This window comes from Zea mays, chromosome 4 (assembly GCF_902167145.1).
Source record: "Zea mays cultivar B73 chromosome 4, Zm-B73-REFERENCE-NAM-5.0, whole genome shotgun sequence".
In the NCBI taxonomy this organism is placed as follows: Eukaryota; Viridiplantae; Streptophyta; class Magnoliopsida; order Poales; family Poaceae; genus Zea; species Zea mays.
Window position 1 is genome coordinate 165,362,028 of NC_050099.1, and position 71,423 is coordinate 165,433,450.

Consider the following 71,423-nt stretch of genomic DNA (forward strand, 5'->3'; position numbering starts at 1 on the left):
CTATTCGAATAGGTTTAAACTCTACGCAGAGGGGTACACTTTACCCACTAGTCCGGCTCTGCGATCTCATGGCCAATGAGATCCGAATCCGAATCTCTTTCTTTCCTCGCACGTCCTAACCTTAATGGTTATACCGGAAGGAGTTAGGCCACCGCCATGTCCAAACCGGCAAAACATTCCCCCTCCTTATCCTCCCAGTGCTCCCCACCCTTCATAACCCTGGGGTTGGACCGTACGAGTTTAGATTGAGTGACTGTCCACACAGTCTCGAGTGGTTGTACTTATCATGAGTACAGGTAGTGAAAGATGACAAACCGGTCCTTATATGAGGGGACAATCCTTCTGCTCACACCTAAACCAGTTGAGCCATCACCTTAGGCCCTCCCCTAAACCAGGGAGTCCCTGATCATCCCTACTCAAAGGTGATAAGGGTGAAAACCCTTCATCATACACATTTTGAAAAGCATTTTCTTTTGAAAACTCACACCTTTTCTCAAATCATTTGGAACAAATATATCAAGGATTGATTGCGGCAAGCGGCTGGGTGGCCATAATAACTTGTCTCAAAATCATATCATGCATAAAATAACAGGCTGAGGGTTGTGGTTGAAAAATCATAGGTAATTTATGCATCAAAGGGATCCAGTGAGCTTGCCATGCTTATCCGACGAAGGGGGAAGGAGAGCTCGCGGAACTGGCTTCTGGCTCCACCGCCTGGCGTAGACTTGCAGATCTGGCCTCCACGAGACGACACGAACTCTCCGATAACTATGCAACATGAATAAGCAAACATACAAACAAGCAAGTATACCAACAAATATTTAGTATAGTGGTCAGAATAGTGATATATGGATGGGTAGAGTCTTGAGTAGAATCTGTGTCATGTGGTGTTGTGATATTACTAGTGGTGGAGCGGAGGTGCTTACCAGGAGGGTGGACTGGAGGCGAAGCGACACTATGCGTGTAGCCGGCAGAGCGGAGTAACTGAGTGGGTGGGGTGTTTTCCTTGGCTGAGGGTGTTGAGTGTGTGTGGAGAGGGAGAGGGTAGCTGGGTGTATGTGGTGTAGCACAGTGAAGTTCACTGTTGGTGAGAATAGTGACGAATGAATCGTCTGACTTAGTATGAACATGAGAGTTATAGGCAGAATATAGGACAAGAGTATTTTGGGAGTTTTTCTAGAATATGGACCAGGCTTAAGGGATGACATGGTTGGATAGGGAATAGTTTGATAAAAATTTAGAAACAAGAATTATTGGAATCTGAATTTGGAAGCCTGGTTCGAAGGAATCTCAAAGTTAAGCGTGCTCAACTTGGAGAAACCTGGGATGGGTGACCAGATGGGAAGTTCCCACTGGAAGGGAAATCACAGTCACCGGAGTTCGTATGACTGGAATATGGGTCTGGCTGGTCTTAGGTGGACTAGACAGCACGATGTATGAGTAGTTGAAATTTGGGGTGATCGGCTAATCGATGAATAGTAACGATGAATAGTGACGACGAAAAAGGTACTATAGATATCATCGATGAGTAGTAACGATGATGAATAGTAACGATGATGAATAGTAGCGATGGTGAATAGTAACGATGAATAGTGATGGTGAATAGTAGTTGAGGTTGCGGGCCTCGACATTTTGTCGGCGCTCACGCGCCCTCTCCAGGGAGACGCGGGCATCCTCGCCCGCACACCTGCGGTTGAGTTCCGCCCGCAGGTCGTTAGACTTCTCCATAGAGACTGGGGCGTCCTCGCCCGCTCGCCGGCGGTTGAGCTCTGCCCGCAGGTCCTCAGTCGGTGCGGCCCTCACCGAGGGAGAGCGCACCGATGCCGACGCCTCGTGTTGGCGCCGGGATGACCGAGGCCTTGGCCTGGTCAATCCTGAGTGTGCCATGCCGAGCAGGTGATCGACGTCGTCGCGCCACTGTTTCATGGCCCCCGGGGAGGCCGTGGAGCTAGGAGGATGGCGCAACAACTCTCTATCCGCTGACAGCGCCCCAAGCGCAGCCTTAGATGCCCTGGACGTTTGTGCGGGAGTGTGCTGCCGCGCAGAGTGCACAACAGTGGTCACATCAGGCGCCGGGAGGTTGGTGGCCCACGGTGTGGAAGAGGCAGCCACTTCTTCCATCACAAAGTCCTCGGGCAAGAAATCTTGGTGCTCGACGATGTGGACCATGGTGTTGAGCAGAAGAACAAGCAAAAACCTAGAGCCTAAGCCCCCTACCTGGCGCGCCAAATGTCGGAGAGGAAATCTCCGGCCGGGTGGCGGAATACACCCGCCCTAAATCCTTAGATGAGGAGGGGCCTAAGCGTTTTGCTTGTTAGTTGGAAAATGGGGAGAACACAAGAACACATAAGGATTTAGAGTGGTTCGGGCCGCCGGAGCGTAACACCCTACTCCACTGTGTGGTGTATTGAGCTTGTATGAACTTGTAAGCCTGAGCTGGGTCTAAGTGTGCATGTGTTGTAACATTGCGTGCCTCCCCTTTTTATAGCTGAAGGGGGCACGCACAAGGGTGCTGAGCCTCGACATGCGGGCCCAGGGGAAAAACGGAGGGAATAATATAGAAGTATCCAATGCCAGTGTCACCCAGAAGATCTCCGAGCGCCATAATGTCCATAGCGCATACGGTATTGATATCTCCAAGTGATGATGAGCATAGTGTAGCTGCAGCACGGGCGCACTGTCTGTCAACAGAATGGACAGGCACGCCGCCTGCAGAGTGGCCTGGTCGCCACCCGTCAGCGGAGTGGACAGGGCGCATTAAATGCTGAGGCGGCACATCACCTGCCAGTGAAGTGGCAGGGCTCATTAAATGCCGAGGCGGCACATCACCTGCCAGTGGAATAGACAGGCGGCGCGCCTTATCCGCAATAAATGCAGCGTCGCGCGACCTAGAGGCCTTACGTCAAGCTCCGCCCGCTGGCTTACGTCATGGACAGTAGGCCACGTGGCAGCATCGGGTCTCTGCCTGAGCGGGGAGCAGAAGTGTACATGGTATGGTCCGGACACGTGTCGGCTCCGGACCCCCGCCTGGCCTTGATTAAGGCCTGGGTATTCTTTGTCCCAGAATCCCGGGACCCTGCTGAGGGTGGCCCAGACCCTACACAGAGAGGTCTAGGTCCCGTCCTGGGGGTCCGGCCTGTACCCGCGGAGGTCCTGGACCCTGCCCGGAGGTCCGGTCCTGATATGCAGGGGTCCGACAGTTTCCAATGGTGGGTCCGGACCCACCATAGATTCCTTGGAGGATATTGCCTTCCCTGGCCACGTGGTGGCCCCGGAGCCGTCCACGTGGTGGGGTCGGGTACTGTTTACCGCGCGACTAGAGATAGCCGCGCGGGCACCGTGCCTTCTTACTGTAGTAAGGGGTACCCATATTTCATGGTGCCGACAAGGCCATATAGAGTACTTCATTTGTACGAGAAACGTCGTTACACGGTTGTATACGACAAGGATAACTGTGCATGGAGGGTTTGTGCTAGGATACAAAAGATCACCGCAAAGTGGAAGATAACAAAAGTAGTGGGGCCACACACATGTGCTGAACATGAGTTAACGATGAAACATCGCCAATTGACATCTACCCTCATTGGGAAGCGACTTATGGGTATACTGCAGTCGGAACCAAATATGAAGGTTAGGACAATCATGAGGATCATGGAGAATGTGTTTGATGGGTACAAGATAACATATGGTAAAGCTTGGAGGGCTAAGCAGTGTGCGTGGAAGATGATATATGAGGACTAGGAGTCTGGGTACGAGCAGCTAATTGTTCTTTTAAATGCAATGAAGGCAGTCAATCCAGGCATGCATTATGAGTACATCCCTAAACCAAATGCATGGATTGATGGGAGACATATATTCTTCCGTGCATTTTGGTGCTTTCCCTAGTGTGTGGATGCCTTCCGTCATTGTCGTCCTGTCTTTTCAATTGACGACATGTTTCTTCTCGGCAAGTACCAGGGCACTCTTCTAATTGCCACATATGTTGATGTAAACAACAAGCTAGTTCCCCTAGCATTTGCTCTGGTTGAGAAAGAGAACAAAGACAGTTGGGGGTGGTTCCTGCGACTGGTTCGGATACATGTGGTTGGCCCAGGACGGGAAGTTGGTGTAATATCAGATCGGCACCAGGGAATACTCAATGCGGTCCATGAGCAGATCGATGGGTACCCTCCTTTGCATCACAGGTGGTGTACTTGACACCTTGCTGAGAATCTTCTGCGTAAGGATGGTGTCAAGGGTAACTTTGAGCTTTTCCAGGAGACATGTCGCCAGCTGGAAGACAAGTTCTTTAGAGAAAAGTTAGAAAAGCTCAAATTCGCAACAAATGCCGAAGGCAAAGATTGGTTGACTGGAAATGGCCATCCATGTGTTTTCCAGCCTAGACCATGGCCATGGATCATTGTTGGAAATGGCTGTCTTCGACCGACGTATGCTTATATTTGGGACCAAGTGGCAGCTCCTTTTGCCAGAGCTAAGATGGCATATATGGAGTATGTTAACGAGTTTGACACGCTTTCGGCCTCTAGCGTAAGTACTCAACATGTATATCTTATCATTATGAAATTTGTTTTATTATACTTAACATAGATTGCTTCATTTTTTATTTCAGGTCACATGGCAGCCATACAACGCACCTGAGTTGGATGGGATGATCTTTAGTGAAGTATGCAGCAGTGAAGATGAACTCTATAGGATGCAATGTCCTATGATCTGTTTCTGGTGTGTTGAGTGGCACCTACCTCACAGGGTTCAGAGGCAGTTTGGTAGGAACCAGATATGGCCGGTTGAAGGTATTCCAACTTCTAAGGAGCTACACAAGTAAGTTTGCAATCTGTAAATTCAATTATTCCAGTTTACTTTGCAATCTATAACATCAATCATTCACAACTGTGTTCTTTATATGATATGGTTTGTGTGTAGATTTGACCGGCGGAAGCAAAAGAAGATAACAGACTTTCGTCAACATCATTTGACATTTATTAATGAATGGGATTTGGGTGGTGAGAATGTATATTCCAACGATTAGTCGCACAACAACAGTGATACAGGCGGTACCAAGCTTGGTACCAGGGTGCGACTCGTTGTAAGCTTCGCTAGCAGTGGACAGCGGATGACTACACCGACATTGATTCTTCCGACGATGAAGAAACGGAGTATGACATGTCCACTAGACTGGGAACCCAAGTGGAGGCAACACCCATCTTGGATCGAGTGGTAAGTTTTACTCGATTTTAATACTCGACATGTATATATTGTATGTTTGATGCAAATTGTGTTGTACAGGGTAACACATTGAGACGCTCGGTAGAGGACATTGATCGCCAACTTTTGACTGCGGGCGACAGCAGCATGCGTAGCTTCTTGGAGGTAAACCTACCTGCATCGTTTATAGCCTTTAGCTTGTTATGAATATGTTGTAAACTAATATGTCTTTGGCATGCAGCATTTATCTAGGCGCCTACATGGAGCTGCTGCTCGCTGTGGCTGCAGGACTAATGTTGCACATGACGTCCATGTACCATCGTATACCCACACAACAACGCCCTCCACAGGACTGGGTGCTGACTTGGACTACGATCACAACGAGATAGGACTTTCACAGCTTCAGGGGGCTCCTTCGACACAACCATTACAACCAGAAGATCGTAGGCGACACCGCTCTCCACAACGTTACACTCCAGGCACCGACGCTTTAGGCAAGGGTAAGACTAGGAGACATTGACTTGGTTTGGACTCTATGGACTTGTTATGCAGCGTATGAATTCTATGGACTTGTAATGGACTTGTTTGGCCTCTACGGGCTTGTATGGCCTTTTTATGGACTTGTATGAATTCTATGGACTATTATGCACTTGTTTGGACTTTTATGAGCTTGCTTGGAATTTTTTTAAAATTGTATGCACTTGTATGTTATGCTTATCTATGTGTATATGTTGGATTGACAAAAAAACAGGGAAAACTCTGCCAAAATTTTGTGAAATCTGTGAATATGTCATGTAGCCTTTTTAGAACTATTACATAGCCTTTTCAGACTAGCATCTAGCCTTTTCAGATCCATTTCGTAGCCTTTTCAGGTGCAATACTATCCTACAATGTCACTGTTACATATAGCCTTTCAGAGTGTATAAATAGCCTTTTCAGAATCAACAATATCCTACATTATGAGTAGGACATGTAGCCTTTTCAGAACCAGAACATAGCCTTTCCAGAGTTTTTGTATATATCTGTTATCAGAATCCATTACACTACCTATCATTTCGCCTATATATACATGATCCTTTGTACATTTGCTTCATTGTGCAATACAAATGGCTTCAGGGTCTTCTAGGGGCAAGGGTGCGGGAAATGAGAGACGGAAGGATGGAGGGAAGTTACCTCCAATGTGTTTCGATGGCCCTCTTGGTCCAGATTTTTTTGAAGAGGCGGTTTTTAACTTTCCAGTTCAAAGTAAAAAAAGATTTCAACAAAGTGGTTAGACTTAGGTCCTAAGATAATAGGAGAGAAGATTGGCCGAAGTGCATGCATGGTGAGGATTGCTTCGTGCAGATGTTCGTTGACGGTGGAATTGATGGAGGCCGGCGTTTCTTTAGATGTCCTTATGCATATGTAAAAATTAATTTCTAATCCTTTGTTCTAAATACTTTTTTGTTCAGTGAAACTAACTATAAACATTTATGCAGCATTCATTGGTCAAGAAGAATTGTGGGTTCACTCGTTGGGTAGATCCTCGTCCGATTTTTCCGCATGCGGAATACATATCCTACCTACAGAATAAGATATTTGATCAAGAGAGGGAAGTAAGCAACAGAAATGACGAGGAAGAAAGAGACAACAACAATGGTGGTGCTTCACAGGTGCAAGTATGCTCAGATCCATATTGTTGCTGCCCTTGACACAGCAAGAATGTTGGTCCTCCAACGTCTCCACCGCACCCACAGCAGACAACAACAATGGGAGGATACTATGGAGATCCACACAATTTGGAATATGGGAGCACTACTAGAGAACTCTTCTGTATCAATTGCTGTCAGCGTGTTGATTATCTTTATCAATTGCTCGAAGTCGTCTTCAACAATTGCTTTTAATGTAGTTTTCATCAATTGCGTGTTTATGTCGTTTTCATCAATTTGAAGGTAGTTCATTACCAAATATCATTGTTCGACAATACATAATACCAAATAATAAGTTCATTACTACATAACTTCAAATAAAACACCTAGACTACTGAGTGCAACGGGGCCATTTGCCCTTGCGAAATGCATCAGGGTTCTCCTCTATTGCTTCCTTTGCACGACATGCACGCTCAAGCTTCTTCTCCTTCTCTTCTTTGCATTCAGCAACACGTCTCATTTTTTGCTCGTCTTCACGTTGTTGCTCCGCAGCAAGCTCCTCTCGTCTTTTCTCCATCCTCTCTTTGTCCTCTGCATCCCACTTTTTAAGATTCTCCAACCACTTCTTGTCTTTCTCTAATATTTCTGTGTCAATCCACTGCTCAAAATCACATAACTGTGGAGGAGTCTACAAAACATGCAATTATTAGTAGGCAAAGAAAACATTCACCACTCTGAGTCTTCAAATTGTTAACATATTACAAGACTATTCTCACCATTAAATTCAACCGACGTTGAACAATAGTTGGCTCAAATGCAAAGTTAGCACACATCCAATACCTCTGTCGATAGGTGTCATGATCCTCAGACTTATCAACCTTACAAGGATCACCACAAAAACACATAGGTACTGGAACACCAGTTGGCAAAGGCAGCGGGTCGAAGGCAGTTCCGGTCAAAGGACCCTTCCTAAATTTCAATAAGATATATAACAATCACAAATAAAATAGACTCATAAAATAAGATTTAATACAACGGTTACCTTTGTTTAGCAGATTTACCACGTCTAGACATCCTACAAATTAGGCCGATATCTCTAGTTTCAAAGAATAGGAATGAGCACAAAAACCAGCCAGGCGTAGGGTTTATTTATAGGCATGTACCTCGACGCCAAGATCTATGGCGCCGAGGTAGGCGCCATCGACCTACGACGCCATAGATCTTGGCGCTGAGGTATGTGCCACGTAGGTTCCACAGTATCCCACTATTTGACGTATGCACGCCAATATTGTTGGCACCGACACACATAACCTCGGCGCCAATGATGGCGTCGCCGAGCTAAGGGTCCATTTTTTGAAATGAAACTGCGAAGGACATAATTATACAAAAAAAACGTAAAAGGGCCAAATTGCAAAAAAGTTGGTCACCCGTCCTACCACTAGATCGTTTACTAACGGGCTAAACACCCTACGTCATGGTGCCATCATCGTTCGGCGTCAGAGACGTATGATTGGTCGAATTCGTTGACCTCCCCTACGGCTTACTGCTTAAGAAGCTGATCGTTGGGGTGTTTCCGCTACCACCAGAAGCGAATACATTATTAACAAAGCCAATAGCCCGGTCATCTTGTAATAGAGAATAAAGTCCACCTTTAGAGAACAAATTAGGAATATAGTCGTATAAGTAACAAAATGAATGTAGTTATTGAGATGTAACAAACTAACATCGTCTCTAGATGGTGGCACCACTGAAAGAGAAGTTTGGTATACATTTGCCATATTTACTCTCGATCTCTAGACTATACAAGTTCAAATGGATTAAATAGCTAGGATTGAATATATTCAGATAAAACATAATGAGTATAATTTCATTTAATAAGTTTGTAGATCTGAAGCTATAATTTACTTTACTAGGTTCACCTATATTAATTATATGTGTAGAAATCTGCTAAGTTTAACTGTATTGGCGAAGTTGAATTGAATTGCTATCAGACTATTGGAGTTGATTATCTCTAGCAATGTCCTGTAAATTCATTCTCTATATCTGTCATATATACAATGTTCTCTAAAAAGATTCTCTTCTCTATATCTCTCTCTCCAACAACGTTATCTATATCCTGTTTATCCTGTTCTCTATACGTAAATACATATATCAGAGACATATTTTACTTTTATATTTTGTACATACGTATTTGTAATACACTTAAATGTATTGTACATATTTTGGTTTTGCTAAATCTATTGTTTTATATATTAAAACAAATAGAGGAGAGAAGAGAGAAACTTTATATAGAGAGGATCTAGCAGCGTCCTCTATATTTAGAGGATCGTTTAAAGGATGCTGCTGGAGGCATAGAGGTCGGAGATCTTCTCTAAGATTTAGGTAGAGGCTTTAAAGGAGAGTGAGTCTAAATTAGATGTGTACATTTGGGTCGGACCTAGTGGGCTGACCTGAAGCACGAAAAAAGCACGACCCAAGCACGACACGTTCGAAAATAATTTCAGGCCAGGCAAGCCAAAAATTATGCATCGGGACGGGCTTGGACCGAGGTCATGGCCCACGGGCGGGCACGAGCATAGCTCGTTTACGGAGGCACGAAATAACTCATTTACTGGCATGAAAAGGCCCATATTCATTCGGTCATACACTTCTAATCATGGAAATCATCCACTCCAATTTAGCTAGCCGCATGTTTAATCATGGATATGATGTGTCAACCACCCGTTGGTTTCATGTTATTTGTTTTTTAATTATAAAGCTTGAAATCTTAATATCTACTAAATGATATATGTGTTTTGAATTTCAGGCTTTGTTATGAATTTTGGGTTTTGATGTGAATTTCGGGCTTTGATATGAATTTTGGCCCCTCTGTAAATTTCTAGCTTTTTACAATTTCGGATTGCCCTAAATAAGCCCTGCATGTTTAACCAATAACGTGCCGGACCACGACCCGAGGGCTAAGCCCATGGGTCGGGCCGTCACGTAATAATTATGGGCCATGTCTCGACGCGAAATTCAATCGTGTCGGGCCTTTTCAGGTTTGGGCTGGGCCGGGCGACCCGAATGTACACCTAAAGTCTAAATGCAAGCTACACAATAAGGGCGTGTTTGGAATGACTCTGCTCAGACTAGATCCACTTCCGAAACTCTGGGTGGAGCAGCTCTTCTCTAGAGTTTAAATCGTTTCTCATACCCAATGACATTGGTGGGTAACTAACTCAAAACTCCACGTCTAGGTTGTATTTTTAGAGTTTTTGGAGCAGTAAAAGAGGTATTCCAAGATTTTGTATTATTTATCTAAAAACTATATATAGTTTGTAACTCTGAAGTTATATTGTTTGATAGGCTCTTGTCAGCTCCTCCTTAAAATTCTGTTTTAGAGCTATACCAAATATACCCTAAATAAAATAAGTGTGTACTCTACCCCACTCACCACTCTACTGCTCTGCTACTCTACCCTCCCGGGGAACAGAAGCGGTGGCCTGTGGCGTACTGGCGTCCAACTTTTTTGCAATTTGGCCCTTTTTGTGTTTTTTTTGCACAATTATGTCCCTGACAGTTTCATTTCAAAAAATGGACCCTTAGCTCGGCGCCGTCATCATTGGCGCCGAGCTTCTGTGTGCTGGCGCCAATAATATTGGCGCCTATCTGTCTGACGTGGCGGCTTGGCTGGCAGTGACGTGTCAGGGGGGTCGGCGCCATAGATCTTGGCGCCGACCCCCGTGTCGGCGGCGCTACACGTGGCAGGGGGGCGGCGCCATAGATCTTGGCGCCGACCCCCTGTATTCAACGTGTGAGACAAGCTTCTGTCCCAAAATTTTGAACTCACGCCGCCCCCAGACCCCGCGTCGCCCTCCGTCCTCCCCCGGCCCACGCTACTCCCCGGCGGCGCTCCACCACCGGCCGGCGCCGCCCCGCCCGCCCCCGACCGGCGACGCCCCGCCACGCCCGCCCCCGCCCGACCCGGCAGCCCCGCCCCGCCTCGCCCCACAAGCGCCGCCGCCGCCCCACCCGGCGCCTCTCCTCCCCCGGCCGGCGCCGCCCCACCCGCCCCCGGCCGCCCCGCCACGCCCGCCCTCGCCCGACCCGCCAGCCCTGCCCACGCCGCCCGCCCCGCCACGGCCAGCGCCCCACAAACGCCGCCGCCCCGTCACGGCCGGACGCCTTCCATCGCCGCCGCACGGCCGGCGTCCCGTCCCAGCCGTGCTCGCTCCTCGCCCGCGTCGTCGACGTTCATCCCCGACCGTATAGGTAAATTTTATATGGTTTTTGTTATTGTGTAAGCATTTTGTGTTAATTATGTTAGATTGTATTGCTATGATTTGTTGTTTTTTTAATGTAATGAATGTTAGTTATTGTGATAAATGCTAATTTGATTGAATATTATGAATGTGAGTCAAATGTGCATGTTTTTTATCCTCCCCGTGCAGGGGAGGTGCTGTCAAAATTTGCAATTATTATATATGAGTATTTTATAAGGTGGTTAGTATATTAGTGGGTGCTGGTTATATTTATACTTATTTAGGTAGTAATTAGTGGTTTGTGGTTAGGTAATAACCATCCACAATTTATATTAAATGTTTAATTGGTGTTTCAAATAGATGGACAATTTTTTGAGCTTGTATCATGGAGGCAATGTGGAACAAGATCCGTATGGAAATGCCAAGTTCATTGACATGCGACACGTGCCGGTACTATTCGATGGTAGACCCTCCTTGAGAGATGTGTTTACAAAGGCTAAACAAAAGTTAGGTTACCATGAAGCTGATGACATTGCGGTTGACGGAGTGCTTAATATCGGTCATCCACCAAATGTCATAAGACGAGTCATCCCAATTGATTGTCAACTGGATTGGGATAATTATATTACTTCGGCTATGAAGACCCATTTGCAACTCATGGAGGTTGTGGTGCGTCCGGTTGTAGTAGACTGTCCCCCTGAAGACTTTGATCGTGCTATCGATGACGTGCCAACTGTTCCTGATGCTCAATCTGGCCCCAATTTGATCCCATTAAGTCAGCCAGGAGATGGTCTGCAGACAGATTTAGCTGCGTGTATCCCTTTGGCACAAACCAATTGCAGTAAGTCTTATTGGCATTACATCTTCATTTTGGACCATGAGCACTTTGCTCATTCCATTTGACGTGGGACTGATCATCTTGTACATGTTGCAGGAGAGACTCCTACTCTTGTGGTTGATCCTCAGACCGAGGCACGTGGCTGCTTCGGTGATGGTTTTATTGCCTCCAACAGTCCTGAGTTTAGGAATGAAGAGGAGCCATATGCCTTTGCTATGGCTGCCGATTCAGATGATGATCGCCCGGTTGGTGAACTCACAGAGAGTGACATTGAGATGTTGCAACGTGTTTTTCCAGACGGTCGGGATCCTAGAGTGCATGAGTTCAACGATCTTAGTCTTTCTCATCAGGCAAATGCAGAGGGAAGGGATGATGAGCTGCTTGACGCTCCTGAGGCCGGTCCTAGCATGATGATTGAAAAGGGTAGGGTCTTCAAGGACCTAACTGCCTTGAAGGTGGTTGCAGCATTACGTAGTCTTACGTAAGAGGCCGTATAGAGTACTTCATTCGTACGAGAAACGTCGTTACACGGTTGTATGCGACAAGGATAACTGTTCATGGAGGGTTTGTGCTAGGATACAAAAGATCACCGTAAAGTGGAAGATAACAAAAGTAGTGGGGCCACACACATGTGCTGAACATGAGTTAACGATGAAACATCGCCAATTGACATCAACCCTCATTGGGAAGCGACTTATGGGAATACTGCAGTCGGAACCAAATATGAAGGTTAGGACAATCATGAGGATCGTGGAGAATGTGTTTGATGGGTACAAGATAACATATGGTAAATCTTGGAGGGCTAAGCAGTGTGCGTGGAAGATGATATATGGGGACTGGGAGTCTGGGTACGAGCAACTACCTGTTCTTTTAAATGCAATGAAGGCGGTCAATCCAGGCATGCATTATGAGTACATCCCTAAACCAAATGCATGGATTGATGGGAGACAGATATTCTTTTGTGCGTTCTGGTGCTTTCCCCAGTGTGTGGATGCCTTCCGGCATTGTCGTCCTGTCTTTTCAATTGACGACACATTTCTTCTCGGCAAGTACCAGGGCACTCTTCTAATTGCCATATCCGTTGATGCAAACAACAAGCTAGTTCCCCTAGCATTTGCTCTAGTTGAGAAAGAGAATAAAGACAGTTGGGGCTGGTTCCTGCGACTGGTCCGGATACATGTGGTTGGCCCAGGACGGGAAGTTGGTGTAATATCAGATCGGCACCAGGGAATACTCAACGCGGTCCGTGAGCAGATCGATGGGTACCCTCCTTTGCATCACAGGTGGTGTACTCGACACCTTGCTGAGAATCTTCTGCGTAAGGATGGTGTCAAGGATAACTTTGAGCTTTTCCAGGAGACATGTCGACAGCTGGAAGACAAGTTCTTTAGAGAAAAGTTAGAAAAGCTCAAAGTCGCAACAAATGTCGAAGGTAGAGATTGGTTGAATGGATTGATGCCGGATTTGGAGAAGTGGACGAGAGCTCATGACTTAGTTGGATGGAGATATGAGTTCCAGTGTAGTAACATGGCCGAGTCATTCAACAAATTATTGTTGGGCATACGTGGTATGTCGGTCACTGCTATAGTGACATTTACCTTTTACAAGCTTGTGGCATGGTTTAATGATAGACACACCCATGCAGTTGGATTGCAGAATGAGGGAGAGAGATGGGCTCCAAAGCCTAAGACCTTTCTAGAGAAGGCAAAGGAAAGGGCAAACACACACACTGTTGATTGTTTTGACTTACAGTCAGGGACATATGAGGTATTCCTTCAAGCTGGTACTACTTCTGACGGCGAGTCACAAGAGTCGAGGAAGCATGTGGTTGTCCTTAATGACTTGTCATGTACTTGTGGCGCACCCAGGCAATACCATTTTCCATGTTCTCATCTAATCGCAGCTGCTCGAGCTCGTAACTTTGACTTAGAGAGGAGGATACCTCAAGAGTTTACTATTGATAAACTAGTGTTGACTTGGAGTCCAAGATTTATTCCTTATCGTGACGCGGGTGAGTGGCCTCCGTACGATGGCCCAAAGTATGTCGCTGATCCAAGCAGTCGTTGGACCAAGCGTGGATCCAGGAAGAGGACGAGGCACAAGATGGTTATGGATCAGGTTGGTGGTAGGAGTAGAAGGGGAAGGAGAACACCATTTCTTACCGACCCCGAGCAGTATGAGTGTGGCAAGTGCGGTAGACTTGGTCATAATTCACGCACTTGTCGTTGGCAGATTAGCGAGGTTTGTATTTTTAGTTTAATGATACTACCTTAATTTTATTTAATAAGGCTATATTACTTACTAACATTAATTTCATTTTGTAGGATGGCACAGTTCCACCTCCTCGACCCGTTCTACGACGAGAGCCACCGGGGGCGCCTTCTGTCGGAAGGCCAGGTATTTAATTGTAAATATCTTTTGTAGATTTGTTGTTGTACAAATGGTGTTGCTAATATAATATTTTTCTGTGTAGGACCTAGCAACGCTTCGTTCTAGGACACACAATGGGTTCCTAGACATGGTGTTCGACGACAGGTACACTAATTACCTAAGACGAGCAGGTCTAGATGTAATATCGTACCAGTTACGACGCGGGTTGCCTACTATTGATTCGGCGGCCATTACTGCACTTGTGGACAGGTATTGTTAGGATTTTGTAAAAATATTCTTGAATCATTGAGCTCGTTTACACTAATTTTTTTTAAATTATGTAGGTGGCGGTCTCAGACACATAGTTTTCATCTTCCTTTTGGTGAGATGACAGTCACATTAGAGGATACACAGAAGATACTTGGACTCGATGTTGGTGGAAGAGCAGTGACAGGCCAATGTGACTCTGACGGTTGGAGGGCTAGAGTTGAGGCCTTTCTTGGTAGAGAGCTTCCTGCTGAGGGCGTTGAAAGGACTGCTGGAGTAGGCATCACATGGCTCCGTCAGTCTTTTGGTGTGTGCCCTGCTGATGCTGATGAGGCTACAGTCCAATTCTATTGTCGAGCTTGGATCCTGCACATGTTTGGTTGTGTCCTCTTCCCAGACGCCACAGGAGACTGCGCGTCCTGGATGTACATCCCATGTCTAACCGACTGGGATACAGCTGGACACTACAGTTGGGGCTCCGCTGTGCTTTCTTTTTTGTACCGGCAGCTTTGTGAGGCTTGCCGTCGTACGTCCTCCTCTTCGTCTATAGGCGGTTGCGTCTACCTCCTGCAGATATGGATGTGGTACGTCTTCGACCGACGTCTTCAAAATTTTATTTAATAAGGCTATATTACTTACTAACATAAATTTCATTTTGCAGGTTTCGCATACCAGTTGGTCGACCACGTGTTTTCCAGCCTAGACCCTGGCCATGGATGATTTATGGAAATGAACGTCTTCGACCGACGTATGCTTATATTTGGGACCAAGTGGCAGCTCCTTTTGCGAGAGCTAAGAGGGCATACATGGAGTATGTTAACGAGTTTGACACCCTTTCTGTCTCTAGCGTAAGTACTCAACATGTACATCTTATCATTATGAAATTTGTTTTATTATACTTAACATAGATTGCTTCATTTTTGTTTCAGGTCACATGGCAGCCATACAACGCACCTGAGTATGCTGGGATGATCTTTAGTGAAGTATGCAGCAGTGAAGATGAACTCTATATGATGCAATGTCCTTTGATCTATTTCTGGTGTGTTGAGTGGCACCTACCTCACAGGGTTCAGAGACAGTTTGGTAGGAACCAGCTATGGCCGGTTGAAGATGTTCCTACTTCAAAGGAGCTACACAAGTAAGTTCGCAATCTATAAATCCAGTTTGCAATTTATAACATCAATCATTCTTAACTTTGTGTTCTTTATATGATATGATTTGTGTGTAGATTTGACCGGCGGAAGCAAAAGAAGATAACGGACTTTCGTCAACATCATCTGATATTTATAAATGAATGGGAATCGGGTGCTGAGAATGTATATTCCAACGATGAGTTGCACAACAACAGTGATTACAGGCGGTACCAAGCTTGGTACCAGGGTGTGACTCGTTGTAAGCTTCGCCAGCAGTGGACAGCGGAAGACTACGCCGACATTGATTCTTCTGACGATGAAGAAACGGAGTATGACCTGTCCACTAGACTGGGAACCCAAGTGGAGGCGGCACCCATATTAGATCGAGTGGTAAGTTTTACTCGATTTTAATACTCGACATGTATAAATTGTATGTGTGATGCAAATTGTGTTGTACAGGGTAACACATTGCGACGGTCGGTAGAGGACATTGATCGCCAACTTTTGACTATGGGCGACAGCAGCATGCGCAGCTTCTTGCAGGTAAGCCCACATGCATCGTTTATAGCCTTTAGCTTGTTATGAATATGTTGTAAACTAATATGTCTTTGGCATGCAGCGTTTATCTAGGCGCCTACGTGGAGCTGCTGCTCGCTGTGGCTGCAGGACTACTGTTGCACATGACGTCCATGTACCATCGTGTACCGACACAGCAACGCCCTCCACAGGTCTTGGTGCTGGCTTCGACTACGATCACGACGAGATAGGACCTTCACAGCTTCAGGGGGCTCCTTCGACACAGCCATTACAACCACAAGATCGTAGGCGACACCGCTCTCCACAACGTTACACTCCAGGCACCGACGCTTTAGGCAAGGGTAAGTGTAACACCCCAGGTGTTTATATTCCGCTCGACAACGAGTATAAATTTAAGCACATAATATCAGTGAATAAAACAGATGCTAAAATTTAATCATCTTTGTCTATCGCGATTTTAATATCGCATTTGTTTCGTCTGTCGCGAGTTCGACATCGTTTTTATCTATCCGGGCTCTTCTAAATTTTTCGTGTTGTTCGGAACATAATCGTTCCAAAAATCGGTGCGTCCGGTGATTATTTAAAATACATCGCTCGCGCGAATACGAATTCAGAAGCTTTACCTACTCTTACGATTTTATCCCGGGCAAATTAGTTTAAACTCGACGACTAAAATGTTCGGGGCAAAATAATCCGAATCACGCGTTGTCTGAGAAAAATCGTGCGCGAGGTTATAATTCAATTTATTCTTCTGCACGCTGTTTCGAAGACAAAATCGCGTATACGTTCGCAGATATTGTTTCGGCTAATTTCGGTCGAATCACGCTGAACAAATTATCAGTACCGAAATCAGTTTATTTCGGTCTGTTGTTTCTTGCCCGATCCAAAACTTTGGATATAAATAACGGCGCAAACTCATCTGATTCCAAAGCATTCGCTAAATCAAAACCATGTCATCCTTACTATCTATATCGTATACATTGCTAAGAAAATTAGTACCGAGCTGATTATTCATAACTAATCTGTTTTCCTGTTCAGACTGCAGATAAAATTATCTACTCTAAATTAAATCAAGCGCGGTCTAAATTTGTCGAAGCCGAAATGAATTTGGTCCGGTCCGTGCGTTTCTTATTTCGATCTAATTTTTGTCAAATATAAATAACGGGTACGAATTTGTCTGACATCGAGGTTTTCACTAAATCAAACATTGTCTAAATATTGTAGCCGATAAATTTTAGGTCCAATCCATTATTTGTCGCGCAAACCCTAAGTCTAGAACCTAGGATTATAATTGTAATTCTGTTTGGTGAAATGAAAAAAAAAAATCTGCAACACATATCCGTTGCTGTTGCGGTGAAGATTTTTTTTCTCTCCACCGTTCTCTCTCCCTCCTCTTGATATTTCTTGCCGCCGCTCAGGTAATGGAAAATATCTTGCTGCCTCATCCAAGCACCGCTCAAACCATTGGTTTTATCTCCTGCTGCCCTCTGCTCATTTGCCACACCGAGCAGCCCCTGGAGGCTTCCTCCCAATGCCATACATCTTCACGCACTCAACCTCGCTCGCCTCTCCCCTCATCTCTACTATTTCTGGCCGGCAACAGAAGTCCTTCTCCTCGATTTGTGCTTATGTGCCCACCAGCCGTTCATCGCTGCCGCAAGCTCGCATCTGCTCTCCACCACGGCGAGCTCCCCATCGCCGTCCAGCTCGCCGGCTTTAGCTACAGGGCGCCATCAACCACAAGCTCCGACCTGGAACGCTCGTGCTCAGCCTCCGGTGGACCTTCCTCGTCGACTCCTGCTGCGCTCACCTGCGTTTCCTCCTGCGCCGGCCATCCAGCAGCTTGCCCCACCCCACTCGCGAGTTTTCTGCATCGCGCTGTCCTAGCCATGGACGCTGTCCTGCACGCGCCGGCATCGCGCTCGGACCTCTCCCAACATCCTCTCGGCAACTAGGCATCTCGCCTCGTTTTCCAGCATCGCCAGACCCCGCTGCTCCTGTGTCAACCTGGCTGACGCTGCTCCCTGCTCGGCCTCTGCTTGTGTGTCTCCTCTGCTACCTCACTGGCGAGCTTGGCTTCAGCTCCGTCGTTCGGCCATGGACACCTGAACATACACCTCCATCTTCCTGTGTCACGTTCGGCTCGCCTGAACCTGAGTTCGCCAGTCGTCCCTGCTCGTCGCGCCAAGCACCAGAGCATCGGATGTCTGGATCCCACCGAACATGGTCGCGTCTCCCCTCACCTTGCCGCGGTCGGGCTGGCCGTCGTCGTCAGCTCGCCTCCAGGCCAACGAATTTGTCGAACTGCTCACTGCCAGGACGTCGTGCCACGACGCGAGCTCGATCCCCGCTGTCGTCGCTTCACCGTGCTCGCTAGCCGTGCGCCCCTCAGCTCCCTGTTCGGCAAAATGAGTGGTCCGGTGCTCGTCGCGTGTTGAGAAGATCGACACCGATGTTCTTGCCAAGGTGTTGATCGTTTGATTTTGAGGAAAACGACGCACACATGGTGTTCAGTGAATGGTTCAAATCGGATAGCCTCGTCGAAATCACGGCTCCGAATCGATTTGGATCTGGTAAGCTGATTCTCTACTTCTATTATTTGATTTTAATAAATGGATTGGTGGCTATGTACGTTGCGATGATTATCTCATTGTAAGATTACGTGTCGTAGTTATATTGTTGTACAACGAAATGTCTTATTGTGCGCAGTGGTATGGTTAGTGTTTGTGGCCACGGTTTGATTGTTCGTTGGCGTAGGCTCCTCGTAGAGATTTGCGGGTTTAGTTAGGGTAAGCTAGCGCAGAACCAAAAATTAGTGTGATATTTAACGTAAGCCCGAATTAGTATTTGTTAATCAATATAATGGATTCGAGCTGAACTTAAAATTGGCGCACATTTTTATTATTCCTATTAGCCGAATTGTTAGATAGATTGAATAGATTGAATAAATTTAAATGATGTGGAATAAAATTAAAATAATTTTTGGTGAGCGATGTGGTATAATTAATAATGTAAAGTATAAGTTTAGCATTTATTTAATTAGTATGTAATTCAAATTAATTTAGAAACAAGATTTAAAAGATTAGTTAAATTGTTCTTGCACATATTATAACTCTGGGTGTCCAATAATAAGAGTCTGAATATTGTTAGACCCTCTATGTTATGCTTTAGCTAAGGATAACATAGCGTGTATTCATATTCATTGCTGCTTGATGTTTGAATTAGATTTGGTTAAGCTAGAAAGGCACGGCTATTGCGCTTAGTCATACGTCGATAACTAGTGTTTTCGTATGAAACGGTTTAACGCCTCGTCACTAGGTGTTTAATTCGCTATCGTGTAGCACTATTTAGATTTGTGCTATTCCTGTTTTTATGCACTCATGTGCATTATGCAAATCATTTAGGTACGATAATTAATCACGTGATGCGGAGGATCAGAACTGAGTCGACCACAAGATGATGGAAAGCGTGAGCTTCTCCGCAAGATGATGGATGGACTAAGCGAATGTCGGAACAAAAGATGGTCGTCAAGTGGACGTCGTCTAACAACACTAACCTAGTGTTACCCAGGCAAGCCCCGGTGCATTTGCCACCTCCTTGTGTTTTAAAAATCTTTTTCACTTGCTTGATGCATTAGGTGATAGGAGTTGATTGCTAAAACAATTCCTGCACTACCTTCCTTGAATTTGATCACCTTCCTTGATCATCGTTTTACAAAAGATTTTTTTGATGCTTAGCCTTGCTTTAGAAAAACAAAATGTTTTGTTTTAAAACAAAAGTGATGCTACAGATTGGATGGGAAGTTTTGAAAAATAAAACTTGATGGTGAATCCATCAGGGCCTTGATGGATTCAACATCGGAAAAGATGTACCTCTGCCAGGTACCAAACTTTGGGTTTAAATTATAAAGCTGAGACCGGGCGGGTGACTTGCACGAGAAAGGAGTCTCGATGTAGTGTCTCCGTCTGAGTCGTTTAAGGACCGTACCGATTGTTGGCCTGCTGATCTAGGACCCTTTATCTGGCCACATACCTCGTCATGGGTAAGCTTGAACCCGGCTATTCCAAACATGAAAAGACAATCGCGCACTGGGAGTGGAGAGATGGCGAGAGTGGCATGTACCCTCCTGGCAAAGGACCGCCTAAAAGGGGTGGTGTGCTCTCGGGTGGCGCGGACCTGTTCATGTGGTGGAGGATCCGTGGGAATGGTAGACATGTGCAAAAGAGTTAAGAGAAGCATATGTCGTGTGGTTGGAGATCCCCAGCTGGGTATTAATCGATTTGGATCGCCGAACTTCTCGGATATGAAGACTGGATCTTCGACCCTCATCGTAGATAACAAGCGAAACAAAGATTGGATTTTAAAAGAAAGCTAGTGTAGGACAAGTGAATGCTCTAGATTAGGCAAATCTAGATTAAGGAAAAGTAATTAACTTGTGATGTAAAATTTTGGCTTAAGGACCCACTTCTAGTAAGCTTTTCTGCAAAACAGAGTCTTTGATTCTTGATAAGCCATACCTTGAATCCCTCTAGCCAGCATATCTTTGAGAGTCTTTTCTTTAGTCGGGTAAGTCTTGCTGAGTAATTCCATACTCAGGGTTTTATTCCCTGTTGTTTTTCAGGTTTTAACTTTGTGCTGCTGTTGATGGTGTTAAGTGCCGGTGGGCTCGGCCTTCTTATAAGTCTAAGTAACTCTTCTATACTTCTTATTGAGGATGTTCACTTGAGCTAGCATATAATTTAAAACTATAAATAATTTATAATAGTTTAAAGTTATTTATTTGAACCACTTCTGTAACCACTCCGATAAATATAATGTAAAACTTGATGTAACTTGTAAAATTTGGTAAAAAGATTTCCGCTGCAAAATGTTGGTGTGTGATTTGTGTTTACTTAATCTTGTGATCCTGGTTGTTCGTGGTTTATCCGGGGTCCCTGGGACACTCGGACAGATCCTGTTAAGTTATCTGGTGCACATGCATAGCCGTCTGAGGTCTTTGAGACAAGGGCAGGTGCATGTGGGCCCAATAACTTGGGAGGTTCTGCCACAGCTGGTATCGGAGCGAGATTAAGTATAATACGGTCACATACGTATTTTAAAAACAAAGTTTTGGTTTTAGAAAACCTATTTTCAACTAAACACATTGTTTGGTTTTGAAAAACAGCTTTGAAAAACTATAATGCTAGCGACATCCTCTGTTAAGCCCTAAACTAAGGACTATCAGGTGGCTTAGTTGAAAACCATAACCCACAACCGGGGGTATTGCATACATGTGTACTGTTATTTTGAAAGCCATTCAGTCTTGAGTGGATCGACGCTTAAGGTAAGGTGAGATGTGAGAGCATGACCGAACAAACGTCGGTCTAGGGAAGTGCTTAACTGTGGCGCTTGATTATATACATGTTTTACATATGTATATATGAAGGCTGCGATGTGGAGTAATTACTTTTCTGGGAATTCAGTACCCCATGGATGTGTATGGGTATACAGACATGGGAATACTGAGAAGTGTAATGTACTTGTAACGATGCACCTATGCTCAGGTAAGAAGGTGAGTTACCATAATGAGTTGCCCTATGGTTAAAGTGTGGCAACGGCGCCTATGCGTGGCTCGGCGCTTAATGATGAGCTGGCCTCCATATAGCAATATGTGGAGTATAAACTGTGATAAACTGTCATGTGTGAATTGCATCATGGGAAAATTGGGCTGTGATGGATTTTTCTGCAGGTACACTAACCTCGAAAACGTATGTGTAGTTGACGACTAGCAAAATATCGTGAGAATCGTAAGTATGCCACCGATATAGAACGTTATTGCCACATTGTGTTGGCAAAATCAGTGAGGACGAATAGGACGAGCATGCATCCTGATTGTTGCATCATGTTTGTCACCTATACACCCAAGATGCTTCTCTCATCTTTATTCCAGTAACCATTGATTGTAGATAATATGTTGTAATACTGAATTATGAACTTCGATGAAAAAGGTGTCCTCCATTCTTTAGGTGACCTCTTAGAGTGCTCTATGTGTGCTCTTTTGTTGATGTGCCGATAGAGGGTTAGTAGTTTGGTTGCTTAAACCCAAAATTAGGCCATGTTCTTAGTTGGTGAACCGAGACCCAAATTTGAATTTACCATTATCACTCTGTGACCAAGCCCATACAAATAAATGCTTGATAATTTCTTTGTTGGACATAAGTTGCATTCGGACTCCAAATAAGGATCTTGGCAATTAACTTGTCACTCCCTTAGTGGTCGTGTTTCCATCCTAGATCCTGCCCTTGCTTAGTTGATACAGGTTGAGGTCTCTATTGTGTTTGGCCTCTCCTTGCGGATTATCTTGTCGCTTTATCAACCCAACCTAGGAAAGACATGTCCAACCATTTTTCTGGAATTTGATGCCTTTGGTTTCCCCATATCTATCGAAGGCATACCAACTTAATCTTATGATTGTTTTCCCCTGTATCTAGTCAGATACTGATCCTTGACCTTGTGATCTCTACGATTGGCAAGGAAATATGCTTGTGGCTGAACTAACAGTCTCCCATCGTACTCCTTTCATCAAGTTTAGGTTATGGCCATGTCTTGTCCATTTCATCGGGCCATGATCTATTTGGCTCTCTGCTGTAACCATCATTACAGGGGGAGCATCTCTTTGTATATTGTCACCCTTGCCTAATTCATTTGTATCGCGTGAGATTTCTTATTGGTTACGTCTGGTAATGGTGTTATGACTAAAACCGATGGCACGCGTTGGTATCACAGTTAATAGTCATAATCCATTATGAGATTATATCAATATGTTATCTTCCGTAGACTTCTTCCTTGAAACAATTTCTATGTTATTTGTGAAGAGATCAAGCAACATCTGTCATCTCCGTTGGATCAAAAGGGCATACCACTTTCATGTGTGGTCTTATTTCTTTTGATCTTGGTAGTGACTACTCATGCAAGTTCCCTTTACGTCCTTTGTGTAAAGGTGAAGCCTTGGAGCTTTTTAGTGTCGAGAGACAACTGATTAGCTCTCAAAATGGAGATTGGATTTTCCCTACTGTTGAGATGCAGGAGTTTGTTCATTCGCTCTCCTATTTAATCCATGTATTTCCTAACTAAGTGGGTAATTCATCTCGCATGAAGAAACGGATGAACAACCTGACCAAATGGATTTCTACCCAAATGCATGACCTTTTGCTTGCAAATGTGAGCTCTTGACTGTTGGCTTACCGATGGTACTGAGAAGACTTGCTCAATGTCAAAAGTAGTTCAACAAGTTGGTTTTGACTAACTTGTAACTGCTCAATGAACAAAGATTGAGTTTAGAGATCGTTTTATCGATTTGCCTGAACTCATTTTGGTTCAACCCATACTGAGAAAGTACTTATAAAAATCAAGATTAAGGCGGCCAATAACCACCTAGCCATCGCTCTAGTCGTGTCTCGATCGCCTCACGTGTGCTTTTCTAGCATGTATGACCAGGTCGAGTCATGCCTAGTGCTTGATAAAATGGACTAGTTTTAAAGTCCGTATCTACAGATCCCTTTGCTGGTGATGTTCTCGAATCTATATCACCTTTCAGGGACTTGGATTCTCTGGCTAACACGAGTTAACTGTGATGTTATTCGACATTCACACCCGTCACGTGTGCTATGAGCTTACCGTAACCACTTGTTGGTAAACCGCTTTCTGTGTGTTTTACCCAAGATGGTTGCATCTGGTTCTGTTTGGGTGAAATCGCGTATTAGTCGCTCGCTCAACAGACTTAGATAGTACCGTGTCATCAGAAAAAGCAAACTGCACGCATGGAACCTTATGTGTTCTTCTGGCAGACATCATCTCTATTGGTGGACATTTCTAAATTGGCTTAAGGCGATACATGATATGTCCACTAGAGAAACAACATTCTGAGACACTCGTCCTTGCTTGGAACTGCCTTATAATTATCGCTGATATGAACACGGGTTACGTACTTCTCTACCCTTAGAAGTCTTTCGCCCGAATCTCGGGACGAGATTCTTTTAAGGGGGGAGGGCTGTAACACCCCAGGTGTTTATATTCCGCTCGACAACGAGTATAAATTTAAGCACGTAATATCAGTGAATAAAACAGATGCTAAAATTTAATCATCTTTGTCTATCGCGATTTTAATATCGCATTTGTTTCGTCTGTCGCGAGTTCGACATCGTTTTTATCTATCCGGGCTCTTCTAAATTTTTCGTGTTGTTCGGAACATAATCGTTCCAAAAATCGGTGCGTCCGGTGATTATTTAAAATACATCGCTCGCGCGAATACGAATTCAGAAGCTTTACCTACTCTTACGATTTTATCCCGGGCAAATTAGTTTAAACTCGACGACTAAAATGTTCGGGGCAAAATAATCCGAATCACGCGTTGTCTGAGAAAAATCGTGCGCGAGGTTATAATTCAATTTATTCTTCTGCATGCTGTTTCGAAGACAAAATCGCGTATACGTTCGCAGATATTGTTTCAGCTAATTTCGGTCGAATCACGCTGAACAAATTATCAGTACCGAAATCAGTTTATTTCGGTCTGTTGTTTCTTGCCCGATCCAAAACTTTGGATATAAATAACGGCGCAAACTCATCTGATTCCAAAGCATTCGCTAAATCAAAACCATGTCATCCTTACTATCTATATCGTATACATTGCTAAGAAAATTAGTACCGAGCTGATTATTCATAACTAATCTGTTTTCCTGTTCAGACTGCAGATAAAATTATCTACTCTAAATTAAATCAAGCGCGGTCTAAATTTGTCGAAGCCGAAATGAATTTGGTCCGGTCCGTGCGTTTCTTATTTCGATCTAATTTTTGTCAAATATAAATAACGGGTACGAATTTGTCTGACATCGAGGTTTTCACTAAATCAAACATTGTCTAAATATTGTAGCCGATAAATTTTAGGTCCAATCCATTATTTGTCGCGCAAACCCTAAGTCTAGAACCTAGGATTATAATTGTAATTCTGTTTGGTGAAATGAAAAAAAAAATCTGCAACACATATCCGTTGCTGTTGCGGTGAAGATTTTTTTTCTCTCCACCGTTCTCTCTCCCTCCTCTTGATATTTCTTGCCGCCGCTCAGGTAATGGAAAATATCTTGCTGCCTCATCCAAGCACCGCTCAAACCATTGGTTTTATCTCCTGCTGCCCTCTGCTCATTTGCCACACCGAGCAGCCCCTGGAGGCTTCCTCCCAATGCCATACATCTTCACGCACTCAACCTCGCTCGCCTCTCCCCTCATCTCTACTATTTCTGGCCGGCAACAGAAGTCCTTCTCCTCGATTTGTGCTTATGTGCCCACCAGCCGTTCATCGCTGCCGCAAGCTCGCATCTGCTCTCCACCACGGCGAGCTCCCCATCGCCGTCCAGCTCGCCGGCTTTAGCTACAGGGCGCCATCAACCACAAGCTCCGACCTGGAACGCTCGTGCTCAGCCTCCGGTGGACCTTCCTCGTCGACTCCTGCTGCGCTCACCTGCGTTTCCTCCTGCGCCGGCCATCCAGCAGCTTGCCCCACCCCACTCGCGAGTTTTCTGCATCGCGCTGTCCTAGCCATGGACGCTGTCCTGCACGCGCCGGCATCGCGCTCGGACCTCTCCCAACATCCTCTCGGCAACTAGGCATCTCGCCTCGTTTTCCAGCATCGCCAGACCCCGCTGCTCCTGTGTCAACCTGGCTGACGCTGCTCCCTGCTCGGCCTCTGCTTGTGTGTCTCCTCTGCTACCTCACTGGCGAGCTTGGCTTCAGCTCCGTCGTTCGGCCATGGACACCTGAACATACACCTCCATCTTCCTGTGTCACGTTCGGCTCGCCTGAACCTGAGTTCGCCAGTCGTCCCTGCTCGTCGCGCCAAGCACCAGAGCATCGGATGTCTGGATCCCACCGAACATGGTCGCGTCTCCCCTCACCTTGCCGCGGTCGGGCTGGCCGTCGTCGTCAGCTCGCCTCCAGGCCAACGAATTTGTCGAACTGCTCACTGCCAGGACGTCGTGCCACGACGCGAGCTCGATCCCCGCTGTCGTCGCTTCACCGTGCTCGCTAGCCGTGCGCCCCTCAGCTCCCTGTTCGGCAAAATGAGTGGTCCGGTGCTCGTCGCGTGTTGAGAAGATCGACACCGATGTTCTTGCCAAGGTGTTGATCGTTTGATTTTGAGGAAAACGACGCACACATGGTGTTCAGTGAATGGTTCAAATCGGATAGCCTCGTCGAAATCACGGCTCCGAATCGATTTGGATCTGGTAAGCTGATTCTCTACTTCTATTATTTGATTTTAATAAATGGATTGGTGGTTATGTACGTTGCGATGATTATCTCATTGTAAGATTACGTGTCGTAGTTATATTGTTGTACAACGAAATGTCTTATTGTGCGCAGTGGTATGGTTAGTGTTTGTGGCCACGGTTTGATTGTTCGTTGGCGTAGGCTCCTCGTAGAGATTTGCGGGTTTAGTTAGGGTAAGCTAGCGCAGAACCAAAAATTAGTGTGATATTTAACGTAAGCCCGAATTAGTATTTGTTAATCAATATAATGGATTCGAGCTGAACTTAAAATTGGCGCACATTTTTATTATTCCTATTAGCCGAATTGTTAGATAGATTGAATAGATTGAATAAATTTAAATGATGTGGAATAAAATTAAAATAATTTTTGGTGAGCGATGTGGTATAATTAATAATGTAAAGTATAAGTTTAGCATTTATTTAATTAGTATGTAATTCAAATTAATTTAGAAACAAGATTTAAAAGATTAGTTAAATTGTTCTTGCACATATTATAACTCTGGGTGTCCAATAATAAGAGTCTGAATATTGTTAGACCCTCTATGTTATGCTTTAGCTAAGGATAACATAGCGTGTATTCATATTCATTGCTGCTTGATGTTTGAATTAGATTTGGTTAAGCTAGAAAGGCACGGCTATTGCGCTTAGTCATACGTCGATAACTAGTGTTTCCGTATGAAACGGTTCAACGCCTCGTCACTAGGTGTTTAATACGCTATCGTGTAGCACTATTTAGATTTGTGCTATTCCTGTTTTTATGCACTCATGTGCATTATGCAAATCATTTAGGTACGATAATTAATCACGTGATGCGGAGGATCAGAACTGAGTCGACCACAAGATGATGGAAAGCGTGAGCTTCTCCGCAAGATGATGGATGGACTAAGCGAATGTCGGAACAAAAGATGGTCGTCAAGTGGACGTCGTCTAACAACACTAACCTAGTGTTACCCAGGCAAGCCCCGGTGCATTTGCCACCTCCTTGTGTTTTAAAAATCTTTTTCACTTGCTTGATGCATTAGGTGATAGGAGTTGATTGCTAAAACAATTCCTGCACTACCTTCCTTGAATTTGATCACCTTCCTTGATCACCGTTTTACAAAAGATTTTTTTGATGCTTAGCCTTGCTTTAGAAAAACAAAATGTTTTGTTTTAAAACAAAAGTGATGCTACAGATTGGATGGGAAGTTTTGAAAAATAAAACTTGATGGTGAATCCATCAGGGCCTTGATGGATTCAACATCGGAAAAGATGTACCTCTGCCAGGTACCAAACTTTGGGTTTAAATTATAAAGCTAAGACCGGGCGGGTGACTTGCACGAGAAAGGAGTCTCGATGTAGTGTCTCCGTCTGAGTCGTTTAAGGACCGTACCGATTGTTGGCCTGCTGATCTAGGACCCTTTATCTGGCCACATACCTCGTCATGGGTAAGCTTGAACCCGGCTATTCCAAACATGAAAAGACAATCGCGCACTGGGAGTGGAGAGATGGCGAGAGTGGCACGTACCCTCCTGGCAAAGGACCGCCTAAAAGGGGTGGTGTGCTCTCGGGTGGCGCGGACCTGTTCATGTGGTGGAGGATCCGTGGGAATGGTAGACATGTGCAAAAGAGTTAAGAGAAGCATATGTCGTGTGGTTGGAGATCCCCAGCTGGGTATTAATCGATTTGGATCGCCGAACTTCTCGGATATGAAGACTGGATCTTCGACCCTCATCGTAGATAACAAGCGAAACAAAGATTGGATTTTAAAAGAAAGCTAGTGTAGGACAAGTGAATGCTCTAGATTAGGCAAATCTAGATTAAGGAAAAGTAATTAACTTGTGATGTAAAATTTTGGCTTAAGGACCCACTTCTAGTAAGCTTTTCTGCAAAATAGAGTCTTTGATTCTTGATAAGCCATACCTTGAATCCCTCTAGCCAGCATATCCTTGAGAGTCTTTTCTTTAGTCGGGTAAGTCTTGCTGAGTAATTCCATACTCAGGGTTTTATTCCCTGTTGTTTTTCAGGTTTTAACTTTGTGCTGCTGTTGATGGTGTTAAGTGCCGGTGGGCTCGGCCTTCTTATAAGTCTAAGTAACTCTTCTATACTTCTTATTGAGGATGTTCACTTGAGCTAGCATATAATTTAAAACTATAAATAATTTATAATAGTTTAAAGTTATTTATTTGAACCACTTCTGTAACCACTCCGATAAATATAATGTAAAACTTGATGTAACTTGTAAAATTTGGTAAAAAGATTTTCGCTGCAAAATGTTGGTGTGTGATTTGTGTTTACTTAATCTTGTGATCCTGGTTGTTCGTGGTTTATCCGGGGTCCCTGGGACACTCGGACAGATCCTGTTAAGTTATCTGGTGCACATGCATAGCCGTCTGAGGTCTTTGAGACAAGGGCAGGTGCATGTGGGCCCAATAACTTGGGAGGTTCTGCCACAGCAAGACTAGGAGACGTTGAATTGGTTTGGACTCTATGGACTTGTTATGTAACGTATGAATTATATAGACTTGTAATGGACTCATTTGGCCTCTACGGGCTTGTATGACATTTTAATGGACTTGTATGAATTCTATGGACTTGTAATGCACTTGTTTAGACTTTTATGAGCTTGCTTGGAATTGTTTACAATTGTATGCACTTGTATGTTATGCTTATCTATGTGTATATGTTGGATTGACAAAAAACAGAGAAAACTCTGCCGAAATTTTGTGAAATTGTTGGTTATGTCATGTAGCCTTTACAGAACTATTACATAGCCTTTTCAGAAGCATTAATTTTTGGACTAGCATCTAGTCTTTTCAGATCCATTTCGTAGCCTTTTCAGGAGTGTTTATATAGCCTTTTCAGAGTGTAAAAATAGCCTTTTCAGGATTGTATATATAGCCTTTTCAGGATTGTATATATAGCCTTTTCAGAATCAACTATATCCTACATTAGCGTAGGACATGTAGCCTTTTCAGAACAAGAACATAGCCTTTTTAGAGTTTTTGTACATACCTGATGTTTATAATCTATTACACTATTTATCCTTTAGCCTATATATACACGATCCTTTGTACATTTGCTTCATTGTGCAATACAATGACTTCAGGGTCTTCTAGGGGCAAGGGTGCGGTAAATGAGAGACGAAAGGATGGAGGGAAGTTAACTCCAATGTGTTTCGATGGCCCTCTTGGTCCAGATTTTTTTGAAGAGGCGGTTTTTAACTTTCCAGTTCAAAGTAAAAAAGATTTCAACAAAGAGGTTAGACTTAGGTCCTACGATAATAGGAGAGAAGATTGGCCGAAGTGCATGCATGGTGAGGATTGCTTGGTGCAGATGTTCGTTGAGGGTGGAATTGATGGAGGCCGGCGTTTCTTCAGATGTCCTTATGCATATGTACAAATTAATTTCTAGTCCTTTGTTCTAAATACTTTTGTTGTTCAGTGAAACTAACTATAAACATTTATGCAGCATTCATTGGTCAAGGAGAATTGTGGGTTCACTCGTTGGGTAGATCCTCGTCCGATTTTTCCTCATGTGGAATACATATCCTACCTACAGAAAAGGATATTTGATCTAGAGAGAGAAGTAAGCAACAGAAATGCTGAGGAAGAAAGAGACAACAACAATGGTGGTGCTTCACAGGTGCAAGTATGCACAGATCCATATTGTTGCTGCCCTTGTCACAACAAGAATGTTGGTCCTCCGTCGTCTCCACCGCACCCACAGCAGACACCAACAATGGGAGGATACTATGGGGAAGGGTCAACTCAATTTGGAATGTGGGAGCACTACTAGAAAACTCTTCTGTATCAATTGCTTTCAGCGTGTTGATTATCTATTTCAATTGCTTCAAGTCGCCTTCAAGAATTGCTTTAAATCTAGTTTTCATCAATTATGTATTTATGTAATTTTTCATCAATTTGAAGGTAATTCATTACGAAATATCATTGTTCGACAATACATAATACCAAATAATAAGTTCATTATTACATAACTTCAAATAAAACACCAATACTACTGAGTACAACGGGGCCATTTGCCTTTGCGAAATGCATCAGGGTTCTCCTCCATTGCTTCCTTTGCACGACGTGCACGCTCAAGCTTCTTCTCCTTATCTTCCCTGCATTCAGCAACACGCCTCATTTTCTCTTCGTCTTCACGTTGTTGCTCGGCAGCAAGCTCCTCTCGTCTTTTTTCCATCCTCTCTTTGTCCTCTGCATCCCACTTTTGAAGATTCTCCAACCACTTCTTGTCTTTCTCTGATATTTCTGTGTCAATCCACTGCTCAAAATCACATAGCGGTGGAGGAGTCTACAAAATATGCAATTATTAGTACGCAAAAAAACATTTACAAAAACATTCACAAATTGTAAACATATTACAAGACTATTCTCACCATTAAATTCATCCGACGTTGAACAATAGTTGGCTCAAATGCAAAGTTAGCACACATCCAATACCTCTGTCGATAGGTGTCATGATCCTCAGACTTATCGACTTTACAAGGATCACCACAAAAACACATAGGCACTGGAACACCACTTGGCAAAGGCAGCGGGTCGAAGGCAGTTCCGGTCAAAGGACCCTTCCTAAATTTCCATAAACTCTATAACAATCACAAATATAATACACTCACAAAATAAGAGGCGGATCCAAAACTTACCTTGGTTTAGCATATTTACCACGCCTAGACATTCTATAAATCAGACGATATCTCTAGTTTAGAAGAATTGGAATGAGCACAGCAACAAGCCAGACGTAGGGTACTATTTATAGGCACGTACCTCGGCGCCATAGATCTTAGCGCCGAGGTAGGCGTCGTTGACCGGACGTCTACCTCGGCGCCAAGATCTATGGCGCCGAGGTACGTGCCACGTAGATCCAGGTCACACCGCCGTCTGACGTATAAGCGCCAATATTATTGGCGCCGGCACACAGAAGCTCGACGCCAATGATGACGGCGTCGAGCTAAGGGTCCATTTTTTGAAATGAAACTGTCAGGGGCATAATTGTGAAAAAAACACAAAAAGAGTTAAATTGCAAAAAAGTTGGTACTGGCGTCCAACCACGATTGCGCCTCGGCGGCCACGTGGTCGGAGGCGAGCATTAAAACCCGCGCGCCACAGCCCACAAGCACACCGGCTCCGCACGACCGCACCCGATCAGCAGAGCAGACATATGCATGCCGCCACTGCTGTTGGGGCGTGGGCAACCGGGGGCGTGGACCGCGCTTGGACCATCCGATCTGGGCCAGGCCATCAGAATTCAGAGCCCGGTCAGCACGTCGCAGCGCACGGTCTGGAATCCGGATAAATGCAGGATCACAGCTGGGACTGGGAGGAATGGAGGATGGATTAGAGATGGCAATGGGTAAATACCCACCGGCTATTACTACCCCATACCCATACCCACGACAAAAAAAATAACCCCATCGGGTCACCCATATACACTGATGGGTATGGATTTACCCCCATACCCATACCCACGTGGGTATGAGTCACCCATCGGGTCACCTGTACCCACAAAAATTAAACAACTATCAAAATATTATATTATACAAATATCAAGTATATCAATCTAAATATCATTACAAAATTTCTAGCATCATTTAACCATCCATTCAACACACATTGGGTGAATTACATGTTCCATTACATGGTCATTAAATTGTCGTTAAGCCTTCTATGACATAGTGGCCTAAAAGGTTATTAAATAGTAAAAAAGATGGATGACTAAAGTTTAAGTTCATCCTTGGGCTAAGTTTATATTGGGTATTTTATACCCACGGGTTAACGGGTATGGGTGAAGGTGGAACGTTCTAATACCCGTTTACCTATTGGGTGAAGATTTTTGCCCAATAACAGACCCACGGATAAAATATTTAGCCCACATACATACCCTAATGGAGTAAATACCCATCGGGTATCGGGTCGCGGGTACCCATTGCCATCTCTAGGATGGATCGTGTCAAAACGGGGAACATAACACTGCAGTGTGAGTATCTATCCCCCGCTTTTGCGTGTTTATAGTACTGCTAGTGGAATGTACGCCACGCGTGCAAATCCCGTAGTAGTATATGATTAGATCCTCCTCCATCAAAAGCAACGTGTCTTTGCGCACGGATGTAAATTAAAGCATGAAGTGACGTGAGAATCCGATTCGGTCCATACGATAAACCGATCTATAATTACTAGCAACATAACGTACACCGCCCCTCCTGGTCCTAGCTACTTCTTCTGTTCAAACACGACACTCTAGTTCGTACTGTCCGACTACTGCTTTTATATATTTTTTATTTGTTGTGTTTAAGTTTACAAATAAACTAATCGACAAATATTTTATTCGAAAACGGGCGTAGTAACAAGTATAACATATCCGATGAATATTTAGAGGACTTGAAATTTACAGGGAAATTTCCTGTGAATGAAGCAGTATATATATAGAAGGGAGAATTACATGACGCACCACTGCATGGCACACAACCTCAGATTTCACCTTAGCAATAAAAATTCCTCAGTTCTACCCTTGTATTCGGAGCAACGCATCAGTAAAGCTCCCACTGTCAGCCGTTACTGTTTGCCGTCACCTACAGTTGGGCCCCACACGCCACATCCCCAAAATCCCCAATCGAACAACAGAATTCATCGCAAAAATTCCTGTGTCGCTGCCCTAGGTTCCCGTTGCCGCTGGTGGTCGCCGTCGCCGTGGAGGCGCGCGGCGCTGCCCCTGTCGTGGCTCCAGACGCCCTCGGCCACGCGGTTGCTCCTCGCCCGGAGCCCGGTAGACATCGCCGCCGTTGGTGGTCGTCGTGGAGGCGCACGGCGCTGCCCCTGCCGTGGCTCCAGGCGCCCTCGGCCACGCGGTCGCCGCCCCGGTCGTCGTCCCCTGCCGTGGCTCCAGAGTGCTTCGGGAATCGCCGTTGCTCACCGGTAAACATTGTCGCTGGTCGCCGTCCCCTACAGAAGTACTCTGGAATCGCCGCTGCTCACCTTGGCCTGCGAGGCGCGCGGCGCAGCTGCTCCTGTCATGGCCCTCGGGACGAGCCGCTGCTCACCTTGGCCTGCGAGGCGCGCAGCGCAGGCGCAGCTGCTCTCCAGAAGCTGTCCCGCGGAGCTCGCTCGTCGACCACGCGACGCTCCTCGCCCTCGGTTGCGAACCTCCTCACGTTGGAGCTGCTTGAGCATATGGAGGCTTTTCTCTCACCTCCCGACGCTGCTCGACAGGATGTACCGAGCCATCGCATAGGGTGAGTGGTGAGAAAAATACTTCACATGGGCGGTCCTGATCCCTTTCCTATGGTCACAGTGGTCCCCTTTGTATTTGGCATGTTCTGTCTTGTTTTCTAGTGCCATCCAAGAATGAACTTGTTTATTGGGATCCCTTTGTTTAGTGAACAATACTTAATAGGATGGTTAGGACTAATACTTCTCTTTTTTTGTGTCAAATAGGATGGATCTTCATGGTGCGAGTGATGATGATTATGATTTTGCGAATGATGATGAGAGTTCATATCCGGAGTTTGTTCAAAATTGGGATACTCGTGGTGCGAATGAGCCTAACATGCTTGCTCAATTTGATGACACCGATGAAGAAGAGAGAGAGGAGAACATTGCTGTGTTGGTGCCTGAGAATGCAGATGATGTGGACATGCCGGTGATTGATTATGATAGAGAGAATCCTTGTATGGATGAAGGCAGTTGTTTTCCAACAATAGAAGATTGTAGGAATGCCCTTGCAACATATTGCATCAAGGGTGAGTATGACTTTGTGATTGACCATAATGAGCCAGACAGGTATACTTTGCATTGTGCATTCTCTCGGTGTAAGTGGAGGATGCATGCCTCTAATATGAGAAATAGCAAAGTTATTCAAGTCAAGGTCAACCCCTTTCCGCATACTTGTCCAAGTGAAGCAAGGAAAGGGTCACAAAAGACAGCCAAGGCTAGGTGGTGTTGTGATAAAATGTTACAGTGGGTGGCAGAGAATCCTTCAATTGGTCCAGCTGCATTGATAAAGAAGCTCAAAGAGAAGTATAACATTACAGTACCTTACATGAGGGTATTCTATGGAAAGGAAATGGCTCTTAACAAAATTAATGGTCCATGGAAGGATAGTTTTGCATTGTTGTACTCTTTCAGATCCGAAGTGGAGAAGGCTTCTCCAAGAAGTGTTGTGGAGATTGACAGGCATACAGTGGAGTACATAGTGAAAGGCCAAACTATGAGCAAAGAATGCTTTCGGAGGGTCTTTGTCTCATTTAAAGCTTGTTGGAAGGGCTTCCTAGAAGGTTGTAGGCCTTATTTGGCGGTGGATGCAACTGTTCTTACTGGGAGATTTAAAGGACAGTTAGTAGCTGCTTGTGCAATTGATGGACACAATTGGTTGTTTCCGGTTGCTTATGGTGTGATAGAGTCAGAAAATGCAGAGAGTTGGACATGGTTTTTGAATAATTTGCGCCAAGTTATTGGGTTTCCAAATGGATTGACCATACACACTGATGCTTGTAAAGGTTTGGAAGATGCGGTTGATAAGGCGTTTCCTGGAGTGGAACACAGGGAATGCATGAGACACCTTGCTGGAAACTTTACAAAAAAGTTTAAAGGAGATCTATTGAGTAAGCACTTATGGCCAGCAGCATACACATGTTGCATGGATGAATACAATGAACACATGAGTGAATTTTACAAGAAGGCAGGTATGCAGGCATGGATGGCACAACATCACAATAGGGTGTGGTCAAGGAGCAAGTTCAATGAACACTGCAAGGTTGATTATTTGACCAGCAATTTGGCAGAGTCTTTCAATTCTTTGATAAAGGAAGTCAAAGGGTTGTACGTGGTTGATGTGTTGGACAAAATTAGGCGGATTCTTATAGCAAAGTTTTCGCTGCACCGAAGAATTGCAACAGAAAAATTTAGAGACCACCTAATAATTCCACGAGTGATGAAGACATTGCATGTGAACACTAGAGGGCTGAGAATGGACTTGCTTATGCTACGACCTTATTTTGCAGAGGTGACAGTATTTGAGAAGGAGAAGGAGTTGAGGTATTCTGTGGACTTGCAAAGGAGAACTTGTACTTGTAGCCTATGGCAGATTCGTGGGTTGTCGTGCAATCATGCTCTTCTCTTCATCACCTCTTTGCCTAATGTTCACATTGATTTGTATGTACATGAAAGGGAAATGTGCCTTTGGGCCATTTCTAAGTATTTTGGTGATTGAGTGCAAACACAAGTGCTTAAATGTGAAAATATGCCCATGGATGAACAAAGTGCAAATCACAAGTTAAGGTATGTTTCTAAGCCTTAGTACATTGGTTTTGTGTACTAATATTCTTGTCTAAGTGTTAGAAACAGGAAGAAGAAGAAAAGAAGTGGAGAGTGGTTGTGTACAGCCAAAGGCTGTTTCGGGCTGGGGCACCGGACTGTCCGGTGTGCACCGGACAGTGTCCGGTGCGCCAGACCAGCGCAGAGCAAACTAGCCGCTCTCGGGTTTTTCTCCGGCGACTTCGGCTAAAATTCACCGGACTGTCCGGTGTGCACCGGACTGTCCGGTGAGCCAACGGTCGGCCGGGCCAACGGTCGGCCGCGCGATCGGCGCGCGACACGTGGCCGAGCCAACGGTCGGAAGGAAGCACCGGACTGTCCGGTGTGCACCGGACATGTCCGGTGCGCCAACGGTGCGCAGATCTGACTCAGACAGCAACGGTCGGATGCGCTGTTTAAGGAAACAAATCAGGCACCGGACAGTGTCCGGTGTGCACCGGACTGTCCGGTGCGCCCGACGACAGAAGGCAAGGATAGCCTTCCAGATGTGTTCTCAACGGCTCCTAGCTGCCTTGGGGCTATAAAAGGGACCCCTTGGCGCATGGAGGAGGACACAAAGCATTCCTACAACCTTTCTAAGCACCAAGACATTGATCTAGCGCATTCGATTCATTGTGATAGCATATAGAGCTCTTGTGGAGTTGTGTACTCTTTGAGTTGTGTTGCGAGCTCGTATTGCTGCTTGTGTGCGTGTTGCTCTGATCGTTTGAAGTCTTGCGTGCGTTGCTCATTCCCTCCCTTGCTCCGTGATTCTCTGTGAACATCTTTTGTAAGGGCGAGAGGCTCCAAGTTGTGGAGATTCCTCGCAAACGAGATTGAGAAAAGAAAAGCAAGAACACCGTGGTATTCAAGTTGATCATTGGATCACTTGAGAGGAGTTGAGTGCAACTCTCGTCCGTTGGGACGCCACAACGTGGAGTAGGCAAGTTTTGTACTTGGCCGAACCACGGGATAACCACCGTGTCATCTCTGTGATTGATTTCTTGTGGTTATTGTGTTTTGACTCCTCTCTAGCCACTTGGCCATAATTGTGCTAACACTTAACAAGTTTTTGTGGCTTAAGTTCTGAAGTTTTACAGGATCACCTATTCACCCCCCCCCCTCTAGGTGCTCTCAATTGGTATCAGAGCCGTTCTCTTCAAGAAAGGGACTAACCGCCCGAAGAGATGGATCCTAAGGGGAAGGGAATTGTGATCAACGACAAGGAGAAGGAGTCCTTCGTCAACGAGCCAAGGGATGACAAGTCCAATGACTCGGGCTCGGGCCACAAGCGAAAAGATGGGAAGAAGAAGAAGACAAGACGCATCAAGGAGATCGTCTACTACGACAGCGATGAGTCCTCTTCTTCCCAAAAGGACGACGACCACGACAAACAAAAGACGGTTAACTCAAACTTTTCTTTTGATTATTCGCGCATTCCATATAGCTCAAATGCTCATTTGCTCCCCATTCCACTTGGCAAGCCTCCTCACTTTGATGGAGAGGACTACGGATTTTGGAGTCACAAAATGCGTACTCACCTATTTTCTCTCCATCCAAGCATTTGGGAGATTGTGGAAAATGGAATGAAATTTGATAGCTCGGATAGCCCTTCATTCATTAATGAGCAAATCCATAAGAATGCACAAGCTACCACTGTTCTTCTAGCTTCATTGTGCAGGGATGAATATAACAAAGTGAGCGGCTTGGATAACGCCAAGCAGATCTGGGACACCCTCAAGATCTCTCATGAAGGAAATGACGTTACCTTGCTCACCAAAACGGAGTTGGTGGAAGGCGAGCTTGGACGGTTCGCGATGATAAGGGGCGAGGAGCCAACTCAGACATACAACCGACTCAAGACCCTTATCAACAAAATAAGGAGCTACGGAAGCACGCGATGGACGGACCACGACGTCGTCCGACTAATGCTCAGGTCCTTTACCGTTCTTGATCCTCATTTGGTGAATAATATTCGTGAGAATCCCAGGTACACCAAAATGTCGCCCGAAGAAGTCCTAGGAAAATTCGTCAGCGGGCGAATGATGATCAAGGAGGCAAGGTATGTGGACGACGCCTTGAATGGACCGATCAACGAGCCGCAACCTTTTGCTCTCAAAGCCACAAGGAGCAAGGAGACGCTACCCAGCAAGGTGGCGCAAATTGAGGCGGCCGGTCTTAATGATGAAGAAATGGCCCTCATTATCAAGAGATTCAAGACGGTGCTAAAGGGTCGCAATGGACAGCCGAGCAAGACTAAGACCAAGGGGAAGCGATCATGCTTCAAATGCGGTAAGCTTGGTCATTTTATTGCTAACTGTCCTGATAATGAAAGTGACCAGGAAAAGGGGAACAAAAGGGAGAAGAAGAAGCACTACAAGAAAGCCAAGGGCGAGGCGCATATAGGCAAGGAGTGGGATTCGGATTGCTCCTCCTCCGACTCCGACAATGAGGGACTCGCCGCCACCGCCTTCAACAAATCGGCCCTCTTCCCCAACGAGCGTCACACGTGTCTCATGGCTAAGGAAAAGAAAGTAAGTACTCGAAACTCTACTTATGCTTCTTCTAGTGGTGATGATTCTAGTGACGATGATGAAATAGACTATTCTAGTTTATTTAAAGGTCTAGATAGAATTACGATTGGCAAAATTAATGAATTAATTGATGCATTGAATGAGAAGGATAAACTCTTAGAGAAACAAGAGGATTTATTGTATGAAGAGCATGATAAATTTTTAGAAGCTCAAAAATCTCATGCTCTAGAAGTTAAAAGAAATGAAATGCTTACTTGTGAATTATCTTCATGCCATGAGACAATTTCAAAATTAAAGAGCATTAACGATGAGTTGAATGCTAAGATAGAAATAGCTAGTAAATCAACAACTTGTGTAGAAAATGTTGTTATTTGCAATAGATGTAAAGACTTTGATATTGATGCTTGTAGTGAACATATAGCTTCTATTGCAAAGTTAAATAATGAAGTGGCTAGTCTTAATGCCCAACTTAAGACTAGCAAAAGTGATTTTGAAAAACTAAAATTTGCTAGGGATGCCTACACGGTTGGTAGACACCCCTCAATTAAGGATGGACTTGGCTTCAAGAGGGAAGCCAAGAACTTAACAAGCCATAAGGCTCCCATTTCCGCCAAGGAGAAAGGGAAGGCCCCTATGGCTACTAGTGCTAAAAGGAACCATGCCTTTTTGTATCATGATAAAAGACAAACTAGAAATAGAAGTTATGATGCTTTTGATTCATATGTTTATGATTCTCATGCCATGTTCGCTCCTAGTTCTTCTTATGTGTATGATAGAAATATTACTAGGAGAAATGTTGTTCCTAAAAGAAATGTTGCAAATGTAGTGAATGAACCCTCTACAATTTATTGTGCTTTGAATGCTTCATTTGCAATTTGTAGAAAGGATAGAAAAGTAATTGCTAGGAAGTTAGGGGCAAAATGCAAAGGTGATAAAACTTGCATTTGGGTCCCTAAGGAAATTGTGACTAACCTTGTAGGACCCAACAAGAGTTGGGTACCTAAGTCCCAAGCCTAAATTTGCCTTGCAGGTTTATGCATCCGGGGGTTCAAGCTGGATTATCGACAGCGGATGCACAAACCATATGACGGGGGAGAAGAAGATGTTCACCTCCTACGTCAAGAATAAAGATTCCCAAGATTCAATTATATTCGGTGATGGGAATCAAGGCAAGGTAAAAGGTTTAGGTAAAATTGCAATTTCTAATGAGCACTCCATATGTAATGTGTTTTTAGTTGAGTCTCTTGGATATAATCTGCTATCTGTAAGTCAATTATGCAATATGGGATATAACTGTCTATTTACAAATGTAGATGTGTCTGTCTTTAGAAGAAGTGATGGCTCACTAGCTTTTAAGGGTGTATTAGACGGCAAACTTTATTTAGTTGATTTTGCAAAAGAAGAGGCCGGTCTAGATGCATGCTTAATAGCTAAGACTAGCATGGGCTGGCTGTGGCATCGCCGCTTAGCACATGTGGGGATGAAGAACCTTCACAAGCTTCTAAAGGGAGAACACGTGATAGGTTTGACTAACGTGCATTTCGAAAAAGATAGACCTTGTGCAGCTTGTCAAGCAGGTAAACAAGTGGGAGGAGCACATCACAGCAAGAACGTGATGACCACTTCAAGACCCCTGGAGCTGCTGCATATGGACCTTTTTGGACCCGTCGCCTATCTGAGCATAGGAGGGAGTAAGTACGGTTTAGTTATTGTTGATGATTTTTCCCGCTTCACTTGGGTGTTCTTTTTGCAGGATAAGTCTGAAACCCAAGGGACCCTCAAGCGCTTCCTCAGGAGAGCTCAAAATGAGTTTGAGCTCAAAGTGAAGAAGATAAGGAGCGACAACGGATCCGAGTTCAAGAACCTTCAAGTGGAGGAGTTCCTTGAAGAGGAAGGGATCAAGCACGAGTTCTCCGCTCCCTACACACCACAGCAAAATGGTGTGGTAGAGAGGAAGAACAGGACGCTCATCGATATGGCAAGGACGATGCTAGGAGAGTTCAAGACCCCCGAGTGCTTTTGGACGGAAGCCGTTAACACTGCTTGCCACGCCATCAACAGGGTCTACCTTCATCGCCTCCTCAAGAAGACGTCGTATGAGCTACTAACCGGTAACAAACCAAATGTATCGTACTTTCGTGTATTTGGGAGTAAATGCTACATTCTAGTGAAGAAGGGTAGAAAATCTAAGTTTGCTCCCAAAGCTGTAGAAGAGTTTTTATTAGGTTATGACTCAAATACAAAGGCGTATAGAGTCTTCAACAAATCATCGGGTTTGGTTGAAGTCTCTAGCGACGTTGTATTTGATGAGACTAATGGCTCTCCAAGAGAGCAAGTTGTTGATTGTGATGATGTAGATGAAGAAGATGTTCCGACGGCTGCTATACGAACCATGGCGATTGGAGAAGTGCGGCCACAGGAACAAGGTGAACGAGATCAATCATCTTCCTCAACAATGGTGCAACCCCCAACTCAAGACGATGAACAGGTTCATCAACAGGAGGCAAATAATCAAGGGGGAGCACAAGATGATCATGTGATGGAGGAAGAAGCGCAACCGGCACCTCCAACCCAAGTTCGAGTGATGATTCAAAGGGATCATCCCGTCGACCAAATTCTGGGTGACATCAGCAAGGGAGTAACTACTCGTTCTCGATTAGTTAATTTTTGTGAGAATTACTCTTTTGTCTCTTCTATTGAGCCTTTCAGGGTAGAGGAGGCCTTGCTAGATCCGGACTGGGTGTTGGCCATGCAGGAGGAGCTCAACAACTTCAAGAGAAATGAAGTTTGGACGCTGGTGCCTCGTCCGAAGCAAAATGTTGTGGGAACCAAGTGGGTGTTCCGCAACAAACAGGACGAGCACGGGGTGGTGACGAGAAACAAGGCTCGACTTGTGGCAAAAGGTTATGCCCAAGTCGCAGGTTTGGATTTCGAGGAGACTTTTGCTCCTGTGGCTAGGCTAGAGTCAATTCGAATCTTGCTAGCATATGCCGCTCACCATTCTTTCAGGTTGTACCAAATGGATGTGAAGAGCGCTTTCCTCAACGGGCCAATCAAGGAGGAAGTATACGTAGAGCAACCCCCTGGCTTCGAGGATGAACGGTACCCCGACCACGTGTGTAAGCTCTCTAAGGCGCTCTATGGACTTAAGCAAGCCCCAAGAGCATGGTATGAATGCCTTAGAGATTTCTTAATTGCTAATGCTTTCAAGGTTGGGAAAGCCGATCCAACTCTTTTTACAAAGACATGTGATGGTGATTTGTTTGTGTGCCAAATTTATGTCGATGACATAATATTTGGTTCTACTAACCAAAAGTCTTGTGAAGAGTTTAGCAGGGTGATGACGCAGAAATTCGAGATGTCGATGATGGGCGAGTTGAACTACTTCCTTGGGTTCCAAGTGAAGCAACTCAAGGACGGCACCTTCATCTCCCAAACGAAGTACACGCAAGATCTGCTAAAGCGGTTTGGGATGAAGGACGCCAAGCCCGCAAAGACGCCGATGGGAACCGACGGACACACCGACCTCAACAAAGGAGGTAAGTCCGTTGATCAAAAAGCATACCGGTCAATGATAGGTTCTTTGCTTTATTTATGTGCTAGTAGACCGGATATTATGCTTAGCGTATGCATGTGTGCTAGATTTCAATCCGATCCTAAGGAGTGCCACTTAGTAGCGGTGAAGCGAATTCTTAGATATTTGGTTGCTACGCCTTGCTTCGGGCTCTGGTATCCAAAGGGGTCTACCTTTGACTTAGTTGGATACTCAGACTCCGACTATGCTGGATGTAAGGTCGATAGGAAGAGTACATCGGGGACGTGCCAATTCTTAGGAAGGTCCCTGGTGTCATGGAACTCTAAGAAACAAACATCCGTTGCCCTATCCACCGCTGAGGCCGAATATGTTGCCGCAGGACAGTGTTGCGCGCAACTACTTTGGATGAGGCAAACCCTCCGGGACTTTGGCTACAATCTGAGCAAAGTCCCACTCCTATGTGATAATGAGAGTGCTATCCGCATGGCGGAAAATCCTGTTGAACACAGCCGCACAAAGCACATAGACATCCGGCATCACTTTTTGAGAGACCACCAGCAAAAGGGAGATATCGAAGTGTTTCATGTTAGCACCGAGAACCAGCTAGCCGATATCTTTACCAAGCCTCTAGATGAGAAGACCTTTTGCAGGCTGCGTAGTGAGCTAAATGTCTTAGATTCGCGGAACTTGGATTGAATTGTAGCTTACATGTACTTATGCTTTTGATCATGTTCCTTTTTGCATTTTGTTGCTTATTATGGTGCTCAAGTTGTACCAACACTCCCTGGACCTCACAAGTCCGTTGCAAAGTGATGCACATGTTTAGGGGGAGGTGTGTTACAACTTGACCCTTTGAGACTAACCATTTGCTTGAGTTTGCTTGATTGAGTCTCGAAGGAGGATTGAAAGGGAAAAGGTGGACTTGGACCATGAAAGACTTCCACGGCACTCCGATGAGAGGGTAACTAATTCCAAGCTCATCTCATGAAATCTTATTGCCATTTGCTCTTAATTGAAGACTTTGGTGAGGCAATGGGGTTAAAAGGCCAAGATTAATCCCGTTTTGGTGCTTGATGCCAAAGGGGGAGAAAATAAAGGCCAAAGTGATAAATGGATCAGCTACCACTTGAGAGATTTTGAAAATAGTAGAATAGAGTTTTTGTTTTGTCAAAAGCTTTTATTGTCTCTTATTGTCTCTATTTTCAAAAGTTGGCTTCTTGTGGGGAGAAGTGTTGATTATGGGAAATAGGGGGAGTTTAGGGGGAGTTTTTGAAATCTGTGATCAATCTCCTTTGGAATGACTCTCATTATGCTTCAACATGTGTGTTTGACTTAGAGATAGAGATTTGAGTTTGATTTGCAAAAACAAACCAAGTGGTGGCAAAAGATGATCCATATATGCCAAAATTGAATAAAACTCAAAGTCAGTTTTTATTTGAAGTGATTTTGCACTTGTTCTAGTTGCTTTATGTTGTGTTGGCATAAATCACCAAAAAGGGGGAGATTGAAAGGGAAATGTGCCTTTGGGCCATTTCTAAGTATTTTGGTGATTGAGTGCAAACACAAGTGCTTAAATGTGAAAATATGCCCATGGATGAACAAAGTGCAAATCACAAGTTAAGGTATGTTTCTAAGCCTTAGTACATTGGTTTTGTGTACTAATATTCTTGTCTAAGTGTTAGAAACAGGAAGAAGAAGAAAAGAAGTGGAGAGTGGCTGTGTACAGCCAAAGGCTGTTTCGGGCTGGGGCACCGGACTGTCCGGTGTGCACCGGACAGTGTCCGGTGCGCCAGACCAGCGCAGAGCAAACTAGCCGCTCTCGGGTTTTTCTCCGGCGACTTCGGCTAAAATTCACCGGACTGTCCGGTGTGCACCGGACTGTCCGGTGAGCCAACGGTCGGCCGGGCCAACGGTCGGCCGCGCGATCGGCGCGCGACACGTGGCCGAGCCAACGGTCGGAAGGAAGCACCGGACTGTCCGGTGTGCACCGGACATGTCCGGTGCGCCAACGGTGCGCAGATCTGACTCAGACAGCAACGGTCGGATGCGCTGTTTAAGGAAACAAATCAGGCACCGGACAGTGTCCGGTGTGCACCGGACTGTCCGGTGCGCCCGACGACAGAAGGCAAGGATAGCCTTCCAGATGTGTTCTCAACGGCTCCTAGCTGCCTTGGGGCTATAAAAGGGACCCCTTGGCGCATGGAGGAGGACACAAAGCATTCCTACAACCTTTCTAAGCACCAAGACATTGATCTAGCGCATTCGATTCATTGTGATAGCATATAGAGCTCTTGTGGAGTTGTGTACTCTTTGAGTTGTGTTGCGAGCTCGTATTGCTGCTTGTGTGCGTGTTGCTCTGATCGTTTGAAGTCTTGCGTGCGTTGCTCATTCCCTCCCTTGCTCCGTGATTCTCTGTGAACATCTTTTGTAAGGGCGAGAGGCTCCAAGTTGTGGAGATTCCTCGCAAACGAGATTGAGAAAAGAAAAGCAAGAACACCGTGGTATTTCAAGTTGATCATTGGATCACTTGAGAGGAGTTGAGTGCAACTCTCGTCCGTTGGGACGCCACAACGTGGAGTAGGCAAGTTTTGTACTTGGCCGAACCACGGGATAACCACCGTGTCATCTCTGTGATTGATTTCTTGTGGTTATTGTGTTTTGACTCCTCTCTAGCCACTTGGCCATAATTGTGCTAACACTTAACAAGTTTTTGTGGCTTAAGTTCTGAAGTTTTACAGGATCACCTATTCACCCCCCCCCCCCTCTAGGTGCTCTCAGTACATGAGTACTACTATGCTTCCAAGTTTCATGCCGCATATGCCACGGATTTGCCTTCTCTAGCGTCAAAGCATCAATGGCCGAAGGTGGATCCAAGTTTCATGCTTCATCCTCCAGTTATGAAAAGAGCGGCAGGAAGACCAAGAAAGACTAGAATAAGATCAAGTGTTGAGGGTTTAGGTGGACTTGGGCCTAGGAAAAGGAGATGTAAAAGATGTGGAGGAACAGGTCATATTGCCAAGAATTGTAAAAATGCAGTTGATCCATCTTTTGGAGAAGATTTGGTGGTTGTGCCCTCTAGTCTTGGCTTGCAAGATGTACCCTCTCATGTTGAGTTGGAGGTTGTGCCCTTTAGTTTTGGCTTGCAAGATGTACCCTCTCATGTTGAGTTGGAGGTTGTGCCCTTTAGTCTTGGCTTGCAAGATGTACCCTCTCATGTTGAGTTGGAGGTTGTGCCCTCTAGTCTTGGCTTGCAAGATGTACCCTCTCATGTTGAGTTGGAGGTTGGACCATCTAATGTTGATATGCAAGATGGGCCATCTAGGTATGTATATTCCCGATCTTGTTGAGTTTTCACTCTTGTTTCACTCATTTTATTGAGTTTTCATTCTTGGTTCTTTTGTAGGGAAAAGGCTACACCGAAGGAGAAGACTAGGAAGAGAAAAGTGACGACACCTACAAGGAAAAAGAAAGTGACAACACCTACACGTACCAAACGAGTACCTAAGTCAAGGGTTATCATGAACTTGTAGGAAAATTGTGAAACTTGGACTTGTATGTTGGAGACTTGTGTCTATGTTCATTTTGTGAAACTTGGACTTGTATGTTGGAGACTTGTGTCTATGTTCATTTTGTGAAACTTGGACTTGTATGTTGGAGACTTGTGTCTATGTTCATTTTGTGAAACATGGACTTGTATGTTGGAGACTTGTGTCTATGTTCATTTGTGCCCATTTGTGAACCATGTCTACACGAATTTTCACGAAATCCTTTGAAATTTTTATGTTAACCTTCCATGACCATAATATGGAGCCACACCAAATTTCACGATTTTTTGAACATGTTTGGTATTTATTTATTTATTTTTAACTATACCTTTAAATTATGTAATACGGTGAATAATTCAAAAAAATTAAGTTTTCGCATGACTTAGGCTTCTACGTGTTAAAGGAACATGTGTGACTATGTCAAAATAAGAAAAACTTTTTGAGAGTGCATGGTGGTATAATAATTGTTGTGCCACTACTTATGAAAACATGTGGATGGTGTAGTGGTAAGGTGCTGTACTACTATCCTGAAGGTTCCAGGTTGGACTCCTTGAAGTCCTCTTTTTTCCATTTTTTTATTTGGGCTTGCTGAAGGTATTGTTCACACAACATGCACTAGCAAATATTCCAGACAACATGTCAACTCAAATATTCCAGACAGTGCCAGACTCAAATATTCCAGACAAAGTGCCAGACTAGCATATATTATTCACACATCACTACAACACAGATCACCAATCACTACATAGCATGCACTAGAAAAGTTCACACATCACTACAACACACAAACCTGCCACACTTCAAATTAAATGCTTGCAATTACATTTCATCACAAAGAAAAGCGAGGAAATTAAAATCATAGTAGCACAAAAAGCTCCAACAATCTTCTTCATCTCACTCAAGTTGTGATTCACCTTCTTAACTTCAGCGATCAGGTCACTAATTGCTTTCGCGTTAGCAGTTGCCACATGTTGGTGCCTAATGTATTCATTTGGAGCGCCCGCCAACCCTTCTGCTTCTACCATCTTGATATAATCATCCAGCCACATGAAGAAGTCACATTTTCGCAAATCCTAATCAAAACAAACAAAGTTGAGCATAAATAATCCCAAATAAACTAAAGTTGATAGGGATGGCAAAATAAGGATCAACCTTCCATGGGCACTTCACGAACTCACGACCATAGTTGCCATTCTCAGATTTCCTCGATGTGAGCTGCAAAAGAGGCTCTGGTCGTTCACACTCGGGGCAGCGCATAAGTGGCACTGTCCCATACTGAGGCCATTGATGTCGTCTGTTCGACGAACTACTCGCACGCGACATGTGATTCAGGCTACAACAACAGTAACAAACAACTTCAGGCTGCAAGTAATGTACATAATTGGACCTGATACTTAAGAACAGGGAGAACCCTAAGAACAAGGTCCCTAAAGGATGAGTGTCAAGTAATTTCACTGCGAGTGTAATCCAACTAGTCTCATACCCATGAAAATTTCGAGTGTATACTTTACTGGATGTTGAAATTGCACTGCGCAGGATGAGTGTCAAGTACTTTACTGGATGACAACTTCAGGCTACTGGATGTTGAAATTTCACTGCGAGTGTAATTTCACTGCGAGAACCCTAAGATACCTTTCAGAGCGAGGGAAGGGAGATCCACGCGGCCAATCCGACGCCCTCGCCCTCTGCGCGGAGAGGCCACCAGATCCACGACGGGGCTACTCCAGAGCTCGCCTTGCTCCTCTTCGCCCTCGCCCTCGCCCTGCTCCCTCCGCGCGGACAGCCGATCTCGTCAACGGCGGGGTTGAGGACGGTGGGGTTGCGAGGACGCACACTGAGCGAGGGAGGAGGGCATGACCCATCGGTGGCGTGGGGGGCGTCACCGGCGGGATCTGTCGACAGTGGCCGACGGCGGGAGGACTGGGACCTCGCACTGCTCCTCTTCGCCTCTGTAGAGGTGGGGGTGTGGCGACGGGCCGACGGGGGGACAGTGGGCGGCGACGGCGGGACTCCACCTCCCGGCGCGACGGCGGGAGGACTCCTCCACCTCCCGGCGCGTGAAGGTCTAGCGACGGGCCGACGGGGTGTGGAAGTGGGATTTTCGATCGGGGAATTGTTGGCACAGTTGAGCACCGCTGGCCAGGCTGGGACCCACATGACAGTAACGCCAACACGACGGAAACGGCGTGGGAGGGCAAAGTTGAGCACTGCATGGCACACCAGGGTGAAAAACGAGTATGGGTAAAATCTGTGGCTAGCGATGAGTTGCGCACAAAAACTGAGGTGCCGCATGGCTTGTTTTTATAGAAATTCTGGAGAAAGTTTACCGACGAATGGGAAATTTTCTCTGTGTTACTATTTTGACGGACTTCTATATATGTTTTTTTTTCTGCACTTCACCTGAACTTTGGATCCTGCGGATTCTTGGGTTTTATCGATCCATCCATAGGATTCAATTCAAGGTGTGTTAGGCGCTATCTTATTTCTACGTTTTTCTGTATTCCAGCGTTTCTAGAACCCTGTATTTGAAGTATAGGTGTACATTCGGGCCGCCCGGCCCGGCCCGGCCCAAGCCCGAAAAGACCCGTATTGTTTGAATTTCGGGCCGGCCCGGCCTGTTTGAATTTCGGGCCGTGCCGGGCCGGCCCATGGGCCTCGCCCTCGGCCCACGGCCCGGCCCGTAATTGCTTAAACGTGCCGGGCTTATTTCGGGCGGCCCGAAATTATAAAAGCCCGAAATTCAATTTTTGGCCCGAAATTCACATTAGGGCCCGAAATTCAATTTTTGGCCCGAAATTCAGTTTTTGGCCCGAAATTCACATTAGAGCCCTAAATTCAAAAAAATAATAAAACAAATAAAAGATAAGACAAATAAATTTGAACAAAATTAAACTTAATATTTGTATTAAAGTTACCACAGCTATGCAATGACTACCTCGTTTATAAATCATTTTGTTAGAAGAAAAAGAGTATAATCAGCTCTATACAAAGTTCGTAAGTTCAGTTTATTGTCTAATGTTCATAACAAAAGTAAAATTACATCACACACTCTAATTCAAAGATACAAAAAAAACATCTAACTAGCATTATCTCTAGCTTTGTGTTTTTTTATCAAGTATATGAAAGTGTGGAATGAAGTGTGTTTTGATAAATATATGAGCCTTTTCGTGCCTCTATATGGGCCTTTTCGTGCCTGCCTTAAACGGGTCGTGCTCGTGCCTGCCCATGGGCCGTGACCTCGGCCCAAACCCGGCCCGATATAACGGGCCGTGCCGGCCCGGCACTAAATTATTTCGGGCCGTGCCGTGCCTGGGCCGTGCTTTTTTTTCCGTGCTTCGGGCCGGCCCATCAGGCCCGGCCCAAATGTACACCTATAATTTGAAGAGAGGCCCTACTAGATGCTTTTGATGACGACTGATTGAACTGTAGCAAGCTGGCTGATATATGGCATTTGGAGGTGTGTGTTAATTACATGGGAGAGATGAAGTTAGCATTATACTAATTTATATGGGTTCATGGAATGGAACAGTGAGACAGCCTAATTGAGATCCATTGGTTCCATTCTAGTAGCAACGTTTTCATTTTCCTCTTCGGAGAATCTTCATCTTAGCATGCAGTTTGGGAAAGGAGGTGTCCTCTCTGGTCTTGCCAAAAGGCGAGCTACTACTTGAGTAGTTGAGTGTCTCGCACTCTCGGCCTCTCGCTCTCCCACCCACCAACAGCCAATCGCACACAATGACACGCACGACCCAGCAGCAGCAGCAGCAGACAAAGCGCGCATCGGCGAAATAGTTGAGCCAGCGAGGTGTACATACAGACCCAGCCCTGTACGAGCCCGTTTTGGACGGCAAGCTGCCATTTGCATTTGTTAAGTACCATGCTTTTGTTGACAGCGCGCCCTAGCTAACAGGTGTACATCAGCCATGGTATATGAGACACAAATTAAACTGGCATGTGGCTAGTCTACCTTTTTTTGTCTATCTCTTCCGGATCCACCCCAAATGGTAGCAGAGAGGAACCAAGCAATCCGTGTGTAATTTAGGTACGTAGTAGCCTGATAGCCCTGTCCAATGACTTCATGACGATCTTCAATGCATGCGCCATTGCGCATGCATGAATCTCGTACCAGACAAGTAGCCGCTGGAACAGACGTACATATGCATGCAGGAGGCCGCCGGGCAGCGCTGGCTGGAGTGCAGATGATCCTTGTGGCCGCGCCCAGCGCCAAGAACCGGCTATCTCGCGGTCGCGGCCGCGGCCGGCGCGAGACGCGTCGATGGCGTGCCGCCGACCGACCAATAACCAGCGTGCGGGCGCGCGGCCCTCCGATCCGCCCCAGTCGGCCGGCCAGTCTTCCTGACGACTCCTCAAGCGCCGGCCGGCTAGCTGGTCGTGAAGGCACGGCAGAGACATCAGACATGTACAGAGGCCAGACCGCCCGAGAGGCCAGTAGTACACGTGGCCAGGCCGCGCCACACGGTAGCCAGTAATCACAGCGGCTGACCTGACCAGCATGAGGAGATAGCACGTACGTACCTCCAGCACGCAGGCGACGCGCCAACATGATGGCGCGCTGCGGACCGGGCCTGCTGCGTGCATGCGCCATGCGGTGGTCCATCCAGTACGACGTCCACCGTCCACGCACGCAAAGCAACTACATACGCAGGCGCCGAGCGACGGTAGTCAAACAAACGATCAGCCGGATCGGAGGACGAGGCGAGGGAGATCGATCAGCCGGTCCATCCACGGGGCGTATAGTATTGGCTGGACGGACCGGACATGAAGGATGCCCTGTACTTTCGCCGGACATATCCAGGACAAGTTGCCGGTTTCTCCGGGGCAACCATGGCGCTGCCTTCCCGGATTATGATACCATCGCCACACCGGCCGTCCTGCTGAAACGGGGGCGGGCAGAGAGGTGCTGCGCGGAACGAACAGTGATCCACGGAACGGATCCACGTGGAGTTGGAAAAGCTGCCCGGTCCTGCCGTCCTGGCTGGCAGCAGAAACTCCAGTGCCGCCGGCCACTGTCTCTCCCTCGTTCGCCCGCCCTTGCGCGCTGGTGTCCTGCAGAGCGCTACAGTCCACGCTCGTACACGGGCCCTGGGTGCCCCCGATGGGTGGAGACGTGACCTCCGGTTTGCGTCTCGTCGTGGTGTGCTGCCCACTCACGCGCGCACTGTGGAGACTTTTGCAGGGAAAAGGGAAACCGTCACGGCACGGACTGGAACCGCGCATGCACCTGCTGGACCCAGGCCGGACGTACCGTCAGACCGCGCTGCGTCTGACTGTACTCTGTGCTGCGTCAGCGTGGACACACTCGAGCAGCCCTCACATGGCAATGGCCGCAGTGGCGAAGATAGACCAAAATCTAGGAGGGTGCAATTGGTCTAGTAGATGCCTACTAATTTTTTCTTTCTAGAGATACATATATATGGTGAAATTTTAAATGCATCTATAGAATTTCCATTTTAGAAGGGGTGTATTTGCATCAGCTTGGTACAACCTTAGCTTCGGCCCCGCATGTGTTTTTGCCTTTTTGACCTCGTCGGACATTCTGAACCGGTCTTGTCCTGCTCGCCCCAGAGCAGCATTATTTTCTGCAGATGGGGCTTCGTCCCTTCCTCTAAAAGCTCAGGTGGCCGTGTCCAGGCCCAGCCCAGCTCAAAGATTATCAGGATTTTGACCATTTCGTGATTACTTTGGGCCCTCAAATCTAATGGATCTACGCCATTGTGTCGATACGGGTAGTTGGTCGGATCCTTCACAAGAGTATCCGAACGACCCACCAGGACACGGAGCTCTTTCGATGTTCTTCTGGGTCGCTTTCACCAGTCAGCTAACTTCTCTGTTTGTTTTCCCGTACTAAACTTTAGTTTTCACATCGAATATTGGATATGGATGCTATTTAACAATATTAAATTTAGTTTAAGAATAGAGCCGTTCTATTCTGTGTTTAGCATTTAGATGATTAAAACGTAGAATAAAATATAGTCGCTCTATTTTTTATTTGGTTAGAAAGATATACGAGTGTGAAGATAAGAGGACGCTCGTGTGTCCTGGAGAGCACTAGCATTATCATTTTGGTGAAGCAAAGGTATCCTAACTATTTATTATACTAGAACAGGCGGCGCCCTTTCGGGCGCCCTATAGGCCTATAGCCTATAGGGATGATGCAAAATTTGTAAAATGGCGTTTATTTAAGAAACAAAACAGTACAATGTCACATAAACAATAACTGCTATAAGACATTTCAAAGAATAAGAAGGATTCCCGTTCAAGTTTGGAAATCACTTCAAAAAAAAATCTTTTCAGACACATATTAAGTAGTACTTGTACATAAAATAGCACTTAAACAAAATTATAGTTTGTACTATTTACAATACCAACATATCCCTGTGACCATAAAAAACATGACACAAACAAGCAAGTATGTATGGATATGATAACAAAAAGGGAGAGCAGATGGCAATTAAAAGAAAGAAAGAATACACACATCATTTTGACCCAACTCTACAAGCTTCCAGAAAGGTCAAATATTCTTACATGCTCATCCTGAAAGTAGTAGTAAAAAGAAAGTGTGTGCCACATAATGTGCAAACATGTTCAGGCCGCATCTCGGTCCAGAAAGCTCCACTGCTTGCAACAACAGTGACGAATCGCCCATCAGGTCAGAGTGGCAGCGACTGAAGGAAAAATTGGGCACCTTGAATTCGTGTGACTCTTTTGCGTGTTGTGATGCCTCCCACCGCTTTGCAAGCCCATCGCCCTCCAGCATCCTGACCACTTTTTCCGGAGTGCTTCAGAGATGCACCAATGGAGTAAGATCAGCTTCTGACCATCACAAGCCAGTACAGTAATCTGTGTTGGTAGCCTGGTAGACTAAGTGGTGGCACCTATATTATTGTCATTCGGTCATCGTAGGGACTTATGTAAAAAACACAGAAATCCCACCGTTTGAGCCTTAAGCAACAATTAAGGGGCAAACATGTTGTAGGCATGAAACAATTAAGGGGTTCATGCAAGAACACAAGTTCTAAATGGATAAGGGGTTCGTGCATTCATCTCTTGTAGCCCTATGGTTCATCATGCTAGATTTTCATTACAGAACCTGTAGAACTAATGAAAATCATGTAAGAACACAAGGACAGGTGTATTTCCCCAAACACAAAACCTGATATGGTAGTGCATTTCCTCTCAACCTCTCCCTGCCAAGCCAGTAGTTCGACACCACTTCAAGGCTCTTGCCATCTCACCACTGTAGTTGATCAGACTTGCAGCCCAAGGCCTCTACCTAAGGCTGGCAAACATTTGGAAATCATATCTTCACACGACACACCCAGGTTTTGGAGATTCAGGTTGCTGAAGTACAGGACGCGTGGTCAGCAACTCGTCATGATTGTTGACCGCCAAAATCATAATTGAGGAAATGGAAACATTAGGTACGGTATAAAAAACCACTCCCAGGTTATTGAAGGCTTGTGACAATTTTGCAATCTGGCTATTAATTGTCAAATTATGGCTCAAGTCAGCTCTAGTTGATTTTATTATTGCTGAATTAAGGTTGATTAAAACTTTCATTATTTCATCTTTACAATGTAATATATGCAGATCCTTCGGATTCTATGTCAAAAGCAACAAAAAATCCGAATTGGTTAAAACTTTGCCACCGAGATTTTGTTCATATTTAAAGTGAAGTATATGCATGAACAAATATGTATTCATTTTTCCATGTGCCAAATCGACTAAGCAACATCTGGGATGCACAAAGATCACAAAAATATTCCCAAGGCATGTTTCATGTCTTCTCTACCAAAGAAATGCAGTGCATATGAAAATTGCACAAGCAAGACTCTTTGTTTTATGTTTCACATACTGACTACAAAAACATGAAAATGTTTTATTTACTGTGGGTAATCACACCTACAATTGTATACCTGCTGATTTGTCCCAGTTAAGCAAATAAGAAACAACAAATCTATCCACTGGTGACAAGCCAAGAGGGGATGCTAAAATAAACGTTAGCCATAATTGGTAGCAGAAATTAGAAACTTCACCTTGCTTCCAAAACGGCCAGAACAACCAATGTGATGGATGTAAAGTTCACGACATGTTCACAAGCCTTCGATAACCTGGGCAAATAATATATAAACACATAGAAACATGACATGTTCACTTAGGCCATTCTCAAACAGTATAAAATATGGTTCAAATAAAAAAATGTCCAAATTCTTGCCTGGTGAACGTCCAATCCTCGAGCCCAAACATCCGTAGTTATCAGCACATGAGTTGCGCCAGACTTAAAACTCACCCATAATTGCATCCCTTCTTGTTGGGGCATGTCACTATGCATAGCTAATATCGTGAAGTTATTGGTGCACATTTTTTTAGCAAACCAATCCACCTGGGTCCAAAAGAAAAATCTCAGATCAGCATCCAAACCATCAATGATGACAAGTGAGCAAAAGTTTTGGGGATAAAAGTAGGGTACGAATAGAAAAAAGTAAAAAACAAGGTGCCTTTCTCTTAGTATTGCAGAAAATAACAGCTTGAGTGATGGCGAGTGTACCCTAAAGATCACAAAGCGTATCAAACTTTCACTCCTCTTTCTTAACAGCAACAAAGAATTGTTTGATACCCTACAAACGTGACACTATAAAACTTAGTAGCAAAAAAGACACCAAAATAGTTCAAAGCATAACTCTCAATGGCATTTTACCTCTAGGGTGAGCCCATCACACTTCACAAGGGTCCTAATTGGTTCAGTTGAGAGCTAGCTGTCAAAGGTCTACCAGTCCTGGATAGTATTGCTTATACAAGTTTGGTACTATGCTTCTAAGTGAAGTGAACATGCGGGTTCACTGCTTAGATCAAATTGAATATCTAATTTTGGAGGAGCATCGTCACTACAACCACATAGATCTGTTGATTAGTCTGTAACACCCAATGCAAAAGTAGGTGTGTTGATCTTAAGAACTCTAAAACCACAAAAGTGTTGTTGTCTTATAGTAGAAGTGGAATGTGAAATATTAAAAAAATGGGTCGATCTTAAGAACTCTAAAAAGAGACAACATGATAAGCAGGTAGCTCAAGACAAAGAATAATATATTCTAGTATATTTAAGACAAATAATAGCTAGAGTCTTAAATAACAAGGTAAGCTAAAAACAATAATAAATCAAAGGACAATGCCTATGGAGTCTTAATTCTAACAAAGGGCCAAGCTATTAGCACATCCGTACATGTTGTATAAGGTTCTCGAAGAAACTGCTTACTCACCAACCTGTTGCCTTATTGTAGAACTTGTTCATATAATCTCACGTATATATAATCTATCAATAAAAAACCACAACATTAACGATGGTCCAGTATCTAAAAGGCCCTTCCTGAAAGAGCAAAGGTTGGCATACTTCTAAAAGACTATTATCCTAAAGAACTGCACTGCTCCCTATTCCCAGGTGTATGGACATGTCGTTGCCTAAAATACTACAATGGCTTCTACACGTATCGATAGAATGGACTCCATCAGGTTATATCCTTTGAGCTGCTAATAACGTAATTGCAGAAGCCAGATACACTTACCTTCTGAGGAACTCCTATTGCTGCTTACAGTGGTGTTAGGTATTCGTAAGAGATCCGAAGATTAAAAAACTTTGAAAAGCAATACTCTTATGAATATTTGTATACTATATTATATATACAAACTTAAAAAGAGAACAGAAATTGTGCTTGATCATGTATAAGAAATGAAGAATGCAACTGCAGTTACCTTGTCGGTTAGCAGTTCCCATAGAAAATCCCACTTCGTGCGACCTATCTAACACAAGGGGAAATCAGTAGTAAACTGTTAAGTAACCCTAGTTAGGGTTATGTGGGTAAATTGTTGGTGTAATCTCCCATGAAAGCAACAAAACAATGGTCAGACTAATAACATAAAGAGACCGAACATAATTTACATTAAAGTTACAGTTGTTTTCTGTTTTAGCACAAGCTATCATACATAGAGGTGTAACATAGTGTAATGATCAGACCTGATACATCAGAAAACTAATCAAAAATAAGATGTAGGAAACTAATCCAAAATAAGATGAAGATGTAGGAAACTAATCCAAAATAAGATGATAGGATCCAAGCCTACGTTAGGTGATGTGCTTAGGGATAGACACCACAGCGGGAGGTATATACATGATATTATATTGGGGCTAATGCAATCCACATAATTATATACATAAACCTTAGAAAACTACAAGGGCAGCTTCACTTCATCTATAAAAGTCAAGCGAACAGCCTAGTCCATTCACAAAAGGCAAGCACGATCAATTGTCATGTGTTCAAACTTCAGTTTTCTTGAGGCTGCAAACAACAAATACAAGAATGTGACTCCATAAATATTCCATATGTCATGTTCCATCCACCAAAAAAGGAATTGGCATCTGAGTTCACTGTATTTCACAACCATTTAACTCTAAAGTGATTGATTGTCATCAAGGCCAAATTGTATATGGGGATGTATACGACACATGCAAAGTTAACCAAAATAAATCTTTCACTCGCAGCCATTGTTGAGCGGTGTTTTTTCTTAACATACAAATATTTGATATGGTACATATTAAACTGTGGTCAGAGGACATTCGTAGCTTTCCGCATAGTTTTACTTTTACTTATGCTGCATCGGTAGGTACTTAAGCAATGATGAGAAAAATAATTCTGAAGGTAGGTTTTTACTATGTAGGCCATCTCATTTACATAACATAGTTCAAGTGAATCTATCACCATTTCCTAGCCCTGTTTAGATATCTACATATTCTTTGCAGTTGAAACAAGCACATATGGATATGGAGGCATTATGCGAAAATAAAGCCAAGCCAGTGGAACCCAACATAGTCGGCAAATGAGATATTTCCTATGTCATTTTAGAGAAAAAGAAAAAAGAGACAGCAACACCTTAACTTAGGGGCAGATCCACACTGCACTCAGTGGTGTCCTTTCAGGCTGTGACATCAGTGATTTGAGGAATTACCTCTGTAACCCTACTGTTATGCAAATAATAATCCTATAGGCTAATGTTTTAGCAAGATAATTTACTGGTGGCACAAGTGAATTAATTTCTTAGACCAGCCTCTGCCTTAACTCATTATACTATGGAATAGAGGCATCGTCCTGTATTTCAATGGTAGTGTTGGGCTATGCTCCATCCATTTCCATGTAGGTTACAATATAATAGTGTAGACGATTATAACTGTGAGATCATACACAATCTCACAATCCGATCGAATTAACGAGCTTCACAAAATTAAACTGGTGGCATCAAGGCAAAGAAAATAGTGGCATGAAGGCAAAGAAACATTGGACGATATATTATCCTATCTAAGTGAAAACATGGGCTAACTATTAGGAGCCAAAGGACTACACAGAGAAGTTGTAGGGCGTTGCATGTTGAAAGAATAAAAACATATTAAATTACATTACGATTTGTTTAGAAAATAATTCTATCCCATGGGAGGATTCTACCAGTCCCAATGTGATGCTGCTACTGATCCACTTTCTATTGTCCATAAGGATAGCCTTGGTATGCTTGCAAGCACAGAAGTTGAAGAGAAGAAGCAGATAAAGTGCTAGTATTCATGCAAAGCTAAGAAAAGATGGCCCATGAATAAGCTTGTTGTTGTTGCTGTGTGTAGCAGATTCGTTCTCGAACAAATAATAAGGTATAAAGAAATAGGGCAGCATCACATGAACATAAATTACATTGCATGATGTTAATAGAGAATCAAGCATCACATGAACACAAATTACATTGCATGATGTTAATAGAGAATCAAGCATACCGGGTGTAGTAAGCAACAACTCTGCAAGTAAGGTATTGTTAGATAATTGGTTAACTCGTGTGCCTAGTTGGTTCCAGGTAACCTCACGATCGTATATAGCCTTAACAACAACCCCCTTGCCTTGTCCGTAATAGCGAGCAATAACATCATTCTCCATCACACGAGGCAACTGAAAGATACAAGCACCAGTTTTGGTTAAGTGGCACGAAATTACTTTGCTCCAAGCTGGGCTAGCTCTATCGAACGAAATAAAGGGAAATACCAACAAGCTAATAATAAGTGGGAACCGCACCTAAGGTATGATAAGAATAAACAAACCACCAAGTGCGCATAACTCAAGCTCCCAGACACTGGCAGAGCTATATGTCGAAAAACCTAGACCATGCCCCCGTGACTCGAATTGTTGTAATCTGCCAGGCACTTCTTTCACAGTATTGCAACTACAAGAACAAAAAGATCACATTTAATTATCTGTCCAAAAATAATAAAGGTTTCAGTTTAAACAAATGTATAGGTCATGCTTAAAATAACAAAAAACCTAGCTGCAATGAAACTATTTGGAAATTGTTTGTCAAACTAAAAGGGGGCAGTAAGGTAATGTTGGCTTTGTGGTGTCGGTCCGTCCGTTGGATATTGTCTTTTTGGTGTCTATTATTTTATCTCCAATGTTTCTTGTGCCCTTTCACTGTATTACACTAAAAATTGCTAGAGTCCAGCCGAGGCGCGCAAATGTGTGCCTTACTTTGAATATGACCAAAAGACTACCAGATTACCTGCTTGTAAAATATTCAAGATGGTCATTCACTCATTACACCAGGCCAACGGAGGTTCAATTCGTTGATGTATATAGGACAGTTAAAACCAAAAAATGTAAAGTTTTACAACAAGGTCTAGGTGTCTACTGTCTACGTAACAGTTTATTAAAAAAACAGGTCAATTACACAAATCCTAATAAGAAAAAGTTTCAGGCACAAATTCACCAGAAAATGCAGGATGAGTAAGAACGTGTCTTACTCTGGAAAGTTGGATGCTTTCCGATATAAGACAGTTGAAAAATGAACCTAAACATTAGGGGAAAATAATCGGATACCTAAACTCTGAAGCACGACAGGACAAAGACAGGTGATACTGACCCATTCTTGCAAGCCGATTCACCCACCCAAGGATTGATCTCCTGACCAAGTTCTTACAGACATCATCTGCAAAATGGTTGCAATTCTTATCTCAGTTTTGTTCATCTCAATGGAAGTAGCACTGATCGAACTGAACCTCTAGATGCCAATTTACCAAGACACATTATCTCCTTACCAAGAACAAGACCATCACGTGGATGGCATGCACAAGATGCTGTAGGAGTATGCCACATACAACGGTGCAGAGGCTGATGAATTTCTCCTCCTCTTCGTCCAGTGTGTGGAGCCTGTACCGCTCAAGCGGGTGAAGGATCAACTGGTAGCCGTCGGTGTACACCCAGTAGAGCACGATGGGCAAGAAGGTAAATGTGTATACCCAGTAGAGAATGATCGCCATCACGACATGAATTTAGCACAAACATCTTTCCCAATCCCATAAAAAGATTTGCAAAACAAGATCCAGGACCAAGCTACGGACCTCTATGTAGCGTTCGATGAGCTGCCGCTCGAACAGGAGCCCTGACTTCGTCGACACCACCGGCTCGTTCGGTACCTCGCCCGAGAATAGGGATAAGCGACACGGGACGAGTTAGCTCACGAAGCGACAGATCAGCTGATCTAGGGTTAGGAGACAGACATGCGAGGGAGGGAGAGGGGCATTACCTCTGTTGAGTCGAATCCGACGGGAATGCCCATCATATTCATCATATCCAGTTCCTCCGCATTCACTTAGCCGTCACCCACCGCCGAAGGCCTCGACGTGACTGAGAGTGGCGGCGGCGGTAGCGGTCCCGATCCGCCGACGGAGACCGGGATCGGGAGCGCTTCCGCTCGTGCTCGCGGTGGACCTCTCCCATGAACCGGATCTGCGGCGCTCGGTCTGGCTCGTCCTCGGAGCCGGTAGCGGCGTCACGGGTGGCGTGGCTGGGAGGTCCAAACTGTTGTGGGACTACGGCAGCCTCACGGACGCGATGCTCATTCTGTTGAATTGAAGAAAAAAAATCTTGTCCGACGCACCCGCCACGCGTTGGCACGCCTTGGGCGGAACCTGCGCCGAACGCGGAGGAGCGCTCAAAAGGCGTCGGGTTTCAATAACTTAGACTAGAATAAAGAGCGCCCTATTGGGCGCTATAGCGGTCGTATGCTAATATTCAATTAGCACAAAAAAACAGAAACAACACTTCTAGCTGGACATAAGGAATAATGCTAACATCCAGTTAGAACAAGTATACAAAAGGGCACCTCCAGGTAGGTTTAAGGTATAGAAATAACTCCATATAAGAGTAGAAGGAAAGGTCACATCCACAATCCTAAGCGAGGTGCATTGGTGTTGGCCGGTAGTTCTCGAAAGAGTAGCACCATGATCCAAGCTAGTCTGAGATAACATTGTTAGAACATATATTGAGAAAAGGATATACAAGAGTTTCAGATTCATGTATCCACAAAGGTTACTAAAAAGAGAATTTACACCTAAAAAGAAAGAGCTTCCAGCTACAAATATATAATAAAGAAAATATATACATATACAAAAGTGGTAGGATATTTTCTTTTTGTAAGCAAAACAGCGATGCAATCTGAAAAGGCGATGAGAACTATCAGAAAGTTCAAAGGCACACATGGCACATACATGTCATCCATGTTGGCAATATGAATGTGCGCTATGAAATTGAATACATTCCATTAGTGAAACTACACTTTTTGCAGACCCACTGTACCAATAAAGGCACTGCTTGTGGTCTTAAAAAGTAAACCCAAACACTCAACCGCATAATACCAGTGTTTGGGAAGTTGCCACCATACCATTAGTGAAATTGCACTTTTGTAAACACTCAATCGAGTGTGTATATGATATTCGGGAGTAGGCTACCAACTATGATTACTTCAAGCAATGTGCAAATTGGCATAAAGACCTTTTCCGAGTAACCAAACAAGGGTAAGTTAGGTTCCACGAGTCTGAATAGACTAATGCAGCCTAGGGTAAGGGAATCAATTGTAGGAGCAACACTTGGAGCGCCAATTCACCAGGTATATATCGGATGCCGAAACTTCTCTTTGGTTAACAATAAACTGTTTCAACATATGCATCAGTAGAGAAGAAAGACAGGTCAGGGTGGCAAATATGCCTAACTGTCAAGTGGACGTTATATTATGACTTATTTACTGATACCGTTATCAAATAAACACGTGGGGGTTAGTTGTTTTGGTAAAATGGTAGATAAAACAAAGAAGAGGTTGCAGCCATGTAAGGGGAAGGATACGACATCAGGCGTAGACTCATCTTAACAGACCCTTATCTTAGGACCCTTCATAAATATACCATGAGGATGTATGTATAGTTTAAAGGAAGGGGTACATCAGCAAATGGACACAATCAGAGCTAAACTCTTGTGGCAAAGGGCCAATGAGAAATCAGAATATCATATGGTCAAGTGGGAGAACAAGTGCTAATGCCTTGTTTGCTATGAGAGGGTGATTCTGATATACCATTTTGTAGACAATTTTCCCTTCTTTTAATTTGAAAGACCCGTGAATATTGATTGAAATCATGCAGAGGAGCTAGACGCAGACTATAGACAATTTACCCTTCTCTCAGTTTGTAGTCAATTTTCCTTTTTTGACGTGTTCTGGCGCTAGATGCGAGCTGCAAAGGAGCTGCTATATTTTGTTCAGCTTTTGGCGTGAAGAAGCTAGCAGCAGCACCGAAAAAATTTCTGAACCTTTAGCTGCAGATCATTTGGTTTGGTTTCTTGACTGTAGGATACAATAGTGCATGTTTATCAGGCTTAAACCCTCGACAACACCGCTCACAAGATGAAGGACCACCTGTACACATTCTTATCTGTCTTTCTAACCCACACCTCTAGTTGTATGTCTGTGAGTCTTTAATCTGCAGACCGCTATCTAGACTTTGAAAAATGTGAAGTGAATTATACTACAATTTCATTTAGTTTTTTTTCCTGTAAAAAAATGGACCCAACATAGATTTTTGTTTCATAATGTCAACAACTAAATCAGCTGCATAATATTCTCGTGAGCCTATTTATCAAATTGTTGATATTAGTTTGCTGGCCTCTTCATGAAAGGCTAATGTCTCAACACATTTTATAGACATTTTTTATTCCCGGACTACTTGATGAGGCACCAGAAAGGTGGAAGAGCGTCTTATGTTCTAGATAAGCTAGAAAATACAAAGCCAAGTAAGAAGTAAAATACAAACTATGCATCGATTTAGATCTGGTGGCAACAATGTAGTAAAAAAGTATGGCTCAAGTTTTGTATTGTTTCTCACAGATGACAGCATCACCAATTAGTTGAGGATTGGCACGTTGCAAGCCATGATTTAATCAAGGAAATGGATGGCCATCTAGTTTGGGGCTCAACAAACTACATCATCTGTCATCGAGAATCAAAACCCTGTACTGAAAGGGAACACAACTGCAGTAGCCGAAGCCACGCAACTTGCATCCTAAGGCTAGAAAGCCGGATGTCTAAAAAACATTAAACTTGGCATAAGATATGAGTTGTATATAAACAGATAAATTTCAAGCCTGCCAAGTGTGTTAGCTGTACAATTAAATAAAGTATCTGTTCTAGCAACAGTCAACATTGCTAGACTGCGAGGTGCTGGTGTTGCCTTGTTTGTTCAGACAACCCAGATTATAAATCTCGATGACAGTAGAACACTGTTACATGCTTTGTCACACGTTGTCCTGTGTTCAACAAGCTATCAAAATTACAGGATTTTGGCACTCAAGATACAATAAAAAATGTTTCTGTTATTGAAATACATTCAACGCCACCAAATAGCCAAAACCTTTTGCAACATTTTAATTTTATCATAGCAAAAATAGAAGACAACTTCACAAAGCGAAGAGAGGACAGGGCGTGTAGGAGAAGCTGGGAGAAGGTACTGACCGAGAACAGGATCGGCGCCCATGCCATGGCTCTGTTGAACTATGGACGACGTGCGCAGCCGTGAGGCGACGGTTTCGGCGACGATGTCCACGCAGCGGGCCGCATCCTCTGCTCGCTGCAGCTGCGCGTGGGTCCACGCGGAGCCGTGGCCCACCACACCAGCGATAGTGTAATCTGCGCAGCGACACGGTGATGGCAGCGGGCTCCCGGCGCCGGCTTCTTGGAAAAGATGTCAGTCCAGCGCTTCGACCCTCCTCCTCCGCTAGCGGTTGGCGGTACCGGGGAAGTCATCGAGGCCGTAGGCGGCGCGACGGTCGCAAGAAGGGATGCTTCCCCTAGCTACGGCTCCAGCTCCGGCTCCGCGACGGGCACGAATTGGCTGATGTCGCTGCCTTTCTTCCTGGACTCCGGCTTCGGTGGGAGGATGGGAAGCGGGAGGAGCACCCCACCAGCGAAGAGCTCGTCGGCGCAGGAGGGCGAGGCGGCGGGGTTGGGGTAGAGCGGCCATAACTCGAACTCTGGGGAGGAGGATGCGCTACTCCACGCCTCGGGGGCGTCCATGGCTGCCTGGGGGTGGTAGGAGCCGACCTCTCTCTGCTTGCTCCGATTGCTTCAGCTGCCTGCGAGAAGCAAGGTGGAAGACTGGAAGGGAGGTGAGGAGAGGGAATGGCGGAGGTGGCAGCACGCGACTTTGACAGTGCTGCTCCCGTGGCTCTAAATCCCCGACGGCACTGTGGACGAAGATCTGGAAGTGAGAAACAGAGGAGAAGGAGGCTTACCATCTCGAAGCTGTTGTCATGGTACTCAAAGGAAGCATAGTGCTTCTTCTGCTTCTTCCCCTTGTCAGTGCTCTTGACCGGTTCCCCTACAGCTACGGGCACCGCCTCCGTGTTCTCCTCCTCGCGAGGATCCTCCGCCTGCGGCTCCACCTCATCAGGCTCCTCATCCTTGCTCCTCGGATCGTGGCAGCGTCTGGGCCATCCCCAGCGGCGGTGGGTCTTCGTTTCGGCCACATGTTCGCACTGCTCCACCTCCTCGCGGCGTGGCCGGGACCAATGCACGGAGGCAGGGCTCGCGGTGGCCGGGGGGAAATAGAGGGAGGTGGAGGAGAGGGGCTGGCAGCGGAAGGGGCAGTGGCGAAAGGAGCGGGCGAAGGCGGAGGAGGCCTAGAGCGTGCTCATGGTAGCTGAGCACAGGAGAAGAGGGACGGTGTGGGAGAGAAGTGGAGAACACGGAACCGTTCAGGCGCTCACAGCTCTATTGGATGAATGTTTCGGTTCCGCGATCAACTTGGCCACGCGTCGACACGGTGATGGCTGTAAGCCCGCGAAATGCGGACAGAGCTTCAAAAGGGGTCAAGTTTAGCTTCAAAAGGGGAGGAGGATGCGCTACTCCACGCCTCGGGGGCGTCCATGGCTGCCTGGGGGTGGTAGGAGCCGACCTCTCTCTGCTTGCTCCGATTGCTTCAGCTGCCTGCGAGAAGCAAGGTGGAAGACTGGAAGGGAGGTGAGGAGAGGGAATGGCGGAGGTGGCAGCACGCGACTTTGACAGTGCTGCTCCCGTGGCTCTAAATCCCCGACGGCACTGTGGACGAAGATCTGGAAGTGAGAAACAGAGGAGAAGGAGGCTTACCATCTCGAAGCTGTTGTCGTGGTACTCAAAGGAAGCATAGTGCTTCTTCTGCTTCTTCCCCTTGCCAGTGCTCTTGACCGGTTCCCCTACAGCTACGGGCACCGCCTCCGTGTTCTCCTCCTCGCGAGGATCCTCCGCCTGCGGCTCCACCTCATCGGGCTCCTCATCCTTGCTCCTCGGATCGTGGCGGCGTCTGGGCCATCCCCAGCGGCGGTGGGTCTTCGTTTCGGCCACATGTTCGCACTGCTCCACCTCCTCGCGGCGTGGCCGGGACCAATGCACGGAGGCAGGGCTCGCGGTGGCCGGGGGGAAATAGAGGGAGGTGGAGGAGAGGGGCTGGCAGCGGAAGGGGCAGTGGCGAAAGGAGCGGGCGAAGGCGGAGGAGGCCTAGAGCGTGCTCATGGTAGCTGAGCACAGGAGAAGAGGGACGGTGTGGGAGAGAAGTGGAGAACACGGAACCGTTCAGGCGCTCACAGCTCTATTGGATGAATGTTTCGGTTCCGCGATCAACTTGACCACGCGTCGACACGGTGATGGCTGTAAGCCCGCAGAATGCGGACAGAGCTTCAAAAGGGGTCAAGTTTAGCTTCAAAAGGGGAGGAGGATGCGCTACTCCACGCCTCGGGGGCGTCCATGGCTGCCTGGGGGTGGTAGGAGCCGACCTCTCTCTGCTTGCTCCGATTGCTTCAGCTGCCTGCGAGAAGCAAGGTGGAAGACTGGAAGGGAGGTGAGGAGAGGGAATGGCGGAGGTGGCAGCACGCGACTTTGATAGTGCTGCTCCCGTGGCTCTAAATCCTCGACGACACTGTGGACGAAGATCTGGAAGTGAGAAACAGAGGAGAAGGAGGCTTACCATCTCGAAGCTGTTGTCGTGGTACTCAAAGGAAGCATAGTGCTTCTTCTGCTTCTTCCCCTTGCCAGTGCTCTTGACCGGTTCCCCTACAGCTACGGGCACCGCCTCCGTGTTCTCCTCCTCGCGAGGATCCTCCGCCTGCGGCTCCACCTCATCGGGCTCCTCATCCTTGCTCCTCGGATCGTGGCGGCGTCTGGGCCATCCCCAGCGGCGGTGGGTCTTCGTTTCGGCCACATGTTCGCACTGCTCCACCTCCTCGCGGCGTGGCCGGGACCAATGCACGGAGGCAGGGCTCGCGGTGGCCGGGGGGAAATAGAGGGAGGTGGAGGAGAGGGGCTGACAGTGGAAGGGGCAGTGGCGAAAGGAGCGGGCGAAGGCGGAGGAGGCCTAGAGCGTGCTCATGGTAGCTGAGCACAGGAGAAGAGGGACGGTGTGGGAGAGAAGTGGAGAACACGGAACCGTTCAGGCGCTCACAGCTCTATTGGATGAATGTTTCGGTTCCGCGATCAACTTGGCCACGCGTCGACACGGTGATGGCTGTAAGCCCGCGGAATGCGGACAAAGCTTCAAAAGGGGTCAAGTTTTAAGAAAGTAGATTAGATAAAGACTCCTATAGCCGCTTCACTCTTTTTTTTTTCGCTAGAAACCGAACATTATTCACAGAATAGAAAACAATCCGTCCTTAGCTGCGTGCATCTCCTCGCCGGTGGCCCTCGCGGCAAGGCTGGCGGCGGCTCCGACGGCGTCACGAAGCGGGCAGCAGCTCCGGCACCACGGTGGACTACCGATAACCGGCGTCGGCAACTGGCTGACGTTGGGTGTTTTCCGGCCGTCGCATCCATGCAACCGCTCCAAAAGCTTCTAGAAGCCGCTGCCGCCACCTCTACCCCTCTCGCCGCCGCGCATCTCCACGCTAACATTCTCCGCTCGGGCCTCCTCCACTCTTCGCACCACCTGACCGCGCACGTCCTCGCGTGCTACCCTCCGGGCCTCGCCCGCGACCTGTTCGACGAAATCCGCAGCCCGACGCCGCGCCTCGCCAACGCGCTCCTCCGCGCCCACATCCGCGCGCGGCAGTGGCGCGCCGCTATCCTCCTTGGTCAGCGGCTCCGAGTGCGCCGGGACGGCTTCACTCTCTCGCTCCTGCTGAGGGCCTGCACCGCGCTCCCCTCGCTCACCCATGGCCGCGCCGTGCACGCGGCCGCCGTACGCTCTTGCACCGCGTCTGAAGACGCCTTTGTCGCCACAGCGATCGTGCAGATGTACTCCAGGTGTGGAGACATGGCTGGGGCCATCAACGCGTATGGCATGCTTGAGAAGCCGGACATTGTGCTCAGGACGTCTGTGGTAACCGGCTACGAGCAGAACGGAATGGCCGAGGAAGCACTGGAGTTCTTTGCAAGGAACGTTGTTGGTCAGGGCGTTTTGGTGACACCAGTCACACTTGTGAGTGTGATGTCGGCAGCAGCACAGTTGGGGCATGTCCGGAAGGGACAGGCGTGCCACGCTTATGTTGTCAGAAACAGCTTGAGCTATGATCTAGCTTTAGTAAATGCTGTTCTCGGCTTTTATGTGAAAATTGGTGATTTACAGGCATCTATGAGGTTATTTGAGGGCATGACAGATAGGGATGTGATCACTTGGAGCTGCATGATCAAAGGGTATGTGCAACACGGAGACGCACACACAGGGTTCAGAATGTACAGGGAGATGGTTAAGGCACGTGTCCAGCCCAATTCAGTGACTTTAGTGAGTGTTCTGCAGGCTTGTGCGCTAGTTGTCGATGCTGAGGAAGGTAAGCGACTTCACCGTGTTGCTGTCAGCATAGGTTGTGAGCTTGAGCTGGGTGTAGCGACGGCTTTGGTTGATATGTACATGAAGTGCTCATGTCATGAGGAGGCAATGCGCTTATTTCATCGGATGCCAAAGAAAGATGTGGTTGCTTGGGCTGCTGTCATTGGTGGCCTCACACAAAATGAACTCCCTGGTGAATCCCTCCATTCGTTCAAATGCATGTTGTTGAATGATCATGTTCCTGATGCCGTCACGATGGTGAAGGTACTTGCTGCATGCTCAGAATTTGGAGGTAATCGCCTAGCCATTTGTCTCCATGGCTATTTAGTTAGAAATGGTTTCAATAATAATGCATTTGTAGCTGCTGCCCTTCTTGATTTGTATTCAAAATGTGGAGACTTAGATAGCGCTGTTAGGGTATTTGAAGGTACTACAGAAAAAGATATTGTGGTGTGGGGCTCAATGATTGCTGGTTATGGAGCCCACGGCCTTGGTCAAGAAGCTGTTGCGTTGTACCAAAGGATGATTGCCTCATCAATTCAACCCAACAATGTGACGTTTCTGTCAGTGTTATCAGCATGCAGCCACTCTGGCCTGGTTCAGGAAGGAATACAAATTTTTGATAGCATGACTCAAGTTTTTGGAGTCGTGCCAAATGCCGAGCATCAAAGTGCTATGGTTGATCTCCTTGGCCGGGCTGGTGAACTGCAAGAGGCTATAAGAGTCATTCGTGATATGGATGGAAGAGCTGTTGCCCATACTTGGTGTGCCTTACTTGCTGCATGCAGAAAACACAACAACACTAAGATGAGCGAAGTAGCAGCAAAGAATCTGCTCAAGCTGGATCCTGACCATGTTGGCTACTACAATCTCTTGACAAATTTATATGCATTTGATGAGAAGTGGGAGAATGTAAAGGACACAAGGGACATGGTGAAGGGTAGAGATCTGCGTAAAGTGGCAGGTTACAGTTCAGTTGAGGTCACTAACTAAGTGCACACTTTCATTGCTGGGGAGAGGACTCACCAAGATTGGGATAATATATGTACATTGCTCTGTGATGTGTCACGAAGGTCAAGAAGCGGGGACAGCTCCTTTCATGTAGACACTGGCTTAGCATTCTAGGATTTAGCTGACTGCTCTTCTTTGAATTGAAATTGATACTTGATGTACCTCAATTGTTGCCGAACTTCTAGAAGAAACCTGGTGGGAAAAAGGAGGGCAGACCCGGTGCAGGAGGCTCTCACATGAGTGGGCCCACAGAAGGGATAAACCGAGGCAACCCTTCCCCCATAAATGTGGAGAGGCTGCTTCAAACCCGCGGCTGGTGACTCAATTAAACAGCTCTCACCACTGCACCAAACCTACCCTTTAGAAGAAACCTGGCGAGTTTTGTTCCTAAAGAAGGTTTGGTCATTTCAGAGTTCTACAACCTGCAGATTTTGTAGCCTGTAGGCAGGTAGCTTATTGAAGTACTTGTACAGGTCTTATTATAAGCAATTGGATGGTGTCTGGAATCTTCATTGATGATTCTCTGTATAAATTACTAGTTTTTAAGGAACCAAAAAGCTATAAGCCTCCAGATTTTGCTAAACATTCATGTTAAAGTTACTGGCATCGTCAACATTCTAATAAGTGCAACTATCAATAGCTAACATTGCCTTCCCAATGGAATGCTGATGGATGTCCTTGTATTGTGTGTAGGAAATATGCCCATAGTTACTGCAACTGTCTTTTGTCTCTACTATGTATGATATATCACATGCAATGAGCAGGTTTTGAATCTGCTACCAATTTTCAGTGATTACATTATATCTGTGTTGTGAAATGTGGTCTTACATTTCATGACTCATTATATGAAAGTGTGCAGAGTACATCAGCGCTATTCCAAAGCAAAGCTACCTCCTCTAGCGTAATGGTTAAGGTTTCCGAGTAGCACCTCTTGGTCTCGGGTTCCATTTTCCTTGGGGAAGCGAATTTCAGGCTTGGTTAAAAAAATCCACTATTTGTGCCCCGTCCATTCTTGGTTTACGTCCTGCGCACCACCCGGGTTCAGAGGTTTTCTTGGACGGGACCATGTTTCAGTCTTTTCTTAACATATGAGGAATAAAAATGTATAAGCGGAAAAATCATAGCAGCAAACAGAAAGAAAATCATATTCATTCTCAAGTGTATCGTGCAAAGACTTGAAATCTTCAATAAAAGGATGATTAACACAACGTTTGACCTTTTTCAATATTCATAATTTGCTTTGATGGAGCCCAGGTACAATAAAGGCTAGCTCATATGATCGACAACCTTGTGAAGTGTTGTTTACTGCACTTTTTATGAATTTTCTTCCTGATGGCATATCTTATAGATGCTACTTAAGTACATATACATATAAAAAAATTAGCTATCAAGTAAACATTTCGTGACAAATACAAGGGCTTAGAACTTTGATGTCACCTTTTTTATCTCCATGGAGATAACCTGCCACTTGTATACAACAAAAATCATTCTCCAGGTATTTGCACCAAACATATTGTTGAGCACCAAAATTGCATGCTGGCCAGACAGTCCATGGTGGTGGCGCGGACGGTTCATGCGTGAACAGAAGCAGTTAGAGTTTCTGGTTTCTTGCGGGATTTATTAGCAAAATCCGTGGGATTTGTTTGGGAGCCGACTTGTAACGGGTCCAAACCTCCCCCTTATATAGATGAAAAGATACGACCAATTGAACCCCCACAATCGATCTAATCAAATATATTTACCAATTTTATCTTATTTGCACTATTCGTTCCATTCCTTAGTAGTAGGAGTAATCTAGCCCTAGCATTAGTCTTCCTCGACCTATTTCTTCACCTCTCTTTGGCTCGACATCGTCTAGAAACGTCTTGGGTTGCCTGCCGACCCCAAGACAACTCATGGATCTCTCCTACCCGACGGGGTCCCTCCTAGGAGGCAAGATTCAGATTCATGCGAAGGAGAAGGCCATGCGCCATCGTGATCGTCCGAGCCCTAGACGTGGACCGTCTAGAAGCACGAAGGGAAGGAGCCGCTCCTACAGTGAGGTCGTGGACCGTCCGGCCCAGGGCCGCAAACCGTCCTCATTCCCGCAGAGAGCACCGCCATGTAGTACATTTTAGTGCTTGGTACCATATCGCCGCCAACACATATCATGGATGTCAGAGGACAAGAAGAAAGCAACATACCTAGTCATTCCCAGCAAAGTAATTACCAGGAGTAAGAAAAGCATATAGTGGCATTCCTTGCTACAGAAGTAGATCACTCACATAAGAAATGTGAGAGCACCTAGAGGGGGGTGAATAGGTGATCCTACAAAAATCAACTCTAAATAACATAAACTTGGTTTATAATGAGTGTTAGTGAGAACTAAAACCAAGTTGGTATGAGTAGAGAGATAGAGAGAGGACTCTTCTCTTGACTGCTCCTTTAAGATGTGTATTAAACTTAGGAGCAATATTGTAAGAGAGTAGATAACTCAAGAAGATAGTAATCATGATAAATAAAGAGACAAGTGATACAACGATTTTTACCGTGGTTTGCCTAATGCTTACTCCATGTTGTGGTGACCTCCTTAGGTCAAGGGTTGCATTCAACCCCTCTCAAGTGATCCAAAGATCAAACTTGAGTGCCACAATATCTTCCTTATATCAACAATCTCGTTGTGAGGAATCTCCACAAACTGGAGTCTCTCACGCCTTACACAATTGTTTGCAATCAAAATGAAGGATGGGAGTAGAAACACACACACAAGAACACAATCGCATCAACAACACGCACACAAGCCAAGAAGAGAGTGCAAGAATCAAAACGACAGAGTCACAACTCAAGATCGCGCTCAAATCTATCTCTAATGAATCAACAACGTGGTCACAGAGTCTCAAAGTTGTAGTGTGCTCAAAGTGTGCTTGTATATTGCTCTATGGCGCCTAGCGGGTCCTTTTATAGCCCTAAGGGGCCTAGGAGCCGTTGGAGCCCCATTTGGAAGGCCCTAGTTGCCTTCTGTCTGCAGGTGCACCGGACAGTCTGGTGCACCCGCGGATAGAAGGAAACCAGGGCCTTCCAAATGGAGTTCCAACAGCTCCTAGGTCCCTTAGGGCTATAAAAGACCCCTTAGGCGCCATGGAGAAGTAGACAAGCACACCTTGAGCATTCTACAACTCCAAGACTCCGCAAACACGTTGTTGATTCATTAGAGAGAGATTTTAGCACGCTCTTGAGATGTGAATCTTTCGTTTTTGAAAGGGAAATAGGGTTTAACCTTTTCCTGTAAATAATTTTGGTGGTTGAATGTCCAACACAAATAATTGGACTAACTAGTTTGCTCTAGATTATATATTCCACAGGTGCATAAAGGTTCAACACAAACCAATAAAAGATCAAAGTTAGGGTTCAAAAAGAAAGGAGCAAAGAAACCCAAAGTGCCCTGGTCTGGCGCACCGGACTGTCCGGTGTGCCACCGGACAGTGTCCGGTGCACCAGGACCGTACAACTCCAAACTAGCCACCTTCAGGTTTCTCAGGCTGCGCTCCGCTATAATTCACCGGACTGTCTGATGTGCCACCGGACTGTCCGGTGCACCAGCGGAGCAACGACTACCAGCACAGCGGTCGACTGCAACGGACACCTGCGAACGCTACAGTGCGCGCAGAAGTCAAAGAAACCGTCAGAGGGGCACCGGACAGTGAACAGTACCTGTCCGGTGCCACTAGAAGACAAAGCTCCAACGGTCGAAAGCACTCGAACCCTAACGGTTGGGTGACGTGGCTGGCGCACCGGACTGTCCGGTGCGCCCATCGACAACAGCCCCTCACCAACGGTTATTTGGTGGTTGAGGGCTATAAATAC

The 71,423-nt window shown here is 45.5% G+C and overlaps 3 protein-coding genes and 3 long non-coding RNA genes across 9 annotated transcripts; 4 read left to right on the plus strand and 2 right to left on the minus strand.

The window, feature by feature from the left end:
* Positions 1–13,656: 13,656 nt before the first annotated feature.
* On the plus strand, positions 13,657–14,559 carry LOC103643937 (uncharacterized). Its single transcript, XM_020552217.2, has 3 exons — positions 13,657–14,150; positions 14,234–14,306; positions 14,383–14,559. Exons 1-3 carry the CDS (start codon positions 13,939–13,941, stop codon positions 14,557–14,559), a joined length of 462 nt encoding a protein of 153 aa, XP_020407806.1. The 5' UTR covers positions 13,657–13,938.
* A 1,357-nt stretch (positions 14,560–15,916) lies between these two features.
* On the plus strand, positions 15,917–16,555 carry LOC103653968 (uncharacterized). Its single transcript, XR_002269198.1, has 3 exons — positions 15,917–16,069; positions 16,139–16,222; positions 16,299–16,555. It is a non-coding gene; the product is annotated as an uncharacterized lncRNA (long non-coding RNA).
* Positions 16,556–16,632: 77 nt separating this feature from the next.
* On the plus strand, positions 16,633–30,440 carry LOC118476966 (uncharacterized). Of its 3 annotated transcripts, none has more exons than XR_004857864.1 (3): positions 16,633–26,472; positions 27,304–29,889; positions 29,965–30,440. It is a non-coding gene; the product is annotated as an uncharacterized lncRNA (long non-coding RNA). The 3 variants fall into 3 exon arrangements; XR_004857863.1 differs by having other exon boundaries at positions 16,633–18,789; positions 19,621–26,472; positions 27,304–30,440; XR_004857862.1 differs by having other exon boundaries at positions 27,304–30,440.
* A 24-nt stretch (positions 30,441–30,464) lies between these two features.
* Positions 30,465–31,104, minus strand: LOC103655642 (vicilin-like seed storage protein At2g18540). The gene is made up of 2 exons (XM_020551898.2): positions 30,893–31,104; positions 30,465–30,807 (listed from the first exon to the last, which is right to left on the minus strand). The coding sequence occupies exons 1-2, from the start codon at positions 31,019–31,021 to the stop codon at positions 30,511–30,513; spliced, it is 426 nt and encodes a 141-aa protein (XP_020407487.1). The 5' UTR covers positions 31,022–31,104; the 3' UTR covers positions 30,465–30,510.
* Positions 31,105–53,650: 22,546 nt separating this feature from the next.
* LOC103653969 (uncharacterized) lies at positions 53,651–57,321 on the minus strand. 2 transcript variants are annotated; one of them, XR_565840.3, is made up of 4 exons: positions 57,243–57,321; positions 55,184–55,227; positions 53,985–54,054; positions 53,651–53,819 (listed from the first exon to the last, which is right to left on the minus strand). It is a non-coding gene; the product is annotated as an uncharacterized lncRNA (long non-coding RNA). The 2 variants fall into 2 exon arrangements; XR_565839.3 differs by having other exon boundaries at positions 55,184–55,231; positions 57,243–57,319.
* Positions 57,322–65,406: 8,085 nt separating this feature from the next.
* Positions 65,407–67,806, plus strand: LOC103653970 (putative pentatricopeptide repeat-containing protein). Its single transcript, XM_008680796.3, is given in 1 exon segment — positions 65,407–67,806. A coding segment is annotated over 1 exon segment (2,079 nt). The 5' UTR covers positions 65,407–65,615; the 3' UTR covers positions 67,695–67,806.
* The last annotated feature ends 3,617 nt before the right edge of the window (positions 67,807–71,423 follow it).

What these genes read in the sequence shown, in the direction of transcription:
- LOC103643937 (XM_020552217.2), top strand. Translation starts at nt 13,939, where the DNA reads ATGGCCCAAAGTATGTCGCTGATCCAAGCAGTCGTTGGACCAAGCGTG. An exon ending in GTCGTTGGCAGATTAGCGAG is followed by an intron (nt 14,151 to 14,233) that starts GTTTGTATTTTT and finishes TTCATTTTGTAG; the next exon opens with GATGGCACAGTTCCACCTCC. An exon ending in GCCTTCTGTCGGAAGGCCAG is followed by an intron (nt 14,307 to 14,382) that starts GTATTTAATTGT and finishes TTTTCTGTGTAG; the next exon opens with GACCTAGCAACGCTTCGTTC.
- LOC103655642 (XM_020551898.2), bottom strand. Translation starts at nt 31,021, where the DNA reads ATGTGTTTTTGTGGTGATCCTTGTAAAGTCGATAAGTCTGAGGATCAT. An exon ending in AACGTCGGATGAATTTAATG is followed by an intron (nt 30,808 to 30,892) that starts GTGAGAATAGTC and finishes CATATTTTGTAG; the next exon opens with ACTCCTCCACCGCTATGTGA.